Source organism: Gymnogyps californianus, chromosome 10, assembly GCF_018139145.2.
Source record: "Gymnogyps californianus isolate 813 chromosome 10, ASM1813914v2, whole genome shotgun sequence".
Lineage (NCBI taxonomy): Eukaryota > Metazoa > Chordata > Aves > Accipitriformes > Cathartidae > Gymnogyps > Gymnogyps californianus.
In genome coordinates, this window is record NC_059480.1 from 19,283,476 (window position 1) to 19,350,916 (window position 67,441).

The 67,441-nt window shown below is 39.5% G+C and overlaps 4 protein-coding genes across 4 annotated transcripts in view; all 4 read left to right on the plus strand.

Moving 5' to 3' along the window:
• AHSG (alpha 2-HS glycoprotein) overlaps window positions 1-4,310 on the plus strand; it is a 6,585-nt gene extending 2,275 nt beyond the window's left edge. The window contains exons 3-7 of the mRNA XM_050902861.1: window positions 718-802; window positions 1,669-1,832; window positions 2,122-2,235; window positions 3,036-3,116; window positions 4,020-4,310. Of these exons, the coding sequence (XP_050758818.1) occupies window positions 718-802; window positions 1,669-1,832; window positions 2,122-2,235; window positions 3,036-3,116; window positions 4,020-4,310 (735 nt within the window). The remainder of the gene's footprint in view (window positions 1-717; window positions 803-1,668; window positions 1,833-2,121; window positions 2,236-3,035; window positions 3,117-4,019) is intronic.
• A 5,881-nt stretch (window positions 4,311-10,191) lies between these two features.
• On the plus strand, window positions 10,192-20,066 carry FETUB (fetuin B). The gene is given in 8 exon segments (XM_050902855.1): window positions 10,192-10,413; window positions 14,819-14,930; window positions 16,330-16,416; window positions 16,955-17,121; window positions 18,059-18,172; window positions 19,091-19,180; window positions 19,660-19,780; window positions 19,783-20,066. Coding segments are annotated over 8 exon segments (1,197 nt in total).
• Window positions 20,067-28,284: 8,218 nt separating this feature from the next.
• HRG (histidine rich glycoprotein) lies at window positions 28,285-39,147 on the plus strand. The gene is made up of 8 exons (XM_050902665.1): window positions 28,285-28,482; window positions 31,966-32,073; window positions 33,254-33,341; window positions 33,867-34,033; window positions 35,782-35,898; window positions 37,384-37,470; window positions 37,598-37,600; window positions 38,116-39,147. The coding sequence occupies exons 1-8, from the start codon at window positions 28,285-28,287 to the stop codon at window positions 39,145-39,147; spliced, it is 1,800 nt and encodes a 599-aa protein (XP_050758622.1).
• A 3,040-nt stretch (window positions 39,148-42,187) lies between these two features.
• Window positions 42,188-59,439, plus strand: KNG1 (kininogen 1). Its single transcript, XM_050902771.1, has 10 exons — window positions 42,188-42,437; window positions 45,355-45,465; window positions 46,440-46,524; window positions 48,998-49,170; window positions 50,900-51,007; window positions 53,063-53,144; window positions 54,276-54,442; window positions 55,930-56,037; window positions 57,016-57,105; window positions 58,660-59,439. The coding sequence occupies exons 1-10, from the start codon at window positions 42,243-42,245 to the stop codon at window positions 59,437-59,439; spliced, it is 1,899 nt and encodes a 632-aa protein (XP_050758728.1). The 5' UTR covers window positions 42,188-42,242.
• Window positions 59,440-67,441: the final 8,002 nt, after the last annotated feature.

The window sequence follows — 67,441 nt, forward strand, 5'->3', positions numbered from 1 at the left end:
TCTTATGCAAGTGTGATCCAACTGTGAAAAGTTTTCCCTAACCAAAGCAGTGGAAGTGTTGTCTGAGTACAGGCAGCTCTGGTTTCTACACAGAAAGCAGAGTGAGCAATTGACAATTTAAGCCTGCTGTTTCTAGAATGGGGCCCAATTCACAGAGCTCATGACTAAATTTGAATCATGATCCACTCCTGTATTCAGCAGGGCTCAGATCCCATTTTCCATCTTGAGGGAGGTAACTCTAACTGTTCCCTCTTCCCAGTGACTCCAGCTTTGCCTTTGACATCTCCTCCCCTGCTGGATCATGTTGCATGTGAGCCAGCTCACACAAGGCAGCACACTCTGCTGTTACCATGGCCACTGACCAGCTGAGATTAGTGAGAACGTTATCAAACAGCTCTGCAGAAGGTCTTAATTCATAAGTATTCATATTCTTTGCTCTTTAGGAGAGAGGAACCTGAACCAAATGTCCATAAGCTGGCTACCCTGGCAGTTCTGATACTTTTAAGATCCAGATTTGGATCCAAATTTTGCAGCTCTGGTCTGCCTTTAACAAAATCACAGACACCAGGACACGCCTAGCAGCGCCTTTGCAATCAGACAGATTTTGCCAGGAACACTCAGCCAGGATCTGTTCTTTTGAATTCAGTAATAGTTGCCCTTTTCAGAAATTCCTATTTATCTGAACGATGCAACCCTTTGATTTTTATCTCTCTCTAGGCAGTTGAGGGTGACTGTGATGTCAAACTGCAGAAGTTGAATGGAAAGTTTTCTGTACTTGCTAGTAAATGCCACTCACATGCAGGTAAAGACTTTGTTCTTTAGGTTTGAATCTAGAGGCTGGAGTATTATTATAGCAGTGATTACAGTTCACTAGCTTTTCTGATTCTAAAACGCTGTGTATAAATATGGCACAAAGGGTGTTGAAAGTAATTTTTTCCCCTTTTCTGATTTCATTAACCTACAAACCCAGCCCTCTCTCTTTGCTCCCCTTTACTATGACAGTTGAGATACTATAAGACTATCTGGGGGACAAGTCCCAGATTTGACCTAGAGATTGCTGGTACCAAGGCTTTTCACTCAGGAGTTTACCCTCAAGAATTTGATTCCTTGTTGATCTGAATTTACTAGAGCTTGTTGATCTTCAGAGCCCCTTTGCCAGATGCAGCTTATTTACTAAATCCAACATTTTCAATATTGCCATGGGAAAGTGGAATCTCTATTCTGCATGCTCTGTACGAGACCTCTTTGCTCTGTACGAGATGTCTTTAGTACTACTGTCAAAACTGGTGAGTGAATGAAACAACACACTCACGCAAACACAATTCCAATAAATTAAAGTATCTTCATTTTTGCACCATTCCTTGAGTGAGCTGAGACATCTTTTCATTGGTGTCATGGATAGTTTGCCAGAAAGAGAACTGATTAAAACCTGTGTAAGAACATTCAAACTGTACTATTGAAGTCCACAGCACTTTTGCTTGCAGAAAGACTCGAATGGCAAAAGTCGTGTGAAATACTGCCATCTATAGTCTATACTGCAAAAATTCCTTCCACTATAATTTGGGACAGACCACGAAACAGTCTTTTGTGTGACTGAATAGGTCTATAACGCCTTTCAAAACAACTTACAATCTGATCGAAAAATAATCTGTTTGGTTCCTCCTGCAGACTCAGGTGAAGATGTTCTCCGACTCTGCCCTGACTGTCCACTGCTGGCAAGTTTGAATAACACTGAGGTATTAACAACTGTTACAGCTGCACTCAATGACTACAACAGCAAAACTGCTGATGCTTACCTCAAACTCCTTGAGATCGGACGAGCCAAAATACAGGTAATTGCTAGAACTATGTCTAGTCTTCCATGCAAACAGAATATTTCTTCTGTGGTAATTGTGCAGTGCTAACGAGTCATGCTTGCAAACAGATTTAGCTTGCCCTAATTTGCCCTACTGAATTGCTCTTGATTTCCCAAGCATTTTTTGTCATTCTAGCCACAGGATTCCCTTTCACTTCAGTGGGAGACGCAGAGCTAGAAGCCACAACATTTACCTTCTACCTTTTCTCAGCAGCTCTGCAGTTTCACAGTGCAAAGTTGGTTAAACAATTTTCCTGTTTTATCAGTATTACCCAGTGAATATTGTCTCTGTTGAATTTGCTGTGGCTGCCACGAACTGCTCAGCAGAAGAAGCTAAACGTAATGTAGAGGCTTGTCAACTGCTGCCTGATGATCAGTCTGTAAGTATGCCAGCACATCAGCCCTGATCTCGCCAGCTCAGAGGTAGAAAAGCAGCATGCTGTGATGTGCTCGCACTTGTGCACAAATAGACCTTTGCGAGGATGAAAGTGCAAGAGTTGTATACCATCATGATAAGCTTTTCAATATATAATTCCTAAAGCTAAATCACACCTTTCTCTCCTCTCTGAGGTATCTGGACTGAATCCTGATGTATTTGATTATATTTCAAAAAGGCTTGAGGACCAAAGTGTCCTTAACACAAAATATTTTTAATCAACAGAATATATATTATTGTTTACTCTTCTTAACATGACCACCCGAGAAAATCAGGCTCTTTGTACTGGACAGTACACAAACACATGACAAAAGGGCAGACTGTTTCACCTTCCTACAATTTAAGTGCTGTCAGTGTGCTTTGTTCTGATATATAGGCTCTTGAGAATTATACTGTATACTTTATCCTGCTAAAATTCTTCTTTTGTTTCTGATGAAATTGAGTCCTAGGCAGTTTTAGTGGGTGGGAACCTTTTACCTAGATTCCTATATATTCTTTCCCTCCCTCATATACAGACATACAAAGGATCTTACTGTAGAAGAATACAGGAGTTTCACTTATTTGCTGGTTATGCACTTAAACATCTTGGCTTTTGAGTCCAACAGACTAAAAAGCAACCACTTTACTGCTCAGATAAAACATGAGAAGATGTAGCTATTTCTAAACGTACTGAAATTAAAAATTGTAATGCAGGTCTCCTCTATTTTATAACTATTTTCTCTTGACTATGTTCTGCTTTGCCAGAATTTTGGTTTCTGCACAGCAACAACAGTAATGCTCCCCTTAAAGGACCTCAGAGTGCACTGCCAGCTCTACGGACATCAGGTACCAACTCCAGATATTCCCTTCCTTTCCAGAGTATTCTAGCCTACTAGTACTGTTAGAAGCAATCACCCTGAGTTTACCTCTTTCTCTGTAGACTGCATTAGCTCTCTGTGATAACTTGAGTTTAAGTTTGTATCCTAAAAAACAAGGTAAGGTAGCTCCTGATTATCCTATGGATTTCTGTGCCAGGAATTACGTCACCTCTGCCATCCATGCTTGACATAGTTTGTCCTCCTAACCATCTGGGAGCTTCACGTGTCTGGTAGGGCAAAGGGAACCAAGCTCTGCTCAGCTAGGGGGATGCAGCAGATGATAGATAGATGTAAAACATAAATGAGCCACTGTGGTAGCTGAAATCAGCTGGGATTTTTTGCTAATAGTCCTTAGACATTACTGAATTCAGGGAGCCTGACATGCACTGCTGTAGCAAGAGGAGGGAAACATATATGCACGGGACCTGAGTGCTCTCCAGGTATTTTAGCCTCCATTTGGTCTGAGAAGGGCTAGGTGGTGGTTGAATACTTCCTACAGACCAGAGCTCTTGGTAGCACAATAGTAATTAGCTGTCTAGGAGGTATACGAAAGAAAGAATAAGAAGACAGCTGGTCTTGAATGTTTCATCAGCTGCACAGGTGGCCCTGAAAGTTCACATAGCACAGAATTTGGTGCTAATGATCCACCGGATATTAAAAATGTGTTCCTGGGCTCCTGTGTATGTGTTCAAATGCAAATCAAACTTCTGTGGTGGTCAGGAACATTTTGTACCTGGATTGGAGGCCTATATCTAGTTAGGAGCAGGGTACCTAGTAAGATATCAATGATATCAAGATATCAATGACCTGTAAGCCCCCCTTATAAGCCCCAAGTCACTGAACACAAACACAAACTGTTTTTCTTTTCCAGCCTGGAGTTACCTACTCTCAACCAGGTCAAGATACATCAGCAGGACTGGTGCCCAGTGTTGCACAAGGCTTCACAAACCATAATCTCAGGCTTTCCCACAATAACCCTGTTGCATCTGAATCCAGCTCTTCAGAATTTCCTACTTCCATGCTCTCAGCAAAATCTGTAGGAAAGAGAGCAGTTGCAGAGGTTGCTCAGCATGACAAAGTACCTCGCCCAGTTGGCTTTGTGCCGCCTCCTCCTCCTCCTCCTCCTCCATGCCCAGGGAAGATTCGCCATTTCAAGATATAGGCTGTGTTACAGACATGGCAATACAGCTAACTGAAGGATCGGTGTGCAGCAGAAGCATCAACACACAGACCACAACATCAAGTGCAAATAGGTGAGAACGCTTGACTCTGAGCCCAAATGAGTTTTATCCTCCAGAGAGCAGAGCCGTGGCCAGGATCTTGCAAAGACCTGCTTCAAAATATAGGTGATTACAACATATAGCAGTTGTTTTCTCTACAGACAGGGATGCTCTAGTTAAAATACAGAAAATATTGTTTCAATGAAATTGTTGTAAGAGCTATACAACAGTTGTAGCTTTGTGATAGAAACACCACCCGAAAAGTTACTTCACAATAAAATGTTCAACAGAAATGCTTTGGTACCTTCTATCTGTATATATTTTCATTTAGTTGTCAAGTATCTCCTTCACAGCATTATGAGTCATATTCTGGGCTTGATTTCAAAAACAGTAAGCTCCTGCACTTCTCATGAGCTTCACTGGGATGTGTGGGTGCTGAGCACTGTGGAAAATCAGGTCAATCCTTTCTTTTGATCACACACTAATAACACTAAAGAAGTGGCAGGAAAAAATGTATTTTTCCCTTCCACTTGTAGTGTTTCCTAGCATGTACCTACTTTTAATATCCACCAGAAGTACCTCAATACTTTTGGACCTGGCATAAGAGTATCCACATCTATGAAAAGAACAAAGAATCAGGACACAATTATTGCTGCGCAGGCTGAAAGCATCAATCCTTCCAGCCAAACACATGCGTATTCTCTGTCTTCCAGCAGACACACAGGTGCAGTATGAACATGGGGTACTGTATGGCCTGTGCGCCTATGAGGGAATACCAGTTCAAGGGAATAAAAATATACTACAGACATGTATCTCATATAATAGGACCCAGACAGTGATGGCAATTTACCATTGTCCTAGCAGTCAAATCTTCCCTGAATTTCTGACACGTCTTAGAGGCAAAATCTATTCTAGGCAGAGAAGTAATAAGGGACAGGGGCCAGAAGGATCTTTACTGCCAGCCAGACTGGAATTCTGCAGGCCCGGGGGAGCAGTCTCAAAGACAGTCATGAATCTTTAACCAGGAACAGCACTTGCTACAAGATAATTATGCAGGCAGCAAAAGCTGCAGAACACATGTCATTTCTGAACTGTTTCAAATAACCTATCCTGTTCTCCTAGTTACAACCTTCCAGTATTCAGTAAGCAACACAACTAACATTTGTTCTTGGTGACAGTGCAACAGGTTGCTATACAGAAAGGTTCTGCTCTGCTGTGTCAATGAGGAAAGGAAAAGCTGTAGGCACTTGCACCAGTGCTTCAACCGGGTGTGCGGAGGGGAAAGAAAAAGGGAAATCAGCCCAGACTCTATGAGCCATAGTCTAACATGATGGCAACATACTGCCGATAAGCTCTCCCCATGAAGGCAGCAGCTCTCACGTTTCAAGAATATGCTGAGTTCTTGCAGGCAGTGTGTTGCAGGCAATTGCACCAGCTACTGCCAGTCAACTGCTCAGTGAGTTTTTGCTTCTCTGTAAAGCAGTGACTCCAGTATGTTCTGCGTGCAGCCATTCATTCAAAAAGTGCTAGTACTAGGCTGTAGAAATTTCTTGAAGTGGTAAGGTAGGTGGTCCTCCCACCCCACTGTACGAGACACAGTACAGGATTGAACGAAATGGCTACTATTATGATCTGCATTACTATAACATCAGATACATGAGACTGAGTTTTTAAGTCGCCTGGAGCAATTAGTTTTCCTAGCTTTTGTATTTTTAAAAGTAGGAATTGCCTTAACTAAACCATACAAATTGTCTTGTATATAATGAAGTGGGCACTAAGTTATAGAAGAGACAGTGTTTTCCAGGTTTAGAAAATTCTCTATCTGATGGCAGAAACAGTATGTTTATAAAAGGGATCCCTGCCCATGGGGGTCTCTGAACTCCAAAAATGCTGCATTTTCTTGTTGCCTTTTCCAACCACACAAAGCAAGGATATGTAGCAGAACATCTGCAGCATCCACACTTCACAGATGTTCTCCTACACCTGGCATAACTACTCCATTGTTTCCTAAAACAGGGAGGAAAAAAAAAGCAGATTGCTCTGTGCATTCCAGTTAGTAGCTGTACCTCATCTTCTTTCTCCTCAACACTTGCCCTCTTAAGGACACATTTTGCCCTCTGAAGGATACATTTTCCATGACTGCTTTGAAGCAGTCACTTTGTCTCCCCCCAGTATGGCCCGGTATTCATGCACCTGGACCTTAGTAACAGATTCAGTATGTAGTAATAGATTCTCTGGGCAATAAGTGCTACCAAACGGCAATACATAAAATACAAATGCCTCCTTCCCTGAAATGCAGCATGAATAGTTTTGTCAGGTCTGCATCACTGGCTGACAATGTTTTTCAACTTTTTCAAACCCTGTTTTGCTAAAGCATATGTACTTCATGTGCTGCTTTGGCTGGACATGCTCTGATTTCCTAGCTGTGTCCATGTTTTGAGGTCAGCTACCTCAACAGAGAATTTTTTCCCTTTCCACTGGGAGGAAGAGTACAAAGAACAGTCAGGGATATAACAATTCCCCATTGTAAGAGGCACCAACACAGCCAGTACTAACTGGCACCCATCTCCATAGAAATGCCATGTGCTGTAAGGATAAAGAAAATGAGTTATTATCCTTTAACCGCAGGGGAAGCATTCCCAGGCACAAGGAACAATGTGAGCGAGTCTGCATTGCTGCTTCTGCTGTTCCTGTACTATGGCTACAGCAGTGTTTCTCAACATTCATCCCTTGTATCCCTTCCCTCCAGGATACAGTCCGTACATTATCCCTCACCCTGAGTTTGCAAAGCAACTGGCGACACATGAGGTGGCTCATTCTAGCAGCCATGTGCCCCTTCTGTCCTGCTAGCTGAGCCTTCTACCTCTGCCGCCAATCAAAGTCTTCTTAGAAGAGTTGCAGGTCTTCCTGGCTGTATGTATAATCCCACCCAGCTTTCTTTGGACATTCCCTGGGACAGGTTCTGCTGTCTCCCAGAGGCACATGCTTTGAGCACTGCTGGGCTAAAGAGCGGAGACTCTTTATACCACCAGTAAAAAAAGTCACAATATATACAATTTTAAAACCTCTAAACATTACAGTAGTGTTAAATAGAGACAATTATGTCCTTCACTTGCACTTTTCCTTCCTCACTCAATACAGGGGCAACCCTCAAACCTAAAGGTACTCGGTGTCATCCAGCAGATAGCTGTGATCACAGAAACTCCCATGACAGAAAATGAGGGCCAGGGAAATGGTGACCCAGCTTCTGGTATCCTTCAAGATGAAATAGCGCAGAATTGCCCCTTCGTAGAAAACCAATAACTTTCACTGGGATCCTCCCCAAGTAATGGTGGTTGTCACTTCTCCAGATCTTCAAGATAATAGCTATTTGTACAGCTATTCCCCCCTGCCTCCAGCATGGAGTTCCTGACAGGTTAGTGACAAGGCACACTGCTGTCATTTCAAACTAAAGTTTCTCCAGGCAGAATTTTCCATGACCCTTTTTCATCTGTACTCACCAAATCACTCGAGAATCAATAGTGACCACAGTGCAGTCTCTCAGCCAGCAAATCAACCTCCAAATTCAGCAGTGAGGGGATAAGTCAAAGGTACAAATAAACCTGCACAACTTAGCATGTGCTCTGTGATACTGTGGGGGGAGCAGCTGAGTCAGTGAATGGCTCCCTCCCAGAGTCAGTCTCCAGTCACATCAGGACTGTATTATTTGTTGCTGAAAAGGAATGAAAGCAGAGCACTGAGTAGTGCTAAAATAATTAAAATAGTGACATTGCTGGACCAATTTCCTTTGTTCCTTAGGCCTATAGCCACAGGCCTATGATTCTCCTGTGGCTTCCTACAATCTAAACTGGGGTAGGCTGTGGCAGTGGTTAGAGAAGCCAAGGAGCTAAAGATTAAGCAGGTGGGACTCTTTTCCTTGAGCCAATTCTGACCATACAATATAAGGGAGACAGTAACACTGAACAAGATAGAAAACTAAGGTCCTAAATCATCCAGCCAAGAGACAGTTATGGGTTAATAGCTGCAGTTCACAGAGAAGTCTGGACTAAATCTGGGAGAGCTATGCAAGGTGATGTGAACTGGCAAAGAAACAACTGGATGTACATTTTCCTTGATTCAAAGCACAAAAGGAATAATTTACAGGCAAAAAAAGAGCAAGAGGAGGCATAAGGAGGAAGGCACTGGCTACAAGAAATCAAAAGAAAGCAGTTCACCCTCCAGTTTATGTTTCACGCTCTCTCTTTAAAAAATTCTTTCTGCTAGATTCTCCCCTTCAGACCTTTGGCACCGAGACGAGCGTAATGAGCCACAGGTCTGTAACTTTCTTACAGGCCAGCTTTTCTTACAGGCCACCTTCCTCTCCCCTCCCCTCTCAGCATATAATTTCAGGTGGTTCTTACTTCACCACTAAGTTTGGTTCTCAGGCAATAAAAACGCAGCAGCATGTTACAATTAGCAGTGGAGTTCATATGCAACCGTACCTGCCTCTAAACCCACAGGAATATAAAGCTAGGCATTGCCAGGCAGGGGCTGAAACCAGGTGCAGCCAAAAAGTTAAGATGGGAGGAGATAAAAGGAAACAAGACTTGCTCTTTGGCATCAGAAGCAACACGTAATGATGGCAAATTCACAGAGTACTTTGCACAATGTGGCAGTGAGAACAAAGTCAGAAGTTGGGAGAAGATGGGATGAAAAAGGAAATGTTCAGGGCTCACGGAAATCAGAGCAGGGGGTCAAATACCTGGTAGGTGTCTATAAATTGAGAGTTTTAGACAACGAAAGACGAGTGGACTGTAGTCAAGGCATTGAGAAGGAACAGATCCTGAAATGGAGCCTTCAATAGCCTAAGACCATTTTGATAGCCCTGCTTCACTTACTGTCTATTTCCTCCAATCTCTTACAGCAGCTCATTTTGCACCATCCCACCAACAGAAGTGAAGTCTTTGGGGTGAGAACAAAACTTACCACATCTATGCCACTTTATTCAATTACAGTGAATGTTAAGTCCCAAATAAACACAATGAAAATTTCTGCTTAAAAGCAGACACCATGATGAAACCGTTAATTCTTCACATTGCCTTGTTATCATGTTATCTAAGAGTATTTAGTGGCTTGAACAGGCCATTTATCCACAGGCTTCTTGTCTGGACATGGACTGCATTTTGCTGGCTTGGCCCGGGCTAAGGGTTAACATTCATCTGTAGGTATCCAACTGAGTAGAAATGCTCAAAGTATGAATCCAAACTGAGCTTTCTATACCAACCAAACTGACTGCATATAACAGAGAGTCAGTATATTTGTTTACAGTTAGCATTTAACAAATTCAAAGTGTAAAATCAGTCAACCTTGTGGCCCTTATCCAGTTCCCATTCAACTTACTGAGACCTTTGTCATTGTCTTATTTGGGAGAACTGGATCACTGACAGAACAGAGCTGGAGCCAGACCTGTCCTGCATGTAGGTTTATTTAAGCAATTCTGGTTTCTTAAGAAAGCAGCTTTGTGTGTATATTCTTGTCCCTTGCAATGAGGTCAAAGTTATACAAACTGCCCTGTGAAGTCTGAATTGGAGATGTAAAGCCAGAAAGAGAAAGCGCTCTCTGGTCTCAGAGGGAGCGACAACACTTTCATAAAACCTTGTAACCATTGACTTAGTGTTTGCTGTTGCAGCTGTAGATTTAAAGGTGATGGTCACTATGTAATAAAAAGGGGACACAAGCTTATAAAGAGACATGGCTCCATTACAAAAGTCTGCTATTTCATGCAGGTCAGCCTCTCCATACTGACTTACCATTCTGATCTGCTGCACTAGTCTTCTAAGCAGAATGGTTTTACTTGTTTCAATGCTCTTTGGCACACAGGCGCTTTGCTCCTGGGCTGCCTCTCCTCCTGCCAGAGAAACACCGACTGCATTGCTTTCCCCCGCCTGTGATGACACTGCAGTAGAGGAGGCTGCAGATCTGGCTCTTCGCCAGATCAATGCTGACCGAAAAGAGGGCTACATACTCAGTCTCTACCAAATTCTCAGTGTCCGAGAACATCCTCAGGTAAGTTACCTGCTTGTTCTGTATCTGTTTCTCCCATGAAGAGCCCTGTGTCTATCACTATTCCTTAGCAATATCTATTTGAACTAAGAAATATTTCAAAAGGCAAATGTAAAGTTACATTCACAGGACTCGAGAGGCCATGTCAACTTTATGCACAGATGACTAGAAACAGTTTCATCACCACTGTGGGCAATTAGAGAGCAAATCTCAGTCACGATTCTCTGCTGCCTGCCCCTGGAATAGCTCCAGGCATCAGTTCAAATTTAGTATGAAACACCACTACTCTGATTTAATTTCATTTTACACCTTCCTCCCTCTGCCTTGAGCAGTTGGAGTGCAAAGTCTATTAAGTCATCGTGCATTTTGCACAAAAGATGTAAGGACTAACAGGTGTAAACACATCCAGCTTGGGATCAGGGAATTCCTTCACAGATCTCTAAATGATGACTCATTCTCCAGAAGAAACCTGAAACCAGATCAAGTGCAAAAATTACACTGGAAATACCTATGGAATATCACTCTCATATCCTCAAGTATCTTATTTCCCTATGTGTGCTTAATTTATTACTATTTCGTGTTACAATAGCTGAATCTACTGGTGCTAGCCAGGGACAACCTGAAATGAGTGCACAAGGCCCACAACACATAAGGCACTGTGGAAGCATGCTACTAACATTCCCTGCCGTGCTTGCTCACTGCCCATAACCTCACCCGAAAGGCTGATTTCTGAATGCTTAAAGAAAACCAGGCTCATTGCCAGATGTTTAAAGATCTGTACTGGCAAGGATATGACACTACTTCCTGCTGCTCTCATAAGGACATCGTTTCTGCAGACATGCCGTGGCCTCCAGCAATCTGAGATCTCACAACTAAAGATGCACACTTTGCTGTGTTTTGCACTATGATGTTCTCTATATTGCTTTGCTCAGGTGACAGAATGTGCCCACTAAGCAACTGGATGAGGTCTCTTCAGAATTTTTTCCACACGGGATGCCTCTGAGCTGGCCCAGAACCCACATCACCAGTGATGGAGTTAGGTACTTAGCCCCCCGTCCTGGGGCTATTTCCTACTGACAAGAATTAGAGCACCCCTATGACCACCCTAGAGTGCAGCATGGTGGGTGCAGACATGCTGTAAACCACTTCATACATCTCCCTGCTTCTCCCTTTACCTGTGCCAAGTATATCTCAGCACAGGAGAATTTTGGTTGTTGTTCGTGATTTGGTCTGTCACTTAATTCCCTAGAGACTTAACTTACTGCCTTAGGGCATACTTTGTTCATTTGGGGGTTTAATTTACTTTTATTCTTATTTTTTGCATCTAATACGCTTATCCTGTAAATAAGGTGTTTCAAGACACTGCAATAACAAACTAGACAATCTAAGCCCTTTGTCACATTTTTGCTGCTGCTGGGACTGAGTACATAAGTAGCAGTCAGCTATGTTAGGGATGTTCATGGATAGTAACAACCTTATACAAGCTTCTATTCCCCTTAAAAAAATAAAGAAATCTTTTTTTTTTTATCACTCAGTGGTCCTTCCTCCCATTTTTTTAACCGATACTCCGGATAAAAACATTTTCAAAGTTACTTCAAATTCAAATCTGCCCTTAAGCAAACTGTGGTTCAGTTTTGCTCTAATTGAAACTAATGAGCCATCTGCTATTAACTTACATGCAAGTAGGACAGAGCCTTTCTTTCACACAAGATACTCACGATTAACTTCACTGACAGGCACTTAACCAAATTACAAAACACACCAAAATATTTCATTTCTTCCCCTTGCACCAGGTCACCCTGCCACAAAGGCAATGCTGCGCTGCTGCCGCATCTCTTCGGGCTCCCAGGCTCTCCAGCATGCATTGCAGTGGCAATCCTAGCATCAGCAGCACTGAGGAAGGGATCTTTTTGGCAATGCAGAAAAGATAGAAGTTTTTATTCAATACTAAGCAGATATCAAAAGGCCTTTGCATAACGGTCTTTTAATGAAAATTAAAATAAGGATGATGAAACCTTCAGAGATCTGCTGAGCTCTGAATAAACCCCAAATTATCCTTTCCCCAGTGGAGGATGATACATGCAGAAGCAGGTAGACAAAAAGATTTATCGATTTTATAATAACCTCATCTGCATATTAGAGCTGATATTATACAAGAGAGCTACAGGCAATAGGAAATACAGTTTGGTCCTCCCTGGTTGCATTTAGTATTTCCAAGATCATCAAGCTTTACAACTGGTCTTCATGATTCAGCCGAGTAAACCCATCTAACATCAAACACGTTTGATTATAAGAACATTTCTTTAATGAGATAGGTGTGTGCTTTTGCCTCCAGAATACCTGAACAACCAACTTGAAAGCTCAAGTCACCAGTCCCAACTTCAGGACTCCTTAAAGAGACACATTTTTCTTGGCTATTACTTCTTCATGCAGGATAGTCTTAGTGATTTTTTTTTCTCATAGAGGATATATTTGAAGTTACAAGCTTGTACTAAATGCTGCATTACTGAAAAAACACATTTTCAGCAAATGGCATTTACTCTTTGACCAGTCTTACTTTCTGTTTACTGATTTAACCTATATTAGCTATCATATTAAGGAGACATATCATCATGGTATTTAGGTACCTTGTATGTAAACAGGCAATTACGATTAGTTCCTTCCATAGAAGGATCTATGCAGCCAGGTGGGGGGATACTGCCATGCCACGGTACACAGTGCTGCTGCACCTCAGCTTCGCTCTTTGTCAAAATATCTTTTGATCCTTTCATGACCTTCAAAACGACACTTATAATTAAACCTCAGGATTAGTGTAGGCAAACTCTGAGAGCTCAGTGCAAGGCATTACCAGATTACTTTGTAGAACACTTAGGGAAAAAAGAGGATATGAAAATACAAAAAACGGTATAAAGCATGATAAGTTGCATATGTAAGAATATAGCTTAGAGACAAAGCTAACAAAACAATTTACTCATTCTTTATATTTATTTTCTATTTATTTTGTTCTTTTATATTTAAAGGCTTTAGTATTACATTTACAAGTATATATGGTAGAGCTCACATAAAATCACCATCCCAGTCTCTTTCCAGAGATCTCTATACTGTGTGACCAGAATAGTTTGTATCACTCAGTCTCCTCAGAACTCAAGAACAGATACCTCTTAGTGTTTTTCCAAGCAGTATAAAAACAAAAAAGCCAGCAGTACTCCAGCATTTAGATGCCCTGTTGACTGGTCTTTAGTCACTGTTAAACAGAAATCAAAACCGAAGCCAAAATTGTACAGATACTGGCCCCAGACTTCTACAAGACTCTTGCCCCATAAAGTGTTTTCTCCATAAACCAGTGAAATCAACTAGGAATGAATGAATACTGCTCTCATTCAGTTTTGTTTTTTCTCCCTCTTCAGCAAAGACATAATCTCAGTCTAAACATGCAGCTAACACTCACATCTAAGTTCTTTAGGATGTATAAATGACAGCTGCTCTCTTTCCAGCTTTCCACTACAGAAAATAAAATATGATTCTACTAAGCTGTATCCTTGATAAATGTCCTGGAAAGGTGCTTACCCATATCTACAGTGGAAGCAGAACCAGGAGCTGCACCATGCAGCATCTCATCTTTCTGTACCACATGATGTAATCACTAGATATATGGAGCTGTACTTTTAGTCTTTCCCTGTCCCTGTCGCATGGAAAGAGGTTTGCCCAAAAATTGAGCCCGAACTGCTTTGTGCACCTGTGCTGCAGTGAAGTGAATAAAGGTTTTTGGACTTAAACACAGGCTCAGAACTCAAGCACTGGACTGAAGCTTTAAGTGAGTCAGAGACATCCATGTAGATATGCAAAGTCTCTCATAGCACTTTCGATATCTGAGAGAATATTTGTCTGCATCAACGCAGTCATTGCCTCTCTATGGCAAGTGCAAAGCATCCATACTTGAAGAAGACACCATTCTAAGAAATAAGATATTTCTGTTTCTAATGCCTACTGGGAATGTTCCATGTTAGCAGTTTTTCATTATTTGTGGTATTTATTGTCTCATTCTTATTGAAGGCAAAATGACCTACCTTTCAAATCTAATCATAAAATGCAGTTGATGATGAAAACATCAGCATGTTTAGTCTTTATTCTTGGGTTCTGGTTGGTACCAGAATCAGAAGGATAAAACTGACTCTAAAAGGCTGTTCTTTAATTAAAGCTGGCTAGATGCATGACGAAGCCTGTTACAACAGGGCCTGAATCTCACCTGATTTGCCGCCATTGAGAATTTGTCCCACAGAATGTTCAGTTTTCAGGAAACCTGTGTGTCCCACCTGTGTGTTTTGTGTTTCTCCCTCTCTCCCTTTTATGTGTCCCTACTTTGTTCTATACAAAACTGGGATGTGACCCTTTCTTTTTCTGTTTTCAGGAGATCACTGGTTCTGTCTTCTGTCTCATCTTGGATGTAGTAGATACCGAATGCCATGTACTCAGCAAAAAGTTGTGGAAGAACTGTACAGCCAGATTTGCTCATACAACTGTAAGGATTTTATTTTCTTATTTAATCTCAGGTATGACAAGTTACTCAGGTACTACTGATGAAAGCAAAATCCCTACACATGCATTTTTAGTAGGCAGCAGAGCTTAGGAGAAATCAAAACCCATTTTTTAAGGTCCACAGTTTTCCTCTGTACTTTCTAATCAGTTTCTAGACTGGTAAGATTTATTTTTAAAAATGAAAATTAAAAGAAAGTTTTTGACCAGAGCTAATAAGCAGACATAACTGAATAGCCATGCTAGGACACTATTTAGAATAAATGGTTTACTTTTTATAGCAACCCTATAAGAGTTTATTTTAAAGACAGGCTGTCAAGAAGGGAATAAAAGAAACTCACTTTTATATAACATGCAATTTTTGGTTTAGTTTAATTCCACTTTTATTCTGACAACTTTGCAAAAATTGCACTGAAAGAGGAGAAAAAGGAAAGCTCAGCAAGATAAGCTGCAAAGACAGAAAGTGATCCAAGACTGTTGCTACAGGTGACCAAAACGATTCTGAACAAGTGAAAAGAAAACCTTTATAAAATGAAGAATGACGAGAAAGAAGCTTCACGTGGAAAAAAAAGAAGTTATGATTAAATTGTCCTGGGCTAGTTCTTAGGTCAATCAGTTTTCATTTTTAAATGAAAAACTGGAAAAAATAAAAAGAATTCTGCTCACTTCCACTTACAGTGCTTTCAGCACGAAAAGGGTGCAAAGCACATATGGTCGATATGGCTTCTGTGAAGTCAAGAAATGTATGTCCCAGAGGCCTTGATCATACATGTGGCAATATTTAAGAAGCACTCAGAGAATATACATTCAACTTTTAAACATAAAGGCACCATCGATATTAATAGGCCAGTATTTTTTTCTGCCATAAAGTCAGAGTTTCTTTGTGTGCAAGGGTGATCTTACTGTGCCACAAAACTGATTTAGGGTCTTTCCTACCACTCTCCTTCCTTACTATGGACATAGGGAGATGAGGGAAGGTGGAAGACGGGTGACTGGATCCAGACACTCTGAGCTGATCTCCAGGTTTAAGCTCTCTGGGTTCTACACATAGACGCAGCTCCAAGTGCGGGGGCCTGGCCAGGGAAAGCACTCTGTGACACTTGGGCACTCCTTAGCTGCCAGAAGAGTGGCCTTGTGTAGGCCATCCTGCAGACAAGCACTGCACCTGTATAGCTCAGAATTATACCCGGGGAAGATCTGGCCTTTTTTTTCTAAAGAAGATACTTAGAAATGTGCTTCATTGCCATTTGAGTATTAACACAACTTTTTTCTTGAAAAGAATTTCATGACTGCAAGGAGAAAATGAACCACTCACTGTCTAGGTACTAGATGATCAGTGCAAAGGGTGCAATATTAATTGTTTCTAAATGTTTATATTGTTTTGGATTTCTGGTCAATGCAAAGCAATTATCTACATTAATCAGGCAAGAAATATTGCTCATCTGAACACTTATGAGTGCATTTTACAACCAGATATGTCTTTATTTAACACACGTTGAAAGAGGACTGGAAAAGCACTGTTTGCCTTATAGCATTACTTCAAATTTTAATTCTAATTATGGCACCACGGCATCTCCATTAGCTTTCAGCTGCCCTAATTTTCTCAAGTCAGTGATCATAAGGCCAGAGTGGTCCTGCAGCTCAAAACAGTGCAGCAATAACTGTTTTCACCTCTGGGAAACCCAGCAGAGCCTCTACATGGGCTTTTACCCTCTGGTCCAAAAAGCATTTTTATGGGTTTGTGAAAGGCAAGTAAAAACAGCAAGCCCACTGTCAGTAGGTTGAGCTTTTTTCTGCAGTGTCTCTGCCTCCACTGCAGCATTTTTATGGGTCTGCAAATTCATAAAGATTCAAGATCATTGAGTGAATCAAGCCACATATTGTTATTCCAGGGGACTGGAGGACAAGTGGGTAGGGTTGGGAGCATAGATGTATTTACAGGGACCTACACTATCAACATGCTCTTATGGTTATGCTTTCTCTAATGACATTGTTTTGTTTTAATAAAACATTCCACCCAGATATATTTGGACAGTATGTCCTGACTGCCCAGCTGATGACTGTCCAACTGAGCCCAAGCATTTGGAGGCTGCTGATCAAAGCCTTGCCAAGTTCATTGAGGAGAGCGAACAAACTCATTATTTCTCTGTCCTCAATGTCACAAGAGCTTCAACGTAGGTAAGCCAAGGCTCATCTGACTTGCTTTAGCCCTCAAGAAGTATGGATCCACCTGTTATACTTTATATGATTTGTTATGTCTTACAGATTGTTTAGAATTTGTATCTGCACAGTACAAAGAATACTTCTATGCAGAATTCTCCTGGGAAATGAGGATCTGCATTGATCCAAGACTTTGACTCCATTCTTTGCAAAAAGAAGGGCTTAAACAAAACTCAAGACACAGATTTGTGTTCCAAAGTTTAGGAAAGCTTCACTGTGAGCTCTTTCTCCTACCACCACCATGAATTAGTGACTGCCTAATAGAAACAATTTAATAAAGCACATTCATCCCTTCCTGTAATTCACTGAATGAGTTTAAACATCGTTTAAAACTAATTTTAGACTAACAGAGAGTTAATGATCTCCTGGCTAAATCCTGTTTGTTTACCACAGTAATATCCAGTCTCTCTAAAATTCATTATGTATAGATAACAAAGTGGTTTTCGCTCTTTGTCTCAAACTGTTAGATATAACTACAATACAGTATTTAATCGCTCCAATTTTCCAACCCTGAGGTACGTGCATTTCAGAAATAGAAAAAGCAATCCTGTTCATTAAAGCAGCCAGAAATGATCAACAAGGCACTGAAGAGGGTCTTTGGATATGTAGTTCTATGTGGATGCTAACTTATTACAAAACTCAAACTCATTTCAACTATAGCTAATCCATGAGTTACTAAGATTGTGCATATATAAGAAGTAAAAAAACCCCCAGGCAATAAAGCAGCACTGGCAAAAAATCATTCTCCTGTAATACAACTAACTGTGGTGCCCCAAGTACAACCTGTTCCTTCCACACTTAGCAGGAGTTTTACATCTATTTCAAGGTCTGTAGGATTCTTCTTTCTTCCTGACACATGCACAACATCTAATTGCCACTGTTCTCTCATTAACAGTGGGTTGTTGGTACTGCATATTTTTTAGACTTTTTAGTTCAGGAGACATCCTGCTCCAAAAATGACACGGTTGCTGACATCTCCAAGTGCAAGCCACTTTCATCGGAACTAGCTGTAAGTACTTTTCCTTGTATAAACACCTATTTTTCAGATACTATGGTTCCTCAGTGAATACTTAGCCTATCCCTTTGGCTCTTTGCAGACAAGAATCAAAGCCCACAGGTATCTTTTTATGGGTTGTAGCTCTATACTGTCTTGCAACTGTACAAACCGCTTTAGAATAGAGAAAACATTTCAGTAAAAGTTCTGAATTCTTACCTAGAAGTCCATGAACAAAGAAAACAGAAAAAAATACCATCCAGAAGAAGGTGGGATAGCCGTCGCCTTACAAAACTGAATAATTCTTAAGGATTTCTTCCAAGTAGACAGACATAGACAATAAATCCCAAACGACGCATAAAGAGTATATTCATACTACAATCAGGTCAGCTAAGGAAAACATTTAGGAACTAAGGAAATAATTATAAGAGAAACTGAAATACTAAATGGGCATTCTGCCAAGAGATAACATTTCAAGCCCCATCTTAACTGAGATCCAAGCCATGTTACCTACAGCCCAGTAAAAACACAACTATTAGAAACAACATTTTTTCGTGGCTTCTTTCACTAGTATGGTGTGAAATTGTTTTTGCCTGAAAAATGGTATTATGTTCTATTACACAACTTGCCTGTATGGGGATATTCTGCTGCAGCAGAACTTAAGTGTGCTGTTGTAGTTGGACCTTAAGCGGCCAGCTTATTTTTACTATCAAGTTACCTAACCCTCCTTTGCAAACATAAAGCCTTTTTCAAAATGCTGCCTGCCTTTGTAAGCTTGCCAATCCCAAAATAAAAGTTTGCCCAAGCTGCTTATCCCTACAAATACATGTAAAATCTATAACTATTCAGCCTTTCATAATCACTTATTTTACAAGATAGGAGCTAAGTATGAGTGCTACAATGTGAAAAAAAGCTTGCATTTTCTTCTTCCAGCAAATAGGTTTCTGCAAAGGCTCTGTAGTAAACAGTCACTTGGAACATGAACGGTTTGTCACAATATCCTGGGAAATCTACAGTCTGCAGGTATTTCTTAATCTAATCTTAATATTGCAAGAGTAGTACTCCTTTACAAAACAAGAATTGAACTCTTGAAAGCCCAGCCATTTTTAAGTTTTCTTATTCACAAAGATATGGGCTTCAAGAAAGTGATAAGGCCAAATCAGGAAGAAATCTCTCTTGTGATAAAATAGACTTGCTAGGTGGGTAAAAGGCAATAGATTAAGTAGAGTCAATCATACAGAATGTGTTCAGAATGCTCTACAAAGAAATTGTAAATAACAAAGGGAATGCAAAGAGCAATAACTGTGTAGTTACCCAAGTTTCATGCATCCATCTCCACTGACGTAAGAAGTAGTTCCGTCTGTCTATCCTTTGAGCTTCTGTTCTGCAGCTGGTCTTTGCAGACTGGAATTGCAGCAGATCCTTAGTGTGAAGGTGACCTTCTTCATATCTGAAAGAATTTGGAATAGCTTCAATAAAGGTAATGCTTATTGCCTGTTTAGGCTCCTGCCACTGAAGAGGAGAAACAGCAAGCTAATCACACACCTGGAAAATCCAGCCAGAATCATCAACAAGCTTTCCCTTCAGAAACCAATCCTTTCTCCCCACACCTAGAAAAAACAGTGGACTACCCCCTTCAACTGAGGACATCTCTTTCCAAAACCTACCAGAAAGTCAAAATGAACATAAATATGGAAAGTCAGCTCCACCTGAGGCTGTAGGATCTATGCCCTGTCTTGATGGAGAAAAGACTCAAGTAGACAAACCAGACTTGACCAAACCAGTCACTGGACCAGTTATTGTCCCTCTTCCTGAAGTACTTTCTCTATCAGACTCATGCCCAGGAGAAGCAAAGGAGATAAATTCCATCCTCCAGCCTTTGCTGCCTAAAAAGCCTACCCAAGTCTAGCCAGCATCCAATCACCTCAACTACTGGTAACAAAATAACGGCCACAATGGCAACCTGGTCTTTCAATTTGTGTAACATATTTCAATAAATAAATTGCTTATTACAGTCTTCATCTTTGGAGTTCTCAGTTTTAAGAAAGCACAAGAATAGATTAGAGAAAGAAATTTAACTGGGGCATTTTCCAACAAAAGAATTTGTCTTTTAATTCTCGAATTCGTCTCATCAGTAAGAGCATGAAGGAAAGGTAACTGTGGAGGGTAAAAGGCCTTGCAGGGCTGAGACAGCCCAAAAGCATTAGAAAAAAATATCCTCAGTAGCAAAAGTCTGTCAGGGCACAGTGCGGGATGGCTGCTCCCCAAGGGATGGTGAGACAGAGCCGAGCGTGATAACCAGGCTGGCAGGGCAGGGGCCTGTCCCATGGTACCTGAGCGAGGCGAGCAGGGCAGACCCAGGGATGGTAGTCAGGTCATAGGAAGAGGCCAGATCACCACGTAAGTTCATGGGCGATGAGGCAGGTCTGAGGTCAAGCCAGGAACATGAGTTAGCAAGTCAGAGTCAGGGTCTGGTCTGGTTACAGTAACCAGAGTCAGACACAGCCCAGTGGTCTCCAAGCAAGTTCACAGTGACGAGGCAGGTCTGAGGTCAGGCCAGGAAGACAGGCTGCAGGTCTGAATCTGCGTCTGGATCAACAGGGTCCATGGCCAGGCACAGGCACAGCTGCGATGCAGCAGGAGCTGCAGCTCAGGCAGGGGCTAAAATGCTATAGCCTCAGCTTAAAGCAGCTCCTGTGGGAAGTGGGATCGGGTCGGCCCTGGCCATGGTCACCCCGCAGCGCTGCCTGGGAGCCTGTCCCCAAGGTCACCAAGGGGAAGGGGAACAGCCCCAGCTGTGCTGTCACTGAGTTGGCCCTGAGACCCCGCAGCCAAGCCTCCAGGAGGAGGGATGCTCTCGGGGCCCTTACGGAGACACACCCGGTGTAATGGTGTATAAACGTGGAAAAGGACTTCAACACTGTTTAGCATTAAAAGCTAGTGGGTTTTTATTATTTTATGGGTTAACTTCTTAATCATAATGTGATGAGCTTAGCCTATTTTTTTATTTCCTGTGGAAAATCTCAAGAAAGATTATTTTTTTCCTAATGCTTTATACCCTTACTTAAAGAAAGTAGAACAGGCTATCCACGTGTGAAACTTCTGCACATAGTTCTGGCTGGTGGAGAATCAAGCCCAGGCTATTCAGATCCTTATGCTTTACTGACCCTGCTGTGCAGGAAAAATGATGATTTACAAAATCAGCCTAATTCTTTCTTGAGATAGGTCATATTAACTGCCTTATAATAAAAACCACAGGGACACTCTACAGCCTGTAGCTAAGAAAAATCAATTTCACTAAAGCCAGATATAGCAACTGTACTGACAGTAACAAATATAAATAAATGTGAAGACAAGAAGAAGAAAAAGACTGAACATGGGAAAGAAATGCCATTTGTGGCCAGGAGTACACTGATATTTGCAATAATTATGGGACTCGTATGAGACCACAGAGCCTTTCTCTGGTTGCCACCAGATCTGTAAAATCATTTGTTCAAAACAAAATCAATAAAATATTATTGTTTCTGAAGCTTTTATGCTGCTGAATCATCCCTAGAGATGCTGGATAATTTCTCCATTCACAGAGCCTTTCAACAAAAAATTATGGTTTTGTTAAAGTATTCTGGCATTATGCAATTTGATTAAAATGTATTATTTTATTATTATAAATAAAATATAAATAAAAGTATTATTTTACTTCAAGTGGAGACAAAATAATATTGAAATTTTGTATGCAGTTCTGTTCACAACAAATATGTTTGTTTTTTCAGTTTGCAAAACTTAGAAACATAAATTTTATTTAAAAGAGTAATTTAATTGCTTCAAGGATTAAAATAAGCCAAAAAGTGATGTGTGAAACACATCAACTGAGCCAAAAATAATTCCATTTCAATTCCACATCATGAGAAATTTCAACATATTTTGGTTTCATTCATTTCAGAGTAGAAAACAATTCAAAATCAGGTAGTTCTCTAAAACCCATAAAACTCAAATTCTATCCAATTCTTATCGCAGTGTGAACCCTAGGCTGTGTCAGCATTCCCCTTTTTATCAAGTCATCAAATTACAGCACATTGGTTTTCCCTCGGGAAGTTTCATTTTTGCCAGCTCAGGTTTCCCTAACATGACCAATGTGTTCTACCTCCCTGCACAGGAACTGCTGATTTGCCACATGCCGACATCAGGGATACCAGGCGTCACTCCTTGCCCTCACACAGAGCACCGTTGGCTTCAGTGAGTCAGAGGACAAGAGCATTGGGGCAACAGCCTGTCACACTTCAGTGACCTTCAAAATGCTTTTTTTTGCCCCTCTTTTCAGTTAATCCCCATACTTCTCACTTCTGCTATTTTATAATGCGGTCTATTTTATGAACTGTTTGCATGTTGATTCTAATCTCACTGTGGCTCCATCAGTTTAATGATACTACTGAGATTTATATCAACATATGTAACCAGATTCTTCCCCAAAAGGAGTACTGGGGAAGAAATCATCTTCATTAACCACTAGCCACAGCCAAGAATACCCCGTTTCAGTTACTTCTCTTTCTTGATTACAGCTGCTTAATTGAACAGCAACAGCAGTAAGTGAAGATAAATGGAGTGGAGCTGGTGTGAACATAAACAGGGGGAGTTAAAGAGAACATCTGAAAGTGTGGATCCACAGTTTTGAGCATTCAATTTGCATATTGTTTAGCCTATTCTGCAGACAAGGCTCAGAAATGACATTTGAATCAATACTTTCTCTAGCTTGGATCTGAGATTTGAGTTCAAAGACTTCTATGATTTAAAAATAAATACCAGAAGGGGTGTTTATCTAAGCAGTAACTGTATCTACAGTGCAGATCAGCAAGCATCAGTGGTCAGTGCAGATTCATGGGCATTTCCTTTATTTGCTGTGGCCGCTCTAGCACAGTGATTCCTGTACCCAGCTTTCAGTGTCACCTAGGCCTCCACCAATGTTTACCATAATTGAGGCCTGGTACTAATGTCCAAGACTAATTTCTTGACCTACAAGTAGGAGATGGAAGATGTATCGTTTCTGTGTTTCCTTTGTCCTCAGGACGGTGCCTAGATACTGCTGCGCTCCCAGATGGCATTGATATGATTAACAGCTGATAACATTTAGTCATCACTACTTCAAATCCTGCTGCTGATTCAGCAGATTTATGCCAATCTGTGAGTGGGCCAGCACTGCGGCTTTCTCCCTCCGACATGCCCACATGGACAGCTAAGGGCACAGGATGCAATGCATCTGGTCTCTGCACGTTTACTCTATGTGACAGCATGATCAGACAGGACTGCAGCAAATCCTCTAAAAAACATGCCCAGATAGTGCCGAACCTCTCCATCTTCTGGCCTGGTCTCTCACCTTCTAGCCAAACTGAGCAAAACAGCTGGCAGTATCACACCCTAGGTACCTTCAGTCACACCCCAAATGCTCTCTTCTCCTCCCAGGACTGTGAACTGTTAAGCGCTGCTTCTCCTTGTCCAGCAGAAAACAGGCCAGTAACACACAGAAGCCCTCCATCCAGTCACTGGAGATGAGAAGTAGGTGGATTTTGACAGACAGTTCCCAATTCACTTTTCAATTTCATTTCACAGTTTTTCAACACTTATTGATCTTATGATATTATGTCATCCATTATTAACTTGCCATCTGGGCAATGTCCAGCTAAAATCTGGTCTGATGTTTATTTGAGCAAACATTCCAGTTTTACGTGGACAATGTTTTTATTCAGGCACAGATAACGATTGGTCAGTGACCTCCAGGACTGTTGATGTTTTTACCAGATATTATCAAGCCTTTATCTCTGAATATTGGTGAGGCATCATGAATGCAAAAAAAAGGGGCAGTAACATTCAAAGGGTACAGAATAAGATATACTGGCTTATTTATGCATACATTGGCTATGCATTTGTTTAGATTTTTCAGCTACCTTTCTCCTACACTCATCCTTGGCCAATCAAAAAGATTTAAAAAAGCAAGACCCAGACATCAAAGCTCTCAAGATGGGTTTAAAAATCAAAATTTTTATAAAATAAGTTAATTATCAATTCTATTTGTCTGATTTCAGAACCTGCCCATTGTACACACTTCATGGTTAAACATTTTCTTCTGCATCTCTGAGATTATACATGTTAAGCAGCTGTATCCAGAATATACATATATATTATTTTGATTTCAAAGGAAGATTTTAAAGACTTCCCACTAGATATAATCATAAATACTATACAATCACAACAGTTGCCAATACTTCCCTTATGTTAGCCTACTACAACTTATAAGCATGAGTTACAGCTTAAATTTTAAGAATAGTATAATGCCACAAGCCCTGAAAAAGTCAAATCCTTTGGAACTTCCTCTGACCCCATTCTTAACATCAGATTCTTAACGCCAGCTTTTTCCCCAGCCTCTCAAGCTCCTCCACAAACAGGTCAGTCTTGCGACATATCCTTAAGGTTATCAACTTAAAATTAGGGTGCTTTTTCCTACAAAGCAATTTGCAGCCAAAGACACTGAGGGCAAGACAAGGAATACTGACACCCTTTCTATTCCCTGTATTAGTTCTTGAAGCCTCCTATGCAACGAGACTTCTGTAACTACATTGTCAACCTGCTCACTTGACAGTTGGTCTCTTCCAAATAGCTTTTGAACTTAAGGTCTGTTTGGGCGAAATTTGATAGACAAGGTGATGAAGCTTCTAAAAGCTTGATAAAAAACTGGTGACTGGTAAAGAAAAATAAGCTGCAGGCAGAGAGGGGAAGTTATAGCTGCAGCTGCTGCTTTGAAGACCATAACCGAAGCAAATTTGTATAACCTTGCATTTGCATCAGGGGGCACGCTCTTTACACCCAGCAGATAAAAATGAGACATGAATGAAGACATGACGCATTTACATATTTTTCCTTCTTCCTTGGAGACATTTCTGTTAAATGCAGAGCTACCCCAAAAGCTGCAAGATGTTTTGGGTTTTTTTGCATCAAGGTGTAAAATCAGGCCACCCTGGTCTGAAGCTATGAGGCATCACAGACTAAAAAAAACTAAAGCGAAGCTAGCCGAGAATTCGCCTATAAGCAACCGCAGCCACACGTGTCTTTGTTAGCTATACTCTTGCTTAGGAGCAGAAACAACAGCAGCTGCAGAGCAGCACAGGCTACAAGACGAATAAGGTCTTGCTACCTGCGTAATTGACTGAGCTGTGTGATTTGATAATCCCAGCCTGTGAGTGCAGCGCTACTGCAGAAGGTAGGGAACAGTCAGCTAGCATAGCAGTTGTCCTCCCAAGAAATCAGAGATGTCTGTCAGCAGCTGTGGCTATACTTTAGGAAAGGAGTAACTGGTTATTGCATATTATCTCTTTTTCTTTTCCCCTTAAATAAAGTTCTATTTATTAAGCATTTGATACCCTGTTTTTCAAGTGGGGAAGATAAGCCTCTTTTTGGTGTGTTCTCCCAGATTTCTGGAGAGAGGTTTAGGATGGATATTTATTACCAAATCCTTAAAGTTTGAATGTGGATCACCTTTTACTGTTGCAAGTCAAGCCTTGGTAAAAGTCATGGACATAAACAAGCTTTTGATAAGCTAGTCAAGAGAAATGCCATATTTGGATAAATATTCCTATTCCTGCCAGCAATCTGTTTATAGAAATAGCTTCATTAAAACAACACACAAAACTTACAAGCAATAAATATAAAAACAAAATAAGTATTAAAAAAGATATCAAACTCGATGAGAAATGATAAAAATACATTATACTGACTCAAGTACAACCAATATTTAATTAACAGCTCTGACTGTGCCTGGAGTGCTTGTCCATGCTGTACAATAGAGTCCAATCTTTCTTTTCCAAAGAAATCAAGGACAAAACTCTTTACAGTGGGAACAGAATCTTACTTGTACTTCTGCAGTCAATTTTGCAGGAATTGTACATTTTCTACTGTTTATTCATAGTGTTTCTATTTCATACATAAAAAATACATAAGCCACTGTCAAGAAAATGATCAGTGTCACAATGAACAGCACAGAACAAAAGGAGAAAAAAAGAACAATCTGCAAACAATAGATGACTAAGGAAATTATGTTATAAATTACCTAATCTGATGCCTTTCTTCAATATGACTGCCCATTTGAAAATTTAAACAGCATTGTAAGTAATCAATGGGGGTGCGATTTCGAACACAGCAATGATGTGAATATTATTTTTAACTGATGAGATGTAGTTCAAATGTCTTTGATTACTTACACGACATTTATTTCACTGCTTTTTTTCAATCTTCCAGAAGAAATTCTGAATTATTATAATGAAACATTATAAAAACATAAACAAAAGAAATGCCCTACTGCATCAGAACAGTGGTTCATCCAGCCCAGTATTCATCTCTTACAGTGACAAAGGACAATTGTGGTTAGGAGAAACATATGACCTGCCCCCTTTCTGCAAACCATTCCCCTTGTACTTTTCTAGTACCCAGAATCATTGTACTAGGGATTTTAAAGAGTACTTATCTGCTTAGTCCTTCTAGTATCCACTTAAGGACTTGCTGTCCATGAACTTTTCTAAGCCATTTCTGACCCCGCTGATACTGCCTGCCTCCAGATCTTCCTGTGGCAAGAAGTTCCAGAAGTTCACTATCCATTGCGTGGGGACTATTTTTACCCATTTTGAACTGTTTCACACTAGTTTTGAGTGCCCCTGGTTCTAATATTGTAAGATTCTCCATTTAGCTTATCTACTACCAGAGAACTGTTAAGTGTGTCCTGAACTAACTATAAAAGAAAGCCGGTGCTTCAGCCCTCTGCATTTTAAAATATGATTGCTTAGACACTAGAATCCTTAATAAGGATTACTGAAATGAGGTAGGGGTTAAGGATGATTAGCCATTGTATTTCCCAATGTTTCTCATAAAACCAAGTCAAAGAAAAACTTTGAAGTCAAACATGTAAACCCAAGTCAATTATATAGCTAGCACCTTTTTCTATGAGAAGCTGATCCAACCCTTCACACCAACCAGGATTTGGAAAATTTCTCATCTGAATCTGACCTTGTAATTTTGGACTCACATTGAATTTTGTATTTCCTTATGCAGAGTTTGAATTTTGTATTCAAACTTCAGCCACTCCCTGGCAAGTGATTACTGCCTTTTAAGAATGTCTTAAACTATCCTGAATAAAAGATTTTGTATACAATGAGACAACATCTTCTCCTTTCTGCTTAGCGGAGGATATCAGCGTATCCTGTGAAAGGTATGAATCTTAGTATTTTGTATTTTATTTTATTTATTATTGTATTTTAATAAATACAAAAAAATTAGCAGCAATTCTTTAAAGAAGTCTATGAAGGCTACTACAGCCAAACAGCACACAAAACTGCTTAGGTTGAGAATGCAAAGGCAGCTTTGTGTCACTTCATGCCATGCCTAGATTACACCAGTATTAAACCAGTCAATCCCATTCTGTGTACCAGTCTGAAATGATGTAAAACTGAAGGAAGTCTGCTCTAAATTTTCTCAAGCTGGAAGAGTAGCAGGTACTCATATAGAAGCTACAGACCACCAGCTTGCAAGTGCACCTTGAGCTACATCCCTTTTCCAAATCTGAGTGATCTCCTTGTTTCCCTTTCACCAGTTCTCTGCTAGGTAAGGATCTGTAAAGACAGGGATACACGTATAGCCATCCTTCGACCACAAATATTTCAGCATATTTTCAGTTCAACTGTTTTTACAGTAAACAGAAAACCAAGATTGCATAATACCTGCATACATAAACTAGACCTTCTTCATGCCAGGCTTAGCAGCACTGTTAGAAGCTAAGCATTTTTCATAGTAAAACACTATTGCACAATGCCTGCTTAAGGAATTGCAAACATAGTCCCTTTGATTGGTAGTCCAGAGAGTATTATAAGGCCTACTTTCCTCAAAATCTGCTCAATCACTATATAATCATTTACTTGCTGTTTGCAAATGTTAATCCAGAGTCAAGGTAATGGCCCTCTGACACAACACTTAAATTTATACAAAACCATGCCCTTTTAGCATTCATTTATAACTTTGGTGGGCTACTCTGATTTAAAAGCAGACTACTGGCTTTATCAGAGCATGGGCAGAAGTGACCTAACACCGCAAACAAAATGCTGCTTCCAGCTTCAGCTTTTTTCCTAACACTACTGCAGTGTTCTAATGCCCAAAACAAAATAAGCATTACACCTGCAGATTGTAATACCATTGAAACAGACGCAGGAGTGGCCCTGGATTTGGTCAACAGACATCGCAGAGGTGGCTATGTTTTTGGTTTATTCCGTGTTGCTGATGCACACGAACTACATATAGTAAGTATCAATTTAAAGGTGGATTTACACAAGACTGTGATTTTAAAATAATAAGCCAGATCATTAAAAGCTTATGTTTATTGCTTTTAACAGAGCAATGTTGATGTAATTCAATCAATCAGCTCTGATTTACACTATCTCAGTATTTATTTGTGCATGATTTATTGTACTTAAGCTTGATTTTGAACACTGCTGAATGCCCTCTATTCTCTTGGCCGACAGGATGTTGGCGTAAGAGATGCTCTGAACAGCTTTATACAACACTGGAAATTAATTTGTCCTGTCTGTTGTCAGGTCTCAGATGTTGTGTTCAAAATTTATGTTTGGAGGGTTTCTTTAATCTGCGAATGTCTAACACTAATTAGATCAATGTATCCTGCAAGATTGGTATTTTGTTATTATCTTAATTTTGGAGATAGCTGGATAACTGGAGGGAAGGGAAAAGGGCAGAGGAAGCCAAAGGAGATGAAAATGCCACTCCGCAAAACAGGGGAAGGGCTGGATAGAGAATCCATATCAGTAATTTCCTATTTCTATTTCCGTTTTCTAGAGAGGATACATAAGCCTTTCTCAATGATTGCCTAGATGCCAAAGCAAATCAATAGCAGAAAAAGCAATAGAATACAAAATTTCTCTAACTAGTAGATAAAAGAGACCAAGGACATGCAGATTTACTAATGCAGCTGGCTACCTTTTAGCTGCTTGGCTATGAAACTAGAATCCAAGCACACATGCACTGTTCAAGAAGTGTATTACACATCTCAGTATGGCAACTGAAAAAACAGGCTAGTTTCTGGTGGAGCTGCTTAAGACTGCCTGTTAGGACAAGAAAAAGCTCAGAAAGTGACCCAAAGCCCAGATTCCTACAGGTCTTCAGGTATACTTTCAAAAAACCTGATGGATTATTTTGCTTTTCAAAGCCAAGGATGTGGCAAGTGATACTATTGGGTTTTACGCAACAGCCAGGTAGTTAAAGAGCTCATCTAGGAAGCAATCAGTCTTCTTCAGCATTAAGAGATTTAAACCTTCAAGTCTCCCATCCTTGAAGAATGCTGCTGCCATGCAGCTATGTGTGTGCCACCCCTGTGAAGTGGAACCACTGGGCAGTAAGACATGCAAAATTCATTGGATGAATGAGAAAAACCATAGTTGTTTCTAAAAAGAAAAATCTCAGTGTTTCTACGTTTTAACCAATTATTGACTATATAAACTATAGAACCATAACTCGGAATAAGGACCAGAGCTGAGGATTCACACTTCTAGGTGAATGCTATAACCACTAGACTACCATGCTTATGTTTTGCTTTGTACCCTTAACAAATTTTGCTGTCTTTGCACTCTAGGGCCACAGCTTCAGGTATCACATAGAGTCTACAAGAACAGAAAAGACCCTTCTATCTATCTTACTGCTAAAGAATTCTCCCTGTAAGGTCTCTGTACCTTCTCAGACCCAAAGCCACCAGGCGTGGTCTCCTGCATACTGATGATGTACACTATTGCGCAAGAAGTTATGTTGGCTCCACTGCCAAGATAACAATAAAAAAAAAATGTAAAAAAAAAGACCAGAACATTATTTTGATTATCTCCATGCAATAGTGTGCATCAAGTCTATCACATCAATCCCCTTAGGAACTTAAGCAGAGCAATTCCTAGCAGCCAGATCTCTACTGGGTTTACATGGGAGTTCTAGAAGCGTAAGATACTCAAGTATTCACGCTAGAACAGTTCTGGGCTTGTGCAGTGCAGAACTCTGGTGCCCAAGATGCTTTTAGAACAAGCAAGAAGGCACCATATAAGACAATTTTTTTTCCAAGAGCTATCCAGCAGATGAACAGAGGAATTTTCTACTGCATATTTGGATGCAGACACTCATTTTGACCCAAGCTCTGCTTTAGGCTTTATTGAATCCAAATGCATCCTGCTGAAGAAAAATATTTGCCAGGGATGAATTGGCTTCTTTAGCATTTCACAACTTTGGATGACAAAGTGAATGTATTTAGTCATTCCAGTTTTAGAGGGCTCCTAGTGAATAGCACATTTTACAAAAGACTATCTTGCCTATCTTACCTTTCCATTCATTGCAATTCCATAAATACAAATCAGAAAAAAAATAGTCTTTCTCACTGTCTCTGTTCTCTTCTCTGTCTGCATTTTACTAGTATGTTGACTAGCAGCTTGAAATTATTGGGATTTATAAAATAAAATAGAAATACTAAGTACCCCTAAGCAGAGAATAATCATGTGGCTAGTGGGCAGGATGGGTGTCCAGGACAACTGTATTCTTTTCCTGATTCTGACATTGAATAACGTGTCTTTGTGCAAATCACCTAGCCCCTATTTTAAAAATAGAGACAATGCTAAGACATATGCATACTGCAAAACTAATGTTTAACATGACACTGGTGGACTCTCACTAATATAAATATTACAGTAGACTGCAGTAATTCTTTCTCAAGGTCTTGTCTATAGAGAAACACTCTGAAAAAGGAATCTGAATGGATGAAATTTCATAAAACCTGAGGACACTTATTCACAGTGAAGGGCTTTGCATCATTTTATCTAAATGACAAAATAAAATGCGTCTGTGTTCACTCTGAATGTCCATACAAGGGTTGCATGAAGTTTAAATAATCCATTCCAAATGTGAATTGAGATTCATTTTCCTGCAGAAAAATACAAAATTGTTTCTGTGGGCCACAGATAATTCTTAACACCACATCCCATTACACTGGCAGCCAAATTCAAATTCTGATTCTCCATCCTGTTTGATCAGGAGACAGAACATACCAGAAGAATTTCAGAGCTAAGGCTCCTGACTTTGTAGGGATTATTACAGCTTTGTTGCATCACTCTCTGAATAAACCAAGCAGGAAGCAAAGTTCTGAAAGTGTATCTGATCACTAAGGTAATTTGAAATGGATGTAGCTATATAATTGGCTGCCTAGACAACTGATTTCCTAATAGACCAGTATGTTCTATGTGAAAATCAGAAAGAGGGTATGGCAACTTTTCAACACTGGCATTTTCCCTACTTGATGCATGCCGGGTTAAGAACAGACTCTTCTCACAGGTTCTCAACAAAAGGATAAGAGGCAACAGTTGTAAGTTGCAGGAAGGGAAATTCTGACTAGATGTATGGCCAAAAAAAAATCATGGAGAAAGTGGTTAAGTACTGGAATGGCCCAGAGAGGTTGTGGAACATCTGTCTTGGTGACATACAGAATTCAGGTGAATCTAACTTGGAAGTTAGCTTTGCCTTGAGCAAGTAGCTGGACAGGATGACCTCCAAAGGTCCCTTCCAGCCTCAATCCTTTCTATGCTCTTCATAGAAAAGCTCTTCATATGCTCTTCAGCTCAGAAAAACCTTATAATAGGGAACTGGGGAAGCTACATTAAAGATTAAACTTATCTGCTTCAAAAAAAGTTTCTTTCGGATCAAACTTCTTGTATACAAACTCTTTTTTACCTGCACTTCTCTTCCAGGGAAATTCATCAGTCCTCTACTTAACTTTGGATGTGCTGGAAACTGAATGCTCTGTATTATCCAGAAGACACTGGGAGTCTTGTGAATACAGTGACACCTATTACATGGCAAGTAACGGCACCCAGGCAGAGTCATATGTCAATAATGCATTAATGTGATCCTCCTCTGAACTGCGCAGAAATTTCTGTGTCACAAAATCTCTAAGTGAAGACTAGGCTTTAATATGGCTCACTATAAAATAAAATCTATTGAATTCCAGAGTTGTTAAATATAAGCTAAAGGTTTGGAAAAGGGTTGACTCCTCAAATAAGTGCAGCTTTATTAGACTAGGTGTCTCAAAGGAGCTATACTCCACATTCCACTGCTGGTAGCAGTACTGAAGTTTTAAGAATAATTTGCTGACAATTAAAGGGCACTAGAAATTATTTTTTTAAGCATGTTCCTAGTATATTAGCCAGAAATACCAGTGTTACATTTTGTCAGTTTTCTGTCATAGCATTTGTGGTATGACAATGTGAAATATTGGTAGTGTCAGTACACATATGATAGGTAGCAATACTTGTCCTTTATTGTTGCAGTCCAATGATGCAGTCTGGGATAAGAACTACCAGTCCAAAACTTTATTTAAATAGGAGAGTGGTGATACTACCATACAGGACAAAGCAGGAAGGCCGAGAGGGGAGGGGAGGGGAGGGGAGGGGAGGGGAGGGGAGGGGAAGGGAGGGGAGGGGAAGGGAAGGGAAGGGAAGGGAAGGGAAGGGAAGGGAAGGGAAGGGGAGGGGAGGGGAGGGGAGGGGAGGGGAGGGGAGGGGAGGGGAGGGAAGGGAAGGGAAGGGAAGGGAAGGGAAGGGAAGGGAAGGGAAGGGAAGGGAAGGGAAGGCATTTACTCTTTTTATTAAGATGGGGAAAAGGAATGGAAGGAAAGGTCCATCCACTTCTTGATAAAGATTTATGTAATCTTGACTATCTCTGGCATCCTAACTTCCCCTGCTAGCTAGTAGTATCTTACTGTAAATAAGTATTAGAATGACTGAGAAGGCTGGTTTAGTTTTCCGTTGTCTACTCAGTTGTGCAAACTGAGAATTAAAATAAAGGCTCTTGTAGAGGGAGATCCCATTTTATCTGAACACAAATTTTGAGTGGTACCACATCAAACATTCCATTAATGACCACATCTGTTACTTTTAGAAGTACTGTACATTAAGAGGCATAATTTCTATGATCACCTACATCCAATTAAATCCAGTGAAAATAACATCATAATCACTTATTCTTTTTTCCTCTCAGGACTTTGGGCAATGTAAGATTATCACATATACAAGCCAGCTGCTGAAGAAACCTCAACTGTATGGATTTAACTGTACATTAAGTCCAGGTAAAATAACCACTGTTGTAAGCCAATGCATACCTCAAACCAGCCCTAGTACCAAATTACAAGTCTGTGCACTACTGGTGTATAGTAACTGTAACAGATTCATTCATCTGCTTGCAATTCGTATTTTAGATAATTCAAATGGAATGTTAAGAATGAGTAATAGAATTAAGGTTACCCTACTCTTCTAAAGCAGACTTTATTAATGTCAGATGATATCACCATTCCAGTCCACCAAAACATGATAATGAATATCAGAAAAAAAGTAAACTTGGAAAGAATGCCCGTTTGGGGTGGTAAGATTCTAAGGTGGAGCTAAAAGATTTATAAGAATATTCATTTTCACAGGTTTGGGGTTTTTTCACATTACAGGACAAACCCATATTTGTGGAGTGAGGGATAGGTATTTCACTTCCAAGGAAATGCTTGCATTTCAGTTTCTGATTATGAGTTCACATTAAAGACACATGCACACTCCCAAGAGTATTAATATCCATTGCAATATTAGTAAATTCTCTGTTTTCACAGTTCCTCCTGATTTATTAGAGTGCAAAGATTGCCCTGTGAAAGTTGAAGTCTTAGAAGTCACCGAGCAACATAAAAATATTGCTGCAAAGGCCCTGGAGAAATTCAACAGTGAGGGTAATCACACAAACTACTTCGATGTGGACAAAGTTGAAAAGATTTTAAAGCTGGTAAGTGGCATTTTGTCCTAGAATTACTTATAAACGACAAAATTTTGTGAGCAGCTCCAAAACCTTGGGACCAGAACTCAAACCCTTGTAGGATCAGAACTATTGCTTGTCACCTCTCAGCATAAATCATCTGCTTAAAATTGAAGGTCTTACTTCTGCAAAGACTTGTTATCAACTTTTATTTAGGCATGTGAAAGCAAAAGAATTTCTCACCTGCTAAAAACTATGGCAGTGTGATGGCATCCAAAATGTCAGAGCCTTCTTTGTGTGCATACTTCTATTTTGAATGCCTATTTACCTATTATATCATAACATAGAAGAGTTTACCTACTATTGACCAGAGTTCTTCAAGTTGTACAGTCATGTGTATTATCATAGTCATACATTCTGTCAACTGAAGTCAGATAATTTTTTACTCTTAGAATATTTAGCACATGGGTACAACACAAAGTGAAACACGCTCAGCATCGTTTTGACTCTCTGCTGCAGAGCAAAGCAGCACTCTGAGAGCTCTGAAGGACAAGAGGTAAATTTGTATCTTTGCTGTACCTCTTGAAGAACTACTGGCTCTGGTAAATAACTCCTCCATCTCTGAGTGATGTCAACATGAAGACTTCTCCTTTGGGTGATTTGAAGTATAACTCTCACATCACCACAATTTCTTGTTGGTGGATACTGGAGACCTTCACTTAAACAGCACAGTATCGTTCTGCCAACATATGTGTCAGTTCAGGACACCTCAGTCATGAGGTCCCATGGCCCCTACCATAATACATGTTGATCTTGGAAACTGCCTAAATTATAGCATGCCAACCCCACCTCCCTGCAGCTTTTAATATTGCTCAGAAACTTGACAGTGTTCTACACTGTAGTCCCATGCAGGATGTATCCGTACTCCTATTTAGCAAGTGGCTGTTTTCAGATTGCCTAGATTCATGGAATTCTCCCTAAATGCTTTGTCTTCACACTTCACCGTCTTTAGCTACAGTGACAATTTAGATTGTACCGCTGGATTTCAACAGACTGCATAACACTTGGAAACTATGAATTACGATTAAAAAATATATCATAAAGTATGTGCACCCAATTTTAACCAATTTAGTTAAACTAGTGAAACTTGTGTGCACACATGCTATGGACACCTTCAACACAGACTGGAAATAAACTACTGCTACAGTTGGAAATTAAAATGAAACACCTCTTTATGGATTTTAATAGGATCACAAAGGCCTTCTCCCATGTTCTTATAGAGTAATGCCTTCTCTATGAATCATGCCACTGACAACAGAGAAAGCAACAATCTCACAGTAACTGGCAGAATTTCATCCCAAATTAACATCAGCACTGTACTACTATGCACTCCCATCACTGGAAAGGGGTGGTTGCCATCCAGTAGATCTCTATATTTTCACAGGAGCAGCAGTTCAATTTAGGGAGAAGACTCTAAGGACGCTAATCCCTAAAAACACAGGCTGTAAAAGTAACAGGTTTTATAACATACAGATACTAGACAAAGAAATAAAGCAACCATTCCTGGAAGCCATAAAGGTGTGAGGTAAGTAAGGTATAAATTAGCTAATCTATTCTCCTTACTGAATACGCGTATATGTATGAACATTTGAACAGTACAGGTAATGAAAGCATGAGGTAGACAGGATTTTGACAACAATATGAAGTATGGTTGCTTTTAAAATTACAGGACTGTAAATACATCTAGTTACCACTTCTTGTTTGACCTCTTGTTTCAGACTGCCTCCCGTGAAGGTCACATTTTAGGATTCTCTATAAAAGAGACCAACTGTTCCAAATCCGCACAACAAGCAGATCAGGCATTGGAATGTGATTTTCTGGATGACTGGCACGCTGTAAGTAAAGTCTCAGAATGAGAACTGATACAATGGGTGGCACCAGGAAGATCTTCCCACAATATTTCCAAGTGTTTCTTATAAGCATGCACCCAAACTCAAAAAAAAATCCAGCATGTCCAAGTCCAGATCCTAATTTTACAGCTGCTCCTTTTTATTCTATAAGGAGCCAGTCTGAACTCTCAAATCTAAATGTAACTGGAGTCTGGCATATTACAGACCTAGAGCTGAGCTCTTCAGTTTGGATCTGGCTTTCACATTCAAATTGTCGCCATTTCCTAGTAAATTATTCATGCTATTTTCATAAAAACTTTTACACTAACATGAGTCATAGATCTTGAAAAAAAAACATGTATTATGTCATCCCGGTGAGCCCAGGATTACTTTTTTTTCCTCTGCTGCAGGGGAATAGAGAGTAGAATAATTCAAGCTTGTCTGCAGATTACTATCAAAGTACTCTCCTCACCCCACCTTCCCATTACAGTAATAGTCTACACCAAAGAAACAACTAGGCAAGATCATAATTTCAGAATAAATTATTCCCCAGAAATGAAATTCAAGGAATGAAATAAAAATATGGAAAAAATAAAACATGCAGAACTTTCGTTTTATTCTTCTCTGGCTTTTTATACTCCAGAAGACTGGAAAAGGTTGTGAATGAACTGGTAGCGGTGCCAAAAGTTCACTAGAACAAAGCACAAGCCAAATGATAGCTAGAGGTTTTGAATCCTGTTCTCAATGCTGCCGCCACTGGTGTGTGTGTGTAAAATGCTATTAACATTTGTAACCATTGATCATAATAGGCTACTACTGGCCCAAACAGATATCAAGATAAAGCATCCACTACAGAGAGCATGCACAGAACCCCTTACCCAAGTTCTGTGCTCTTTCACATGAGCAATTCCACACAAAATGACTGGACAGCAGGTGAAAGTCACAGCAAACAGGATGCTAAGGGAAGTAATGCTTAAAGATTACAACAAATTACTTTTCAAAAAATAAATATGGAAGAAAGCTCTGCCTTGAGCTTTGTCTGAAACAGCATAGCTACACAGTGTCTGTTTTTGAGGACTTTGAGCAAAATTTCAGAATAGCCCAGTCTGAACAGATGTTTGACAAGCAAAGACAGAAAAAAAGGAATAAAAATCAGTCACCCACAGGGTACTCGTTTTGGAGACATCAGTAGCTGACCAATTTCTTACAGACATCAAAAGAGAAGTAAGATGGAGAGTAGTAGCCCTCTAGATGCACATGGCGAAGTGGTCTTCACTGTCAAGAACACTCAAAAATGGCATATATTTTAATCGTTATTAATCACTGGCAAGCATCACTGGTCAGAAAACTCAGGATCTAGCTCAGTTATGTAAACATACTTAGGTATCGAAGGAACTAGCCTAACTTTTAAAATGTTAAACTTTCAGTAGCTTCTATTAAGCCCATCACAAGAACCCAGATGTGCATTGGTTTTTCTTTCTTTTTGCTTAGCACGTGGGATTCTGCAAGGCAAGAATTATCAGTGATCCAGACGAACCTGATGGAAGAGATATAAGCTGTGAAATCTACCATCCCTGGGTACGTACTCACTGAAATGTCTCTGGCTATATCCTCATGCAGACTACAGCAACCTCCCTTAGTCCAGACTGACAGATGATTGCAACAGTTGTTTATGTCCCTTTATAATTGCCTGAGTGTGACGCAGCATGTCAGGACAGACTGGCTTGTGATTGCCAGGTCAATCAGAGGATGAATTAGAATTGAGCGGTTCCTACTACTCCCTCCAAGGGTGTCTTCTCTCAGTCCAATGCTACTTCTTAGTTAAAGTGAGTAGAGATTGGCAAACAAGTTCAAAGGAATTTCAGAAAGCAAGAGGAGGGGAGATGATCTTTATCATATTTGGTATTCCAGTTTATATTAAAACAGCTACTCCAGTGTGGGTTTTATTTTGTTTTCATCCATCACAAATTTTGCTCAGTTGGTTATATCATTTCATTTTGTTATGGTGTAGTATTTCCAGATGATTTTCAGTAATTTGGCATTTTATCATCTACTCCTTCTCTTTTATCTTGAAAAAAACACAGGGGTTTTTTTCCTTACAAATCGCCAGAACTGTAAATGCAAACCTACTAACTCCCATCTCTCTCTCTTTCTCACCACTTTCTTCCGTCCTATTCACATCTCACTTAATACTTCCTCCTCTGGTGTTTTTATAAATAACAGCATGACTATGGGCAAAGATGCAGATATTCAACTCTGGGACAGCCACACAGACATCCCCATCATCATTTTGGTCACAAACATCGTCACAGACATCATCACAGACATCATCACAGGCATGGATGCCCACCCTCTTCTCCACCCAGACCTGAAGACCCTGAGCATAACCATAGTTTCAATGAAGAACATCAAGACAGCCGTGAAGAACCTGCTCCTCCTCCTCCCCCTCACAGTGGACCACATCACCACCTTCACCCTCCACACCATTGTCTTCCACGTCCTCCCCATGGTGGACCACATCACCACCCTCCTCCTCCTCAAGAGGAACCACAACATCCCCCTTCTGCTCCTCCTCCCGATGATGCACCACATCCTCTTCCCCAAGAGGAACCACAACATTCCCCTTCTGGTCCTCCTCCCCATGATGTACCACATCCTCTTCTCCAAGATGAATCACATCATCTCCCTTCTCCTCCTCCTTCTCATGATGAACCACATAATCCTCCTCTTGGTCCCCATCATAGACCACACTGTCCTCCCCCTCCTCATGGACCACATCACCACCATCCTCCTCCCCATCGTAGACCACACTGTCCTCCTCCCCCTCCTCATGGACCACATCACCACCATCCTCCTCCCCATCATGGACCACATCACCCCCCTCCTCCAGGACACCCTCCTCATGTCTATCATCACTATTACAGACATCACTGCAACAAGAGAAGCATATCGGGAAAGTACTTTCCATTCCAAATAACAGGAGCTGTCTATCGCATTCCAGTTCTAAATCAGCAGGATTCTCTCACACCTCCCACTGCAAACTTTCCTGAGCTATCCCAGAGCAACCGTCACTCCTCCAGCACTGATGAAGGTATTCCCTTCACTGGCTCAAGTCTAAAGGAGATGCCAGAAGCTCTGGGTTTTCCAGATCACCCTACACAATCAAAGTCATGCCCAGGAAACCCCAAACTTGTTCTTCCAAAAATTTTGCCTTTATTTCCACATAGCTCCATGGCAGAAAATTCTCCTACATGACCTCAGAGAAAGACGTTCCTGACTTGAGAGTTGCAGGGCCAATGACAGTTGTACAATGAATGAAAATAGCATGTGGAGAATGGGAAAAGGCATACAATTGCTAGGGAGGAGAAGACAAGTATTCCACCCTGCCTCTTGATCCCAGCTATCTCAGACGTCACTGTAATGGAAAGGCTCAAAATTCTGAATCCCTCAGATAATGTGAATGGGTACAAATCTCCCCAGCAAACAATGGTCCTTTAGTTCTAACAAAAAGGAAAATTCCCTAATAGTGAAAACTACCATCTAAAATCTTTCCTTTTCTCATCATTCGTAACTATAATGTACTTCTCTGAGGAAATCTGACCTAGAGGAAATTTGACCGCCTTCCATAAAAAATGATCCATGGCACTACATTCATACTTTATAAAGACTCAAAGAAAATAAAAATGTTAGCTTTTTTTTTCTTGACACAGTTGCCAAAGCTTTGTCTTTTTTGTTACTATGGATGTTTAGCTGCACAGTAAACATCCATGAGGCATACTCTAGCGTAAATTGTCTAATGGTGGTTGAGTTACCACCACTATCTAGAAAAGGTGTGAGATCAGTTAATGACTTGTAGTGTAACACTGCAGGGTGGCCTGCACAGGTACTTCCATTGCTACAGTTGCTGGTGGTGATATACCAGAAATACTGCATTCAAGGACAGCCCTTTTCAAATAGTTCATAATTGCTCTCAGGAGAGAAGAAAAGCAGATGCATGTAATAACTCTTTCATGTAAATGTTTTCTTTACCACTGAACCTTCCTCACTGGAAACTGAGTTGGGAGGAGCAGGAAGAAAGAATACTGGTGTCTCTTTACACTCTAGCCTCCATCAAGGTGAAGTCCATTCAGACAGACCTGGGACCCCAATGAGTTAGTTCAGAACAGTTATTTCATAAGCAAAAACATGGCATTAATCTCAAAAATTAGTAATTTGGTCCTCAAAGTAGCTTTTTAATGGCATAAAGTAAAATACAGTGTGAGGGCTACATTGAAGAAAAGAAACAAAATGAGGATAGCATTTTGTGTAACTGAGTGAAGGTTGTCTAATTTTTGAAAGTGCGTTATCATGAACAAACAACTTTATTTCCGGCATAGTTTATCTACAAAGTCTCTAAAGTGCATTTTCTTTAACCAAAACTTGTAGCAAGTGTGGTGGGTTGACCCTGGCTGGATGCCAGGTGCCCACCAAAGCCCCTCTGTCACTGACCCTCCTCAGCTGGACAGGGGAGAGAAAATATAACGAAAGGCTTGTGGGTCGAGATAAGGACAGGGAGATCACTCACCAATTACCGTCATGGGCAAAACAGACTTGACCTAGGGAAATTGGTTTAATTTATTACCAATCAAATCAGCGTAGGATAATGAGAAATAAAACCAAATCTTAAAAACATCTTCTCCCCACCCCTCCCTTCTTCCTGGGCTTAACTTCACTTCCAATTTTCTGTATCTCCTCCCCCCCAGTGGCGCAGGGGGACAGGGAATGGGGGTTTTGGTCAGTTCATCACACGTCGTCTCTGCCTCTCCTTCCTCCTCAGGGGGAGGGCTCCTCACACTCTTCACCTGCTCCAGTGTGGGGTTCCTGCCACGGGGTGCAGTCCTTCAGGAACAGACTGCTCCAGCGTGGGTCCCCCACAGGGTCACAAGTCCTGCCAGCAAACCTGCCCCAGTGTGGACTCCTCTCTCCACAGGTCCTGCCAGGAGCCTGCTCCAGCTTGGGCTTCCCACAGGGTCACAGCCTCCCTCGGGCATCCACCTGCTCTGGTGTGGGGTCCTCCATGGGCTGCAGGTGGATATCTGCTCCACCGTGGACCTCCATGGGCTGCAGGGGGACAGCCTGCCTCACCATGGTCTTCACCATGGGCTGCAGGGGAATCTCTGCTCTGGCACCTGGAGCACCTCCTCCCCTTCCTTCTTCACTGACCTTGGTGTCTGCTGAGTTGTGTCTCTCACATATTCTCACTCCTCTCTCCCGCTGCAGTTGCCATTGTGCACGTTTTTTTCCCCCTTCTTAAATACGTTATCCCAGAGGCGCTACCACCGTCGCTGATGGGGTCGGCCTTGGCCAGCGGTGGGTCCGTCTTGGAGCCAGCTGGCATTGGCTCTATCGGACATAGGGGAAGCTTCTAGCAGCTTCTCACAGAAGCCACCCCTGTAGCCCCCCCGCTATCAAAACCTTGCCATGCAAACCCAATACAGCAAGACACAACTGGAACACTGGAGCTGAGGCAATCCCAAGGTGTTCACAGATTCAAAGCAAAGGTATTTGGTGCTCAACACTGGAGACAAGCACCAGATGTTCCCAGCCAGCTCTAATTCTGGCTCTGCCGGACACAGGCAACATTACTTAATCCCTTGTTCTTGGGCACCACTTTTCTTATCTGTAATGATAACAAAACATTATGGAGACTGACTAATCCATGGTCCAAAGGCAGTCTCCACATGGCAGCAAAGATGGACACTTCCAATAGTAGCGTGAAGGACAAAGTTTATCAAGTGTTATTGAAGAGTTATGTGACATTCAATAATATGCATCTGTCCAAAGACTTTTTTCAAATATGTTCTGACTTCTCAGAACTATTGCAGTCTGAACACTAAACAGATCTATAAAATTTACAAGGTTGTTGTCCAGAACCAGAACTTCATTGCCACTGTGACCTTCTTGGGTGTTTTACTTAAGCCATCTAAAATTCATTCTCAGTAGCAGTTTAGATGTTAAGAAAAGAAGCCAGAAAGCTACAAACATTCTGCTTTCTCTTTTGCTCAGGGGCCATCCTGCTTAGTCTAAACCTGTCCCCAGCTGCAGCCATTTAGCCTATTATCTTGATGGCAGGTGGATAACCTTAGTGCCATTCTGGTGACCACACAGAGTTTATTTAGATAAACTCAGAAGCTTATTTGCAGTATAAACAGGGTATGATGAGAACCAACCAACCCCAGCAACCCACTTGTTCTGTTTACTTAGCTATTGCTCCTGAAAAACAGAAGAGGTGACTAAAACCCTGTCAGGCATTCCTTTTCCATTTGGTTTTTAAAGACCCTTCTAATTCAGGGGGCCTTTTTTGTCCAATTATGAAACCTTTCATTGTACTAGCACTCTGCTGTAGTTTTTTCTCTAGCAGAGCCACCCCTCTTCCATTTGAGTTTTCGGACTGTGATGACCCTGATGTCTTTAAAGCTGTTGACACAGCACTGAAGAAATACAATGGAGACACAGCAACTGGTAATCAATTTGCTCTATACATGGTGATGGAAGCCAAGAGAACTGTAAGTAGACTTTGGAAAAAAAAATAAATGTTGGAATTGTTTATGCACTCTGAATCAGATTATCTCCATCTCGTTTGTAAGAAAGCAAGCATGACAGCAAAGTGTATTCCAAAAACGTTTTAAAAAAATCAAAGAAATGACTTGCACAGTAAGATACTCGTTACCATGACAAGCAGGGATGTATATTATATTCTTATCAACGGAACTATGTGTGCTGGTGAATTGCTTATTAATGCAAGGACTAAAGAATAGAAAATTTCTATCACTAATACAATTTGTCTTGCTAGTCCACTCTGTTTTCTCCTTTCTCTGTTGGGAATTCTACCCCTTTCCATCATCAGTAAGGTTTTCAGATCAATGGCAAAAACACACTTATTAAAAAACCTGAATATTATCTTGACTTGGGAAAAGCAGATATCACACATAAAAAAGAATGACCTGACAAAATTTGGCAATACTCTGAATAAATTTTTTGTGACTATTATTTGATTGACACTAGTCCTGAGTCACAGATCTATCTAAAAGCACTAGGTGGTATTTTAGTCAAATAGGGTGACAGCTAAAATTACAGAAGAAAAAAAGAATGAAACATGATCCTTTGCCTGGAGTCCTTCTGTATAGCATTAATCTAACAAAAGAGTATTTACCTCTGAGAGGCGTACAAAGATGATATTACCATAATAATGACAAGCATTACTTTACTTGAAAACAACATTAGCATTTTTTTTCTACTGGATTGGATTTTCAGATGTAAAACACAAGAAATCCAGTGTCAGAGAGAATATTTTGCACTCTAAAATCACAAGACGCTTTTACCCAGATAGAAATTGACCTCAGAAAGGGGACATGAGTTGCTAAATGCCTTACAGTAAACTACCCACATCTCCTGGCACCTACCCTCCGGTTTTCCTGTTTTCAAACTGGGGAGATTTTAGCATGTAGTGACAAAGACTAAAATCTGGCAAACCCGTTATACAATTAATATTAAACAAATGAATAGTCCCACTGTCTTCACTGAACTACACACATCCTTAACAACAGCCAAATGCAAACATCTTTATATCAGAGCTGTAACACCACCTTCCTTTTGCTGATGTTCCCAAAGGACAGATATTAGTTTCAGTATTTTATCTTAAACAATGTTCTATTTTTAAGAATACATACTATTGCAATTATTATTCATCTTTCCTTCTCTACATATCCATCTTTCCTTTTCTTAAAAGATCTGAGGTGGAAATAAATTATTACTTTGAATCATTGATCTGACTATGATGTTAAGTAAAAAACAGAGAAAAGGAATCTGCAATAGAGATTTTCTCATATTCGATATTCTTTTTCTAAAAGGAGTATAGATTTTACTCATTGCCAGTCTCACAATGTTGAACGCATTAATTAAATAGCTGGTTATTACATATTCATGTACATTCATTATTGATAAGGTAATAAAACATAAAAGCTGACTGGTGAAAGACTGAACCTGCCCCAGTTAAAGGCATAGCTGTTCATAATAATAATGAAATAAACCAACAACAAATAACATACAGCAACAATGTCTTTTCTCATGTATTATTTCATTTACTTAGTGAGCTGATTTATTGCAGATTTAGAACACTGTAACAGAGAACAGAATTTGGTTCTTTTTAAGTCCACATCCCAGATAGTATAATCTGATGCAGCTCCATAAATGTCAATTTATACCTGCTGAGGATTAAGTCCATTATATTTTTAGAGACTCTTTCATCCTGTTTTACAACCTGCAACCATTATATCAGGTACCTCTACACTTCTTCGTAGTTCTAGCAATACACAACAGGAATTGAGAGAAGACAGAATATAATTCTGTGTCTACACCAGCGTAAATCCAGTATATTCCACCCACGTCAGCTCAGCTTCACTTTCTTGGTACCACTAAAGCAAGAATTATCATTTAATTCTCCCAGCAGTATCATTTGAGGATAACCAGTGTTAAAATACAGCAACTGTCTGTGTTTCTATTTGAAAAGGCACATTGGCAGAGCCTTTTTAGTGGCTGTAAAAGATTAGTAACTTCTGGCTTTATATCTCGTCTAAAGGACAAACCACAAACCTTGCAGCCTGTTAATGATGTTACTTGTAGGCACAGGTTCTCTACCCAGTTTATGGCAAGGAGAAAATGCCCCCTACTGATTTACTAACTTCAGAAACACTTCCACTGGCCAGGCCAAACATTGCTTAATACTTTGTCTGTATTTCATCTTATGGGATTCCTGAGGCTACCCTCATGAGCAGCTCAGCCTTTAATGCCTACAGGAAAACTGCAGGCACCGCCAAAGGCTGTCTCCAGAGCACATGCCCTCCTCGCCCCTTTCCCCCAGCAGGCAGGGCAGCTGAGGTATCCTGTTACCATAGAGTAAAGGCAGTTTGGGCACTGCCAGGCTGCCTGAGGGCTGCTGGCTGCTGTTTCTGGGCTGCCTGTAGAGTTGTACAGAAGGAAAGCAGACAGATCTGGGAGGAGGCCAAGAGTGAGAGTGAGGGAGTCAGACAGGAGCACAGTCCAAGCTGGTAATTATGCTAACTATCCAAGCAGCAACCCAAATTTGCTTATTTAGAGTACATTTGAATATGAGTATAAAACCTAACCACTTCTTTCTGGTTTTAAAACCCTTGGTACTGCAAGTTAAAATGAAGGTAGTTGAGCATACTGTATCTATTGTATCAACATATTGTAATTGTAGATAAGGGCTCAGTAATATAATTAGACAAGTTAATTATTGAACTGCCAAGATTTGGGAGACCTTGCATGGAGACCAGCAGCTAATCTGAAACCATACTATAAAATACAAGGTAACCAATGGATAGTATTTACCTTTTGAAGCTCTTATCTTTTCACTTGATTTATTACTATGCAAATGATGACATGCATATTGTTTTTATCCAGGCAGGTCCTGACACACAATTCTATGTCAAATATCGAATACGAGAAACCACTTGTGCCACTGAGGAAAACAAACTCTGGCAGGACTGTGATTACAAAGTACCTGCAGAGGCTGTAAGTATCTGTCCTCTTTAAAAGCTCTCTGTACAGAAACATCAGCATAATGACCAGGACTGCAGTCGCCTGGGGAAAAATACAGTAGAGAATTTAACTTTTTTAGCTGTGTTGCTTTTGAGAGCTTATAGGACTAAAGTACAGTACAGAAATGTTTACAACTCTAAAGTTAACCATTATAATCATGAGTTTACCATTATAATCCTGAATATGTGCAGAAAGGAACATTTCAGTGCTTCAATATGAAAGTTCACAATAAATTCAACATAAGATACTGCACTGTGAGAGTGTGAGGGCTGTAAAACTTTCTGTTAATTATGTATAATGGAAACTTGCACAACCAAATTGGCTTCAGATCTGCACCAACAAAAATGCTGACATGTAAGCCACTATGGCAGAAAATTTACCAGAGGGCTTTTAGCAGTGCAAAACATGTCTGGCTCATGCTGCTAGAGAGCACCTAGAGGAGGTACAATTGGGGTACACATAGCGTGCAGGAACACTGCACATTTCCAGTGAAAGTCACTGTTATTTCACACAGTACACAACACAAAGAAAGGGATGATGGTGATAATATCATTTGAATCAATGTGAAATGCCATGGTCATTGCTGCATATCTTGTACTAGCAGAGAGGAAATTAGGTAAATACACAATTTACACAGACTTTATTTATGAGGGCGTGTTCATTTCCATTATTCTGACTGTAAATTCTTTAGTTAATTAATACGCATCAATCATGATACAAAGCAATCTTTCAAATTATCTGCTCATCCCCTACTCTCCTCACAATCAACAAAACCATTCCTTTTCCAGTAACAAAACAGCAAATTAGACATTACTATAAAGGTACATATGAACTTGTTCCCCAAACTCAATTTGCAACTGTCAACTTTGTTCAATAGGTAGAGGAAGATATAGCACTGTATTTTTCTTCAGCAAGTTTAAGACAAATGTTGTCGTATGTTTTTGCAGAAAACAGGAGAATGCACAGCTCGAGTTCACATGAATGACGCTGAAAAAACAAGTAATATTTCACAAGATTGCAAAATTTTTCCAGGTATGTAACTGTTTGGGGCAGCATTCAACAAGTACATTGACAAATAAGAATGGGAAAAACGTAATACTGAGACTTTCAGGTAATTTTAAAGGTAGGAGTTCCTTATCATTCTATTCAGACATTCATAAAGAATCTTCCATAAGCAACTACATGTTAAAGATAAAATTTCACTTCACTGTTATACACATATAGGCTAAGTCAGTGAAGCACTGGCAGTTTCTACCTAGGGTAATGAAAACCAGCACATACATGTGTAGTAAGTTTCTTCAGACACTGGAATTATACCAAGTTAAAATGAACTTGCCTAAGACCAAAAGCATATCAGTAACTTAGAGACTAGATACAACTTGTCACACACATTTTCTGTCCTACTTATTCAAGCATAAAATTGTGCCAGAAATTATTAGAAAAAAACTTTATATGACAAAATTGTACCTTAATTTTCTCCAAACTAAAAACGACTAAATTATTTCTGTTAAAGTTTACCAAAACAAATATTTATCCCCAACCAAAAAAAGAACAAAAAAAATTTCATTTACGAAATAAAAATCTAGCAGTGATGTAATTATGTACGAGACTGATATCTTTTAGACCTTAACAATAAGCAGTACTACATTTCTTGCCTATAAGACATTCATATATGACTATTATGTTCACATAGTAACTTGCTTTATTAGAAAGAGATCATATTGGTTTAAAGTTTTGCAACTGAGATCTCTATGTGCCTATGCCTAGTGTTACTGTAAGACATATCCAAGCTAGTTTTAAAATATCCATCTAACTGGTAGCAGGGAGCTAAGTGCATATTAACTACAGAAATATTTACCATGATTTCTGAGATGTTTGGCAGCTTATCTTTGTTTTTTGTTCCTAGTTATCTTGTTTAAAGCTTAAATGGCTATACCTAAAGCCAGTGTCCTTCTAGGAACTGCAGTACATACAAACTCCATGTTCTGCTACTGAATAAATGCCGCTTGGTTTAGACGCATTTGTAGGGCAATGGTGACATCTAGTTGCCAGTAAAAGATGTGTGAATCCCACAGATAATGAATGGGAAACTTGCATTTGAATGTTTGCTTAGGAAGCTAAAAAAAAAAAAAAAACTAAATTAAATGAATCATATATTCAGCCTAAGAAGCTGATCTCTTCTTACCAAGTTACAGCAACTCCAAAAAAAGAATACACATTTGTTCAGCACTTATGAAAATGCTGACACCATAGCTGGTTTAGAACTGGGTGTACTGTTGTTTTACTGTCTCCTTTGTGATTACTCCCTGAAAACATGGTCACATTTTTCTGCAACATGTATATATTTGTCATTACTGAGTCAAAATAAGTGATGCTAGAAATACAAAGGGCCAGACTTTGTTCAAGTACCCCTTGGAGAGCTGAGACTAAATAGTATTGCTTACGCTGAGATATTCCAAATGTACAGAGGAGCCAAATCAAACCCAAAGGATTCAAACAGAAAGAGTGAAACAATAGACCCTAACTGGTGAGGGATTTCCCCACTATGTTAGGTACCATACTGTTCAGCCTTCTTGGTGGAACAGTTTGATCATACTGACCCTGAACTGGTTTCCTGGCTGGTGCAAGCTGGCATAACTCCATTAAAGCCAGTTTATGCCAGCTGAGGATCAGGCACACAAATTTTACTTCAATTCCACAGAGACCACATATTGTCCCACTTTCATTCTCAAGCTCACTGAATCATGAAATTAATTTATGTACTGAACTATAAAATTAATTTATGAAAATCCAATCCATGATTACTAGAAAGGAAAGAGAGTTAATAGGATTAGTACTAGGAAACAGAAGTTTGAGCATCCCTGTCAAGCTTGTCTATCCACAGCCAGTCCAGTTGGTTAAGCCTGAAGGTAACACCAAGTGGTAACTGGCAGCCACAGTGACTAGCAGGGGGAGTTCAAACAACACAGCAGTAGAACAGTTCAACTACAGTCCCTAAGGAGCTCAGAACCAGAGCAGTTCACATGGGTCAGCCAAAACATTCCTGCCAAAGTCCCCATCCTGAAACATGGTGAGGACAGTAAGCAGCTGCACACAGCGGGTGAGCTTTGAAAAATTGGAAGAACATCTTCTTACTTGTAGCCTGCACTGGTTCTTCCCTGACTGAATGAGGGATGACCCATCCTTAGTGGTGTCAAAACCACATGCAAGGCTTTTCAGAGATTCAATGACTCCTGAACTCATGCCTCTGAATGAAGTTTGCTGCTGAAACCATGCCTGGATCCAAATGTCACGGATGGCCCTTACCACCACAAACCAAAGCATGGTTCTAAATACAATGAATGTCTTTGCAGGCCCTGAAACCGAAATGTGGGTTTTGCTGATTGCTCCAATTAAAAGCAGGAAAAGTTCTTGCTCATTGAAACTTTTCTCTCATTGCCAGACAGGAAAAATTAAAGGCTGTTTTACATGAAGCCCTATATTTTTTGGTTTGTTTCTTTTCCAGCTACGCCAAAGATAACACTTACTGAGGCTACCTGTCTTGGATGCTTCCATCCTATATCAAGTGACAGTTCAGAAGTGTCAGAAATTCTGAAACAAGCCATTCAAAAGTTTAACAGGCACAGTGCTGAACGCGCCCTTTTTAAGCTTGTGGAAATAAAAGAAGCTAAAAGACAGGTTTGTGTATGATTTTTCTCTCAATTTTACCAAAAAAACCCCCAAACCAGGTACCTAGGTTGTTTTATGCACACATTTCTGATTAAGATAGCTTATATTTCATAATAAAAGCATACAAAGTGCATATAGAGTGTAGACCCTGTAAATAATTCTCTTCATTTATAAGGAATCATAAACAGTTACTTACTGGATTTTCAGAGCTGTCAGCTTTACAAACTGACAGTAAACATATTTTTTCTTTATCTGCAGTTGCATCTAACCAGCATTTAGCACCAGTTTATTTGCATTCAGTGCTGACACAGGCATCTTGTGTCATCTCAGGTGCTCTCGGCTATTCCACTTGGCCTCTCCCTGAAGCTCCAGCAGGAGCAGATCTCTCCTAGGTTCTGTGCCAAAACTGCCAGCCTGCACAGATGTCTCCTATACTCTACAGCCTCTCAAACAGCAGCAGGAATCTATGTTTTTGCAATGCAATAGGACTCATATGTCAGCAGCTGTTATACGCTACAGGATGAGTAAACCCCATATAGGAAAAACGAGTAAGAAAAACAAAAAGCCAGCATGTCACTTGCTGAAAGATTTCTGCACACAGGAATACCTGCCTTGCAAGAAATGACTGCTCAGGTCGCAGAAATTCCATGTCATCTGGTATTCCATGCAACAACTATTTCCCTGTGAAAGGCTCTCCTACGAATTGGTGTGACGTTGCTAGAAAGTAAAGTTTCTTATTTGGTTTTTAACTAGTATATAACCTGACACCAAATACAGGCCCTTTTCTTTAAATGTGTATGGTTTTACTTAGCCAAAAAGCGTCTTCTGGTTTCATGTCAATTTGACCCACAATTTAATTCAGACTGTCCTCTTTTTCTTTACTGATGGCAACAATCCTCCTAGCTGAAAGACAAGCTTACACAACATTTAAGCCACATGACAAAATGTTGCAGACAGACTGCAACCCAGCAGCTGGAAAAAGAACCATCATCTCACTTCTGGCCAACAGTGACCAGTCAGAGCCCTCCGCTTTAACTGATCTGGGATGGAAAGTTCCTATATTTGATTCTTATTTCCCCTTTCTAATCCAATGCTACCCAACCTAACACTGTGACTTGGAGAGATTTCATAGATGAGAAGCAGTAGCCACAGTGAGGAAAACTGAACTGCCTCCTGGAAAGAAAATGAAAAAAAGGGTCACAAATCTGGACAAAACAGTGGGCGGGGGAAGGTAAAGCCCAAGGCAGACACAATTATAGGTAGATGATAAATGCAGGCTACTCAATAACAAATGATGCCAGCAGTATAAAGTTACATTATTCAGATACTGTTTTGCTATGTCCCACGCTCAGGAACATAGGACTTGCCAAGCTGTATTAGTGCAGTCATCTATCTAGACTAGCTTCCTGTCACTGGGAGTAATAAGTAACAGATATTTTGGAGGAAAGTGCAAGAAACCAAGCATTATGAGGCTGCAGGCTTGCCAGGAGAAGCTGAATCCAAATACAAAGTGTACTTCTAATATATGCATGACTTAGTTTACTTTTTGTATCATCACAAGGACAAGATTTTTTTTTTTGCTGTCCATGAATACTCTATGGCTCAATGACTGCAAAGTGATTTGATGGAAGGGAGGCACTAGAATAGTAGTTTTGCTTTCTTTGCTAATCATATTTAATAGTTTAACTTCCAAGTTTGTATTGGTTTACATAATGTATCTCCTAAATATCTGTTCCAGGTGGTAGCTGGATGGAATTACATAATTAAATATGAAATCGAGGAGACTAACTGTTCCAAAGACCAATTTCAAGATTTAATTCCAGAGTGCAAAACCACTTCTAGAGGTGTAAGTAATCTTCAAATCTGTTTATCAAGAAAATATCATATTAACAAATAATCATTGAGATCTGACTCAAGAAAGTATTTATAGTCTTGCTTCAGTTTGTGAATGAAGTTTAAATCCAGATATAGATATAGATAACTGTCTATTTATGCAGTTAGAACACCCATATCTTCTCCTGAATCAGCGACTAAGATGACCACTGAAATGTTGACAGATTACTCTATAGAATCTAAACAGTCTCACCCAAATAATAAATCCCTTGAGAAGTTCCTATCCAGATATTCAAGGAGTTACTCAGGTACAACCCAAAAAGCAATAATTAAAATTAGCACCGTTTTTCCAGCTTAAGACATATTTTCTAAGAAAAGTAAATAGCTGCATTATTACTTAACCTCTACCACAGTCCAAACAAGACAGCTTCAAAAGAAATTTATTAACCAACATACATACTCTAGCTAGACAGTGCTGCAAAACCAGGTACTTCCTTGGCTTCTCTGACCTGGAACAGAATTAACTGTACCAAAAATAGAGGGTTGCTCTCTCAACCAACCTGCCTGAACCAGCTCACCATGGGGTCAGACAAATGCTTCTGCAAATACAAGGTAGAGGGCAGGAATGCAGAGTCATAATGAACAGTGATGGTAAATGGGAGGGGAGGAACCAGAGGAGTCCTGACTCGCATCTGTTTCAGCTGTTGTGGAAGTGCACTATTGAGTGTTACATTCAAGAGCCTCTCCTGTTCAAAAATAACTCCTTGAATGTCTCAAGAATGTTTCAGAATGTTTCAGAAGCATTGATCAAAAAAGGAAACAATAACAACACTGTGGCAAATAATAGGAGAATGAGAATCAGACTAGCTGAAGCAGATGTCTCCACTACCCACGTTTGCCCTTGAACCTTAAGCTCATTGACATACTGCTTTGATCACGCAGAGTTTGTGGGATTGGATCTTTATCACTTATCCCCTGAACTGTTAAGCAGCCTTGCTAATAGATCATCAACAGATATTAGAATATGATATTCTAAGAATATTCCATGCCTTGGAATGATCAGATTCCATGGAAGTTGTTTCATACCTTTATTCAGCTCCGTACTATTCATTTTGAAATGGGAAGACCAGAACTTCACCCTGTATTCAACATGCATGTGAACCACAGAGCTACAGTGGAGCATAATATCATTCTCTCTAACCTGGATAACAAGCCTTGACATTATTTTTTCATTATTTTTTCTAAACCACTACTAAGCAGACTTTTTTATGGATGACATTTTCAAGTATCTGTCATAGCCCTAAGATCTTGATCTTGAATTGTAAGTCTTCCTTCTTATTCTACAGTTGATTAGTTTCCTTTAGAGTCTTTGATAAGGGACATGTACTTTATCAGCAGGTCTCTTTACCGACTTTTGTTGATGCTTTTGAAGAACTTTGACAAATCTGCAAAATATGACTTCTGTTTACAACAAAACCCCTGGTCTCTCCTTGATGTATTCATGCCCCCTAGTTCTTTCCTTATTACCATTTCTAATCACTTGAATGGTACAGACAATAATTTTATGGGTCTATAACCTTTTTAAAACAGAAGAGGATCAACATCTGCTTTCTTCCAGCCCTAAGATATCAAGGCAATTTTAAGCAAGTCATCTACCACAGTTCCTTTAGAACACCTGAGTAAATACAAGAAACTCAGTAATGTTTGATTTGTTAATTGCATAATCTTCTTTTTGGTCTTTACAGTTTGAGACAGAAATTCCAGTGAGTTCTCCATAAAATAGGATTCTGGCTTGTAAACCTCCCCATTTCCTTCTGTAATGAACACATACAAATAGTTCATTTAGCTTCTCTTTTATGGTTTTATTTTCTCTGAGTGGTCCTTTTGAACTCTGATCATTTATTGGTTCTGCAGACTGACTGTCAGGCTTCTTGCTTCCAGTATACTGAAGGAGGGAATGAATTATTAGTAGTATGCTTGACTTATTCTCTTAGCAGAAAGGTATTAGGATGTGAGCTTGTTCGTTATTTCTAAATAACAAGGAGCTGTTTTGGGTTTTTTACTCCAGCGTGTAGGTAAATGTGATGCCAAAGCATATGAAAATCTTCACGCGCAGATTGTAGATATTGCAAGCCAATGCAAGCTTCCAGGTATGTCATAGGCACTATCAATCTTTAAAGTTCTGCAATTTTCAACGTTTTTTTTACAATTGTAAAAAAAGACAAAATAAAAATGCAAGACATGAAAATGGAGAATAACAACAGAAAATAATTCTCCTGGGACCAAAAAAACAGTGCCTCTTAATGAAATATTACCACAGACTTTTTTCACTTCTTACAAGGATTTCATATGCAGCTGAAAGTTACATTTTGTGATTTGTGCACTGCCCTGTTTCTATGACATGGAGCTGGTTGCTGACTCTCATTTGGAGGTTAACAGATACAAACTCAAAGAGTATAACTGTCCTACAAAAATTAATTCCTTTTCCACCACAATGACAAGCAACTTAATATCACATTGTTTAAATAAGTAACAACTTCTAACTTTCCAAAGAGCTCCCGTGTATTCTTTTGAAAGGCAAAGGAGCTGAGGACTTTAAGATTTTGTCCAAAATTGGTAATTCACCTACTGATACTATCATTGTTTATTTCATATTGCATGGCTATACTTACATTTGATATGACAGAGGGGTTTTTTTTTTTGCCCCAGTAAATTACTTAAAATGTATAAGTTCATTACAGTCAAACGCCCAAATAATTTTCTTGTTACTTTTTCCTCCAGCCATCTATTTGGACACAGATTATCACAGCTCCAGAGCTTTAGAACAGGGAGTACAGTACTAGTCCATGTAGTGAGTGCTGCGTTCTTACCCATTCAGACTTGTTTCTCTTGAAGAAATGATAATGATATTCTTCAACACACTCATTCATTGCCAATAACATGCACCTCTTGTTTCACCTGATTCAGGTCCTTCCATATTTGTAGATGTTCCCTCTCTTTATTTGCTAGCTACCTGCAATTGGTACACGCAATTCTTGTTTCTATGAGAAAAGTATTGTTAAGTGTCCAATGCGACACTAGGTGCTGATGCAGTGCTCTTTCAGATAACCAAGATACGATAATGCTGATCATATAAAACTTAAAGATATCTTGGTTTCATTTGATAGACCCAAATACCAAGTGTTCCAGAAGGCAGGGGTTTATAACTAACTGTTTTTCCCAGCCTTTATCTACACTGAATCTTTTGTTCCTTAGATCTGAAATCTGTTGGTTTCTTTCAGTTGAAGACACGGTAATTCCTGTCACTCGCACTGGTTGTCCGAAGACTATCCCAAAAGACAGTCCAGAACTGAAGGAACTACTGAAGGTTTCTATGGAGAAGTATAATTCGGAGACCAATGATGATTTCTACTATAAAGGCGGAGCAATAGAAGCAGCGACAGTTGAGGTTGGGATATACCACAGAGATGAGGAACAGACATGGCAGTGTTATTGGTCTGAGCTGAAAGTTAGCTGAAGTGTGTGTTTAGATTTGAAATAATGTTTTTCTCTAAGTGTTGATACATGTGGTAACTGAAATATCCATGCAATTCTTCTTGCAAAATTTTAACCTTCTTGGCTTGCATTCAGAAGTTATTTAAAAATCTCCCATCTCTTGGGTTTTTTTTTTTCATTTTTCTGAAAACAACAGGATTTTAAAAGCATGGGGAAAAGGCTGACTTAGGATATCTGATTTCTGTATATCTACCCCACTTTTTACCACCTTTGTAACATACCTTAGACTTTTAAAGCAGAAAAGATTTATTAGACGAAACTACCCACTTGATCCACCACACCAATACTCTGTATGTTATTTTAGGCACTGTCCACACTACAGTAGCTATAAGCTCCAAGAAATGGGGCTTCCCAATTTCCCTTAGAAATCTGATAATTTATATACTGATTCTGCTGCTAATAATATTCCAGCTAGATTCAGAAGAGAACATCTGTGCATAACTTAAGATATACAGGTAAATATAGCTGGATAAAGAAGAACAAGGAATCAAGAGGATAATATAGGTTAGCATTTGCATTTGCTTTGTTTACTGTCCCAACATATCAAAACAAAGGTTTAGGACAGAATTGAAAATAAAACAGTGGAGTAGTTCAGAAAATACTTTGTCAACAACTTCTCCTGAGCATGAGGGGTACCACTGGAGAAGGCACTAAAAGAACACTAGAGTTTTTCTGAATAGCTCATGTTATCTTACTAATAATATCTGTGCTTTTTCTTCTTTTAAACCTTTTTTCTTCTTTCAAACTTTTTTGTTCTTTCTCATTTTTCATATCATGATTAATACTAGCATGCATACATTTTTAAAATAGATTTAAGAGAGACAGAATTTCATGTTTTGCCTGCTGTCTCTGAAGCAAGATATATTATCTTGGGCTCTGTAAAAAATACTAAGAGAACTCATACCAGGCACATTCTTGAACCCATGCAGTTTCTCTCCTTAATGCATTTGGCAAATACGTTAATTTTCAACTGAGCCTGTTCATCATACACTTCATTTTACTCACATTCCACTTTTCTTCCATCATATTTGGCTCTCTACAGCGGTATCTCTAATGATTTCATTTGTTATTAATGACATTACTACAGGCATCCAATAAAACAAAGCCAAAACTGTGGACCTGATATTATTCTGACCTTTCTGTTTCCTTCAATTTCAATGCTGGAATTTTTGAGAATGGGAACTGGAGTAAATAAGTAAGTCGATTAGAAGCAGATAGGTTTGCTGCCAAATATTTGAATACTGTTCTTAACATATGTTGTCTCAGTGGTCAGAACTTGTAGAATATAAGTAGTACAAGCTCGTAGAAAAACAATCTTTCCTGTGAACCCTTTTCAATAAAATGCCTTTACCAAAGAAAGCCTTCTTGATAATTTTTCAGGCGGTTGCAGGACAAAACTACCATTTAGTATTTGCAGTCCGGAAGACAAACTGCTCAAAGAAAGAGTTTGAAAAATTTAATGAAGACTGCGAAGCCACATCAGACAGTGTAAGTAATGGTGATGCTGCCAACTGTAATGTTCCTAATGGACAAATTCATTTGCACCAGAAATTGTAAACACTTAAGTAAAATCACATCCTGAGTTCTGTTACCTCTTTCAGTAAACTTTTGTTTCAACAAGAAGGGCACCTTTCACTGTTTGTAACCCCAGCCAGTGACAACGTTAGTAAAACATGAAGCTTAAACTGAGTCACTCCAACTGCGGGATCAGTGCTCTCTGCAAAGTGAAAGGAACTGATTATAATGAATCAAAGAAAGGAGGGGAGGAGGCTGCTGGGTAATGAAATAGCTGCAATACTCCTGACTCTGTGGAGACTTGCAGCTAAGGAAAACATGAGACTGGAGTGTTACTGGTGTGCAAAGGAATGATGTTTCTGGAGTGCATGCTGCTGATAGCGGGAAAATGTGTTCCAGACGCTGGAAAGTAATGCTGATAGGGCCAGAAACCATTGGCAAGGGAGCTGGTTGGGAAAGACAGGCTTTATTTCCCCTCTCTTTTCCCACCATATGAACAGTGCTTACCTGTGAGGTTTTAAAATCTGTTAGTGCAGCAGGCACTAAATAGAAAAAAAAAAAAGCCTTTCTCTCTATCTCAATTTCCCAATTTTCAGTAGGAGAAATACCATCAACAAACAATATGTCTTAGGAATATCATGAAGATTAAACAGTTAGTGCTCCAAAAGTGCTGGAGATGAAAAATTCGATTTTTCAAGATCCAATTTCCAATCCAAAGTTGAATTAAAGTGTTCACACAGGCATACTATAACCTCAAAAACCTAAGCAGTGATGTGTCCCAATACAAAAGTCTCCATCACTAAGACGGATTTCATAGATATTTGGGTAAAGTTCCAAGTATATTTATATTTAAAAGTATTATTTAAAAATCATAATTTTTTTCATGCACAACTCTTCCTTTGTCTCTGATGTTTTGTTGCCTTAATGTGTTGATTTCTGTTTTGTCAACAGGTACCAGTGCAATGTGAAGCACAAATTCATGTGATTCCATGGGAGAATAAAATCTTTCCCCAGGTTAACTGCTCTAAAGAACGGTCAATGGTATGATTCTTCTTCATTACCCATCGTCATAAGTAGAGCATAGAACAAAGGCGGTCATTAAATTCTTTATCCATTCCAAATTATCCCATATTTTGTACCAAAAATAAAGGAACACATAGTTCTTTTGACAACCTCAGTAATGCCACACTCTTCCCTCTCACCCTCTAACCTCAGCAGCTTTTTACATCAAAGTCAGTTTCACTACAAGGTGAGCCAGTGGACAACGCAGTGATTACAGAAATACAAAGGCAACAGGACAGAGAGAACATTCTGCCTGTTGACTACTGCTTTGCATTATCAGTTAAGCTCTGAAGTATCAAGCCCCATCAGCTCCTCTGAATTACTATTCACACTAGATTTAAAAATTGAGACAAAAATATATTTGGCAACGCAATAATTACACCCCACAGATTTCAAAAGCATCTGCAAATCTTTTCATGTTAGTAGAGTAGCAGATCTCCTGCCACGAGTTGTCAATCTCTGCAGGAAGATCTTTCAGTTTCCTTCCTGCCCAGCTCCACGATTAACTAGCCCTGAACATGGGTCAGTTTGAAAATTTCAGAATGGAATATAAATCTTTTTTATTATCAGAACTTTTTTAGTTCTGATGATTGCAGTTTTTTTAATAAATGCAAGGACTCCCATGCTCCCCAATGAAGAGAAGATATACTGAATAAAGTGAGATTGTTTAACTTGCATTCATAATCAATAACTTCATTGTGCTCAGCACCTTCATAACTACCTATTCGTTCATTATGTATCAACTAATAAATGTCTCTCCTCTTTGTATTCACTACAATATTGTATTCACATCAACTTCCAAATTTAGCTCCATCCCAAACAACTCTGATTTGCAGCAAGATAATGATCACACACTTTGGTGGGCAGAAATGAAACCCATGTTGGATAGTGACACCATGCATTCAGTCTTTGTCTTCCAGTTGAACAGTGATGGGGAAATAGAGATTACTCAATAACAACCGAATGTTTCATATTATCAGCTTTAACCTATATGTGTTATTTCTAAGCAGTCTTATGAAATGCATATGTCAAATCTAGAAACAAAAAATTGAATAGTTACATTTCATATAACAAAATGACAAACAAAATTTTGTATATTCTGGTATTGAGACTACTCAGAGATGTGTTAGCCTTTAGCATAAATTGGTTTTGTATATAGGAGTGTTATACTCTAACAAGCGCAGGGACATTTAGTCCTAGAAATCAACTGTACTGTTCATAAATTAAAATCAGTACACGTTTTCCTCTCTATAGTATCATTCCCATGTTAAACTGGCAAAATTTCAGTGATATATAAATTGTTCTTTTAACATATAACTGCTGAAATACTCCGGAGTTATTTGGGAGGATGTTTATGTTTCCATGTTTATCACAGATAGAAAAGATAATTATTTAGTTTACCTTAAAAATCTGATAACATATTTTTGCTAAATGACTCATGTACTACAATGAGCCAACTTCTGAATTTCCCAAATCTGAAGCTATTGTTCTTGTTCATGTAACAAATATGGCTGCTATTGCAATGTTTTTTAGGCTGTACTTCTAAGAAGGCCTCCTGGATTCACACCTTTACGAAGCTTTGCTACGCTAGACCAGCCAAATGAAATTTCATGCTCTGATAAAAACGAAGAAGAAAGGCAAAGGCCCGGCAAAGAACCAAGACAAGATGGTGGACAGGAACCAGAAGGTGAAGGTGAACCTGAGCATCAACACAGGCATAAACACGAGCATAAACACAGGCATGAACACGAGCATAAACACAGGCATGAACACGAGCATAAACACAGGCATGAACACGAGCATAAACACAGGCGTGGATATAAAAAGGATCATGAGTCTGACAAAAGGCATAGGCATGAAATTGGTTGTGGGCACAGAACTGGCCATGGGTGTGGGCATAAAAAACACAGTAAAAATGGTAAACATAAACATCCAAACCCCAAATCTTCTGAGGAGTCCAATGAAAGGGTTTTTAATCAAAATGAAACCCTCCCATCATCCAGTGCTGAAACAGCATCAGAGCTAGTTAATCCAGGGGTTGCAAGAAAGGAAACCAGTACACCTGCACAACCACTAATTCTTCCTGATACTTCTTTATTTAATGGGTTGCCAGATCGCCCAGAGTCTCCTCTCCCCAGATGTCCTGGAAAACCGTGGAAACAAATTATGGACCTTCCAGCTCCTTCTAGCTTTCCCAGAGAATTCACAAATGAGGACCTCTTGCCTTCCGCAGTAGAAAACTTCAGTCCAGCAACAGAAAACTCAACACCTCCCCAAAACAAAGACCTTGATCTCTCAGATGCTTTACTATAATTCAAGCATTGTAGGATACTTTTCAGAAATTATACATAGAAAAGATAAGATACATACTGCCTTTTGAAATGTAAAAAATGTGAAGAGGCAAAAGCTCCTATTCTGTTAGCTAAGATACTCAAGTAGGTCACCAGCACTTCTGAGGACCTAAGACCATACAGCAATACTCTGTATTTGCATATATTTGCAAAGATGTAAATCAGGCAATGGCACCAATGATTCAGAATTAGTCTAGTAAAGGGACCAGGCAAGTCAATAGCCTTCTGCTGCAGAAGTTAAAATTGTATCTCATCTGCCTCAAGTTGCTATAAGCACGAAGTGAATCACTGCATCAAATCTCACTGTATTATGTTTAAAACAATGGCACAAAGAATTTCACAGATTACATGAAGAATCTCAACCAAATATGGGTAAGACAAAAGCAAGCCAATATAGAGCAAGGACGCCTTTCTTAGATATCTGAAATCATATTTCTCTAATTTACTGCAGTGAATCTTTTAAAGAACAAAATAAAATAATCTGTTTTACCTGTCAATTTCTTTCAACAAATTAATATTACCACCAGTCTATCACTAGCGGGTTGTTCTGTTGAATGAGATAACAGGGACAGCTGAGAGAATCCTAAATAAAGCAGCTTTATTATTCCCTATGCATATTACGTTAACTACACAGTAGAGGCACTATGATTGACAGATTTTCATGTGGCAGAGGTGCACAAATATTACAGATCAGATGACAAAATTGAAAACACTTGAGTTGTTACCTAAAATTTGTCTGCCTTCTTCCATTATTAGGTTTTGCATAATTTAGAGACTGGACTGAATTTTCTATTCTGGGTATCTTCCAAAGGTTGAGTTTTTGGTGGGATACATTAGCTAAGAAGCACCAAATATTTCTGGCAAATCCAGGAGGATCTTGAAAGAGAAGATAGCTACAAGGAAAGGTCAGAAGACACAGAAGTGGAAAGGACAGAGGCAGGGTGGAATGATATGGACGGGCTGAAAAGAATGAAAGAAAACAGCAACTTAGTGGCAAAAATGGAAACAGAATGAATGGGATGGAGAAGTGACATGGTGGTGGTAGCATGACCAAGGAGCAAAAAAGCACAGGAACTGGAGAGAGGAGATAAGAGCAAAAATAGAAAGCAGAAGACCTGTGCAGGAGGGTCTCTCCAATTATGACAGGATAGTCCCCTACACATCACAGAACTGAACTCATACTTCCTGAATCTAAACATGCAGCGTAGGCACACTTCCCCTCTCCAGTGCCTGGTTCCTACAGAGGTAAACAACCTTCTGTGTTCAGTTACTTCGCCAGCTCACATGGTAGATGACTGCACTGTGAGCAAAAGAACTCAGCCCTTCTGATAATCCATGTTGAGGGAGAATCACTATGATTTTGCACGTGCAATTTCTTTTTCTTCATTTTTTCTAATTGCATTAAAAGCTACATTAAAACCATATTTAAAAAGTCATGAAGTCCAAAATTAGAAATTGTCCCTGTGAGTATAAATTCAGCCTGGTTATGTGCATCTAAACATTTTTTTAAACACAGTGTAATTTGCTGCCATATAGGCATATATTAGATAGATAGATAACTATCTGTCATAACTGCTGATATACAATCAGAACCACTGTACTTCCTTTCTTTCTGAAAACAAAGTTACCAATCTTTAAGAATTCATAAAACTTAGCTGGAGCTCCATTTTAAGGAAAGATATAAAAATAATAACTCCTGGATCTATCACTATCAAATCCTGCATTTTTTTCTTTTATTCCTTTCCTTGCAGGATAAAATGCAAAGTCTATCTTTTCCTTTTAGCACATGACAAGCACTAAACTTACAGAGCTAGGCAAAGGAAAGCCTTGAGAGTTATCTATAGTTGCGTGCTTCTTTTCTTTTTTCTGAATATTGACTGGTATGATTTTGGCTATAACTGGGAACTCTTTGTGTATGCTGTATTATTAAAAGGAGTATAAGCTCAAAACAGTTTTTCTTTAAATTACTGTAGCAATTTAAGTAATTCATGCAAAATTACAATAAAAGAAATAAAGATGCAAAGATGAGAAAACCAAAGTTTTCTTCCCATCTCCGATCTCCCTCATCTGAATGAAAAGATAGTCACACTCTAGTCATATTCTCCCTATAGAGCACACGTACATGACCACAAGTAGTGAGACATAGACTGAGTGGTCAGAGCAGGGTAATAAAAGCCAAGATCCCTAGATTCTTGACTGCCTTGAAGTTACCACGTGCTATAGTGATGATGTGAGGTTTCATTAATGTTTAATACAAAGACGACAATTTCAATTTTGACTTCTTGTTTTTATAATGTACAAAAATAATTACTTTTAAAAAATCATTCTGGAATAAAAATCAAAGTGTTCCAGTCTAAAAATTTTGAAACAGAATGTTCTGATATTTTTAGAACGGAACATTTCAATTTCTCATTGACGTGTTCCCACAGAAAGTTTACAACAAAACAGCACCTTCTGATGGACAGATACGCTGTCAGAAAACTACTGACCAGGTCTGTTTCAGATCTGCTGCTGAAGAGCTTTGCAAAACTACCAGTTTCTCCTATTGCTGGAATCATGCTGGTGCACTCTATCCAGTGCACGGCAGTGCTTAACAAGTACTTTTCTCCTTGGCCAGCAGATGGCAGATTTTTTGCCACAGGGTTTTTATGATCTCCAAATTAGGGTTTTGTGATTGCCAGGAAAGGTTTAGTAGGCTTAACATTCAGTGTTTCTTCTGCGTTAGTAACACTGTAGATAAAAACACCACATCTGTGCAATCTGTTTTAAATATTAAGCTCTATCAATAGAGCATCCAAAATTTGCCAGTTGCTTATTATGAGCTAGGTGTATAAATAACACTCTAATTTCACGAACATAAAAAATAATAGCTAGTCCTGCACCAGAAAAATTGCATTCTTACTGATACAGATAATTGGAACTAGGAGTCTGGGGTATGAAAACATGTCTGAATTAAACCTCTGTTCGTGGTACTGCTGAGATCCAGAGCCACCTGATGGCCATTCTGCAGATGTCTGGATTTAATGTGCTCTCTCTCTTGTTCATTCCATCTGTGACAATGAGACAAAATATGTATTTTAACTGATGTATGAAAAGTTCCTCAGCTTTACTATGGATGGCCTATTGGATTTTTGCTATAATTCAGACATGACCTTTTAATCACACTCGGCAATTCCAATCATCCTCTAATGTTAAGTTCACATAGCGTAACTAGCCATGGGAGAGAGATGTGCAGGCACCTGACAACAGAAAATGAGGAGAATTAACGACGAACACTGGCATTTGATAAGACGTAAGAACCCATTTCTTTCGTTGTTTTCTCAGGTCTCTCAGCCAGCAAGATAATTGCTCCCAATTTAGGAATATCATCTCTGAGGATAAAATGGGTCTAAGTGGCTACGGAATTAGAAATGACAACACTGCATGGCCATTGTCGTATAGACAGAGCTGTACCAAATCCAATGTACAAATTCCTCCAATATTCTTAACAAAACAATGGGGATAGATATTTTCAATTCTGTGACCAGCTACTCACACACAACTCCTAATTCTGCTGTGTTTACAAGACTACATTAGTATAATTCAGCTTCCACAGTTTTAATTAAGCTTTAAGTGAAGTTCATTTGGTAAAACGTAATTAATAACACAATGTTTCTACTGCATTCTAAAATAAGAGGAAAGCTGCTTTTAGGAGGAAAGAGTGAAGGTTTTCCTAATTGGGTAAGGCATCTTCCTACAATGCATACTAATATTACTGCTGTTCCTGAACCAGTTTCAATCTGCTGCTCAGTGAAAACCCAAACATAAGCTCCAAAGGAGTAACTCCTATCAGTATGGAGTAACAGGAATTATAAACTTGATAGCGATTCTTTTCTCTTCTGCCATGAATACTGATAGTGCTGATCTGTGAGTTGAAGATCAGGCATTAAACTACTGGCTTCACACAGCAAACTACTTACCCGACTGTTTCAGTTCAAAGTGAGTCACAGAGAATCAGAAATCCCCACAGAATCCAGAGTCATGCCAAAGCAGTGTATTTGTTTTAAAACTGAAGAGAAGTCACTGTGTGAATTCAGTGGATGACTCTCTGTCTTCCACTGGATATACTTATTACAGAAGCCCCAACAGACCTCTTGGCTTGAAATGAAAAAATAATTGTGTGAGCAAAAAACAAGGGAGTGAACAAACAAAACTGATTAAGGCAGGGAATGAATGAGGATGTACCTTTTATCCAGGGAGGACAAATTTTTAGCTGAAACTTAGATTACTATAAAAAACTCAAAGAGTTGGGGTAGACAAGAACAGAGGATTATTGATTTCAAGGGGGGAACATAGTGCTCATCAACAGAACAAGGGGAGCTATAGCATGTGTAAAGAAAGACTTTGACCTACATGCCCAAAATACTGTAGTTCAGTACCTTGAAAAATCCACCAGACACGTGTAAATAAATTTAAACAATAAAGGAACATTGGTTTATTTCTTATTCTAACCTTTAAGCATGTCAGCAGCAGTTAATTCCTTGCCATTCAATCCAATAGAAAAAAGATTAATGCCATAAAGCAACACAGAGAAGGAAACCTACTATAGCTGAATTCTCTTCATTCATATGTGCCAGCTGTTCTACTAGCTGTGTATTAACTAAAAGAGTAGTAATGCTCACAAAATTAATAAAAATCAAGAGATATAATGGGACTTATCTTCCCAGGAATCAATCAAGTACTGGCAATATGCTTTGTAAAAAAAAAAAAAAAAAAAAAAAAAAGAAATCAGTTCCAGAAGGTATCTAGAATTCAGACTGATCACTTAAGCAGTCTTGTGACTGCTAAACTAAAAATCTCTTGTTTGAGCACAGAGGCTTGATTTTAAATTGTGCCGAGAAGCCTGTGCTCCCATTAACTTTAAATAGCATTGCAGGTACTCAGCATTTCTAACAATCAGGCCTTAGAGCACTTAGCCAAAGCCTATGGTGTAGAAAACTGATATTCCTTGGAAGAGGCTGAGATGGACATTGAGCAGTGCAACACCTCCTTGCAAGCAGAAAAAGGTAATTATGGGCAGCATTAACCCTCAAAGTAGCTCTTATATTTTGGGATGTTTTGGGAATTGGTGCAGGTGCTGGCATTAACCACAGCAGCGCTAGTGGCTTAATAGCTTTTTTCCTGGCCCCGAGATTAGAGTGTTCTGGGCAATGTTTTGCCATACTTCCTTATTTTCCTGACCACTCCCACAATACAAGCCACATGGAAGAAGCAGGAAAAACAAGCATAAACTACAAGATCGCCTCTTTCTTCAGAGTTCCCTACAAATGTATGGACAGATTAGCAGACTTACAAACAACTCCTCCTCTTGGTTTAGCTTCAGATTAAGTTACTTTTCTACCATAAAATAACCAAAATGCCTCTGAAACTTTCACTAAAGTTGATAGATCTGTAGGTTGTAGCTGACCGTCTAGCATAGGAATAGCATTGATATGAAGATTATGCATCTGCACTCCACTTCACACACTGGACACAGTTAATCAGCCAAGCCATTTCTGTATTAGCGCTACTGTAGCTTTTCTCTTTTTCACTGTAAATACATGTTAGCCACCATCAATTGGAACCAATGAATATACATACTATTTGCAAACTTGTGAGAATAACCTGTCAATCAGCAACACTGCGCTTCTGGCTACCTGTTTTTGTCAATGAAGAACTACATTAAATTGATCTAAGACTGCAACACTAATCTTCCACTAAATATTTATCTAAGGCAAGAAAATTTTAGTCTGCATAGGGACCATCCATTCCTTCTTGAACAGTTACTCTACACAGAGATGTTTATTATACAGAGTCATACTTGTTTGAATAATTACCTCAGGTCTCTGAAGAACCCAAACTGGTTTGATCCACAAGCTGAGTGAACTCTTCTGAAATGCAGCACCTAACACGCTGTGGAACTCAGTCCTAACACAATTATTCACTCCAGCAAGATATTAACAATTGTTCAGAGCAGAAGACGACTAAACCCCTTGCTGACATTGAACTAAATCACAATCACTTGTATTGCCAGGGGTTGCCTCAATCATGGATTAAGACTTGATCTTCATGTGCACTGGCTCAAGGGACCCATGCAAATCTTAACAGGACGTCATCAACTACTGACTGCATTAGGGACTATAGTAAATAAAAAGAATGGTTCTGAAGACCACAGAAAAACTGTGCAGCAAAAAAAATGCAGCTAACGAGTCTGACAAAATTAGTCGGAATCACAAAATGAGTCTGACTAGTAAAAATACACTTACACATCCAATTCCTCATGACATACCTTTGAAATGGCAACTGATGTATTCATGATCAATATACCTTGCCAGTGCCATTCATGACTGGGAAATGGCATGCATGAGCTAAGCGCTATCATCCCAAAGAATAACAATTTCACAGCAAGAGACCGTAATGCTAAAAAAATTCTGAATCCCTAATATACTTTTATTTATTTACAGCCTGAATTGCTGATTCTTGATCAAGCTAACAGACTGCTATAGGAGAAATTCACTCTGACCCACTCTTCAAACAGACTCCAAGAGAAATAGTCAAACACCATTTGATAAATGGTGATAAAGTGCAAAACAAGAAATTGTGAGGAAGGGCTGTTCTATCCAAGCACACTCAATAATACAGCAATCAGATGGTTAAGCAATATCAACACACTAGTATCAACATAGCTAAGACAGTGTTACCATTGTCTCTAAAGGTTGTTTCATTCTCTTCAAGCCCCACTATGCAAGCATGGCAGGTGTGCTGGGTTTGCTGTGCAGAGTGTGTGGGTTCAGTCGCCTCAGAAAGAGCCAAAAGACTGAGAGAAGGAGCAGGCGAAGGACAGTAAAAACCTGCAATATGTAACATGCTAGGCAGATGCAGAAACAGCAGCAGCAGCTTTTGGATGAGTGTTTTGCAGATAATTCAGCAATGATCATGAAGAGTCTTAGCCTACAAAGCTCACCCCATTAAAGAGATTCCACAGAAAGCATGTCTGATGTCAGTTCTGTAGTCGGTATTCTTGAGTATCTAATATTTACTTTTCAGTTATTTATTATACATTTTCACTCAAAAGACATCTACGTAGATAAAAGAAGGTGAAAGATCATTGACAAAGGTTGATAACAGATCAATTTATCATAACAATCTTACCACAAAAAACATTATTTCACTTGCATTTTGAAAGTGCACTGCACAGCTGAATGTAACAACTGACACATTTTAATACATACAGACAGAATTCATCAGCTCAAGATTATGCTGAATTTTTTTACCACCACTTTTTCTTCTTGCTTATCTACCTACTGAGCTTTTTCACAGCTGTCTTTACCCAGGGTAACAATATTAATGCCAAAGTAGTATCAAAAAGCAGCTATCTTGAAGCAGCAGTGAGTATTTTCTAAACGATAAAGTCACTCTTCTTCTCCCTCCTGTCTTTGCAGTATTTCCTCCTGAAAGCATGGTAGTGCGCTTGCTTGCTCATCACTCTTGCTACCCTAAACAACTGAGATAGCTTTGTTCTTCTGCACCAGCAGTTCTGCTCATGAACACTGACACTGAATTTCCTTTTTTAGACAGCAAGGACGCAGACTTTTTTCCTCTTCTCCCTCCCTCTGCCTCCCCTCCCCCTCCTACAGTTTTTGCTGTGCCCTCATCTTACCTTCAACAGCAGAAGAAATCCATGCTGCAGTTTTTTTCCTCGTTAGCAGCTCTATGGCAACAGCAGCTCTGAGGCAGCAGTCCTTTACAGTTCTCACTTTTCTCTCTTTCCTTCTGCATAAAGATACACAGTTTGTTTGCCCAGTAAATTAGCAAAGACAATTCTGATGTGATGTAAATTAACAAACACAATTCCAATGTGATTTCAGAAAAAAGTGTGCTCCCAGGGGTACAAAGTTGTATTCCCAGAAAAGCTGAATGTTATCAAGGCAAATGAATAATAGTAA

Coding starts and splice junctions, on each gene's coding strand:
- KNG1 (XM_050902771.1), top strand. CDS start 42,243: ATGAAACCTTTCATTGTACTAGCACTCTGCTGTAGTTTTTTCTCTAGC. Junction 49,171..50,899: donor TAAAAGAAGCTAAAAGACAG/GTTTGTGTATGA, acceptor TATCTGTTCCAG/GTGGTAGCTGGATGGAATTA. Junction 51,008..53,062: donor GCAAAACCACTTCTAGAGGT/GTAAGTAATCTT, acceptor TTTTTACTCCAG/CGTGTAGGTAAATGTGATGC.
- HRG (XM_050902665.1), top strand. CDS start 28,285: ATGCTGCTTCCAGCTTCAGCTTTTTTCCTAACACTACTGCAGTGTTCT. Junction 33,342..33,866: donor TAACTGTACATTAAGTCCAG/GTAAAATAACCA, acceptor CTGTTTTCACAG/TTCCTCCTGATTTATTAGAG. Junction 34,034..35,781: donor TTGAAAAGATTTTAAAGCTG/GTAAGTGGCATT, acceptor CTCTTGTTTCAG/ACTGCCTCCCGTGAAGGTCA.